The sequence below is a fragment of the Salvelinus fontinalis genome, chromosome 10, assembly GCF_029448725.1.
Source record: "Salvelinus fontinalis isolate EN_2023a chromosome 10, ASM2944872v1, whole genome shotgun sequence".
NCBI lineage: Eukaryota > Metazoa > Chordata > Actinopteri > Salmoniformes > Salmonidae > Salvelinus > Salvelinus fontinalis.
In genome coordinates this window covers 43,799,276-43,869,460 of record NC_074674.1, presented here as the reverse complement: position 1 = coordinate 43,869,460, position 70,185 = coordinate 43,799,276, and the positions used below count along the sequence as shown (strand labels likewise).

At 42.1% G+C, this 70,185-nt stretch overlaps 2 protein-coding genes across 2 annotated transcripts; one reads left to right on the top strand and one right to left on the bottom strand.

Annotated features, from left to right (window-relative positions):
• Positions 1 to 14,432: 14,432 nt before the first annotated feature.
• Positions 14,433 to 26,108, top strand: LOC129864181 (macrophage mannose receptor 1-like). The gene is made up of 3 exons (XM_055936866.1): positions 14,433 to 14,794; positions 14,978 to 15,334; positions 21,175 to 26,108. Exons 1-3 carry the CDS (start codon positions 14,542 to 14,544, stop codon positions 21,180 to 21,182), a joined length of 618 nt encoding a protein of 205 aa, XP_055792841.1. The 5' UTR covers positions 14,433 to 14,541; the 3' UTR covers positions 21,183 to 26,108.
• A 7,287-nt stretch (positions 26,109 to 33,395) lies between these two features.
• Positions 33,396 to 35,659, bottom strand: LOC129863298 (macrophage mannose receptor 1-like). Its single transcript, XM_055935186.1, has 4 exons — positions 35,623 to 35,659; positions 34,675 to 34,845; positions 33,947 to 34,315; positions 33,396 to 33,763 (listed from the first exon to the last, which is right to left on the bottom strand). The coding sequence occupies exons 1-4, from the start codon at positions 35,657 to 35,659 to the stop codon at positions 33,396 to 33,398; spliced, it is 945 nt and encodes a 314-aa protein (XP_055791161.1).
• Positions 35,660 to 70,185: the final 34,526 nt, after the last annotated feature.

The following is a 70,185-nucleotide window of genomic DNA, read 5'->3' as shown; positions in this document are numbered from 1 at the left end:
AAAACAAGTGACCCTAAAACATTCCATCACACAGCTCTACAATGTCAAGAGATGAAACCAGAGAAGAGTCCCCTCAGCCAGCTGGTTCTGAGGCTCAGTTCACTAACCCAAACCAACCCCATAGAGCCTCAGGACAGCACTCAGACAGCTGGTTCTGAGGCTCAACCATCTTCATCACTCTTCATCACACAGCTCTACAATGTCAAGAGATGAAACCAGAGAAGAGTCCCCTCAGCCAGCTAGTTCTGAGGCTCAGTTCACCAACCCAAACCAACCCCATAGAGCCTCGGGACAGCCCTCAGAAAATCTGGCCCAACCAAATCATCAAAAAACAAAAAGAAAAATATATAACCTATTGGAAAGACACCACAAAAAATCAAAGTAAACTTCAATGCTATTTGGCTCTAAACAGACAGTACATGGTGGCACACTATTTGACCACTGTGACTGATAGAAATCTGAGGAAAACATTGACTAGGTACCGACTCAGTGAGCACAGTCTGGCTATAGAGACCGGTCGTCACAGACAAACCTGGCTGCCCAGAGAGGACAGGCTGTGCTCACTATGCTCCAGGGGAGAGGTAGAGACAGAGGTGCATTTCCTACTACACTGTGACAAATACTCAGACCTAAGAGCATATTTCTTTCCCAAAATTATAACTCAATACAAAAAATTTGAAACTATAAAAGATGAAGAAAAAATCTAATATTTATTGTGTGAAAAGCCAAAATGTGCAGTTTTGGCAGCCAAATATGTGTCCTCCTGCCATAACCTGAGGGACAGCCAGTGAAAAATGCAAAGTAATGTTGATAATATTTCCCATTTAGCTTAGTTTTGTTTTGTCTTTCATACCAGGTCATATGTCTTCTCAAGTCATATTGACACTGGTCTACTACCGTTGATTTAATTTATTGTTGTTCTGATTAATATTGTTGTTGTTGTTGTTGTTAATGGTAATCCCATGTCCACTACTACTGTTATTATTGCTGTTGGTCCCACCATTTATTTATATATAAATATATATATATATATTTTGTATATATATATACATATATATTTGATTTTTATTTTTCGATATGTATACTTTGACAATAATAATGAACTTGCCATGTCAATAAAGTCAATTGAATTGAATTGAATTGAGAGAGAGAGGGAGAGAGAGAGAGAAAGAGAGAGAGAGAGAGAGAGAGAGAGAGAGAGAGAGGGGGAGAGGGAGAGATAGAGAGATTGTGTGTTGTGTATTGTGTTGGTATTTGCATGTGTGCTGAAGGGGTTTCTTCACATTTTGTTTTCTTTGACCAGTCTTTTTGTCTCTATGGAAATAGGACTGAACAAAGGATAGAGATGCCATTCATCCCTCCATCATTACATCACTACAATATGAAGTTGGGTAGCAGGAGGTACAGGTGTTGAAATGCACCTGAATAACATCCACCTGTCCCAGAGGTGACAGAACCACTCAGAGAGAGAGAGAGAGAGAGACAGGGAGAGAGAGAGACAGAGGGAGAGCTGACAACAATATAATACAACAACAAAGACAACATCTACAACAACAGCAAACATCAGGTATGAGGATTTATCTAATATCTGCACGTATGCCTGTTGAAAGAATAAAGTACAACACATTTAGTGATTTAGTATTTTTATTTAGTAAAGACTTATTGTTCATGTTTGTAAATATATATTTTTGAACACCAGAAAATACTAGCCTGGATGTGCGTACTGTGCATGAAATAAGTTGTGTGATTTAAAATGTGAAATGCTCCTTCAAACAGTGATTATAGACAGCCTATTTACATATTAATATAAGAGCACTTTATGTTTGTGTTTTCAGTGATTACTTTTCAACACTTAATGCATCTGTAGCATGTCACCATGTTGTTGGTAGTAGTTCTAGTTAACATCTGTAGCATGTCACCATGTTGTTGGTAGTAGTTCTAGTTAACATCTGTAGCATGTCACCATGTTGTTGGTAGTAGTTCTAGTTACTGTAGCATGTCACCATGTTGTTGGTAGTAGTTCTAGTTAATATCTGTAGCATGTCACCATGTTGTTGGTAGTAGTTCTAGTTAACATCTGTAGCATGTCACCATGGTGTTGGTAGTAGTTCTAGTTACTGTAGCATGTCACCATGTTGTTGGTAGTAGTTCTAGTTAACATCTGTAGCATGTCACCATGTTGTTGGTAGTAGTTCTAGTTACTGTAGCATGTCACCATGTTGTTGGTAGTAGTTCTAGTTAACATCTGTAGCATGTCACCATGTTGTTGGTAGTAGTTCTAGTTACTGTAGCATGTCACCATGTTGTTGGTAGTAGTTCTAGTTACTGTAGCATGTCACCATGTTGTTGGTAGTTCTAGTTAACATCTGTAGCATGTCACCATGTTGTTGGTAGTAGTTCTAGTTAACATCTGTAGCATGTCACCATGTTGTTGGTAGTAGTTCTAGTTACTGTAGCATGTCACCATGGTGTTGGTAGTAGTTCTAGTTAACATCTGTAGCATGTCACCATGTTGTTGGTAGTAGTTCTAGTTACTGTAGCATGTCACCATGTTGTTGGTAGTAGTTCTAGTTAACATCTGTAGCATGTCACCATGTTGTTGGTAGTAGTTCTAGTTAACATCTGTAGCATGTCACCATGTTGTTGGTAGTAGTTCTAGTTACTGTAGCATGTCACCATGGTGTTGGTAGTAGTTCTAGTTAACATCTGTAGCATGTCACCATGTTGTTGGTAGTAGTTCTAGTTACTGTAGTATGTCACCATGTTGTTGGTAGTAGTTCTAGTTAACATCTGTAGCATGTCACCATGTTGTTGGTAGTAGTTCTAGTTAACATCTGTAGCATGTCACCATGTTGTTGGTAGTAGTTCTAGTTAACATCTGTAGCATGTCACCATGTTGTTGGTAGTAGTTCTAGTTACTGTAGCATGTCACCATGTTGTTGGTAGTAGTTCTAGTTACTGTAGCATGTCACCATGTTGTTGGTAGTAGTTCTAGTTAACATCTGTAGCATGTCACCATGTTGTTGGTAGTAGTTCTAGTTACTGTAGCATGTCACCATGTTGTTGGTAGTAGTTCTAGTTACTGTAGTATGTCACCATGTTGTTGGTAGTAGTTCTAGTTACTGTAGCATGTCACCATGTTGTTGGTAGTAGTTCTAGTTAACATCTGTAGCATGTCACCATGTTGTTGGTAGTAGTTCTAGTTACTGTAGCATGTCACCATGTTGTTGGTAGTAGTTCTAGTTACTGTAGCATGTCACCATGTTGTTGGTAGTAGTTCTAGTTACTGTAGCATGTCACCATGTTGTTGGTAGTAGTTCTAGTTAACATCTGTAGCATGTCACCATGATGTTGGTAGTAGTTCTAGTTACTGTAGCATGTCACCATGTTGTTGGTAGAAGTTCTAGTTACTGTAGCATGTCACCATGTTGTTGGTAGTAGTTCTAGTTAACATCTGTAGCATGTCACCATGTTGTTGGTAGTAGTTCTAGTTAACATCTGTAGCATGTCACCATGGTGTTGGTAGTAGTTCTAGTTAACATCAGTAGCATGTCACCATGTTGTTGGTAGTAGTTCTAGTTAATATCTGTAGCATGTCACCATGTTGTTGGTAGTAGTTCTAGTTAACATCTGTAGCATGTCACCATGTTGTTGGTAGAAGTTCTAGTTACTGTAGCATGTCACCATGTTGTTGGTAGTAGTTCTAGTTAACATCTGTAGCATGTCACCATGTTGTTGGTAGTAGTTCTAGTTACTGTAGCATGTCACCATGGTGTTGGTAGTAGTTCTAGTTAACATCTGGAGCATGTCACCATGTTGTTGGTAGTAGATCTAGTTAACATCTGTAGCATGTCACCATGTTGTTGGTAGTAGTTCTAGTTAACATCTGTAGTATGTCACCATGTTGTTGGTAGTAGTTCTAGTTACTGTAGCATGTCACCATGTTGTTGGTAGTAGTTCTAGTTAACATCAGTAGCATGTCACCATGTTGTTGGTAGTAGTTCTAGTTAACATCTGTAGCATGTCACCATGTTGTTGGTAGTAGTTCTAGTTAACATCTGTAGCATGTCACCATGTTGGTAGTAGATCTAGTTAACATCTGTAGCATGTCACCATGTTGTTGGTAGTAGTTCTAGTTAACATCTGTAGCATGTCACCATGTTGTTGGTAGTAGTTCTAGTTAACATCTGTAGCATGTCACCATGTTGTTGGTAGTAGTTCTAGTTAACCTCTCTAGGGTATGTGGGACGGTAGCGTCTCACCTCGTCAACAGCCAGTGAAACTGCAGGGCGCCAAATTCAAAACAACAGAAATCCCATAATTAAAATACTTCAAACATACAAGTATTTCACACCATTTTAAAGATACACTTGTTGTAAATCCAGCCACAGTGTCCGATTTTCAAATAGGCTTTACGACGAAAGCAAACCAAATGATTATGTTAGGTGAGAGCCTATTCACAGAAGAGAGGAGTCACAAAAAGCAGAAATATAGATAAAATGAATCACTAACCTTTGATGATCTTCATCAGATGACACTCATAGGAATTCATGTTACACAATACATGTATGTTTTGTTCGATAAAGTTCATATTTATATCCAAAAATCTCAGTTTACATTGGCGCGTTATGTTCAGTAGTTCCAAAACATCCGGTGATTTTGCAGAGCGCCACATCAACACATTAATTTACAGAAATAGTCATCATAAATCTTGATGAAAATACAAGTGTCACACATTGAATTTTAGATCCACTTCTCCTTAACTTCTCTGCGCTACGGATCCCTTTTATGGGATCACTTTTCTAAACAACGGCTAGAATTGCAGGGCGCCAAATGCAAAAAATATTACAAAAAATATTTATAATCACGCAATCACAAGTGAAATATACCAAAACACAGCTTAGCTTGTTGTTAATCCACCTATCGTGTCAGATTTAGAAAATAAATTTTACAGCCAAAGAAATCCAAGCTTTTGTGAGTGTAGCTTTTAATGCTACATTAGCTAGCCCCAAATTAGCATGGTCACGAAAGTCATAAAAGCAATAAAATTAATCGCTTACCTTAGATAATCTTCGGATGTTTCCACTCACGAGACTCCCAGTTACACAATAAATCTTATTTTTGTTCGATAAATATTACTTTTATAACAAAAAAACGCCATTTGGGTTGCGCGTTATGTTGAGAAAACTACAGCCTCGTTCCGGTCCTGAAAGGAAGAAGAAAATTACCAAACGTATCAGATTAAAAAATATTACAAAAAATATTTATAATCATGTAATCACAAGTGAAATATACCAAAACACAGTTTAGCTTGTTGTTAATCCACCTATCGTGTCAGATTTTGAAAATATGCTTTACAGCGAAAGAAATCCAAGCTTTTGTGAGTGTAGCTTTCAATGCTACAACAGTTAGCCTTATATTAGCTTGGTTAGCTTGGTCACGAAAGTCAGAAAAGCAATAAAATGAATCGCTTACCTTTGATAATCTTCGGATATTTGCACTCACGAGACTCCCAGTTACACAATAAATGTTATTTTTGTTCGATAAATATTACTTTTATAACAAAAAAACGCCATTTGGGTTGCGCGTTATGTTCGGAAAACCACAGCCTCGTTCCGTTCGACGAAAATTCCAAAAAGTATCCGTAATGTTCGTAGAAACATGTCAAATGTTTTTTATAATCAATCCTCAGGTTGTTAATCGATAATATTTCAAACGGACCGTAACCTTCAATAAAAGAGAGAAAGAAAATGTAGAGCTACCCCTCTCGCGCGCAGGAACAAATCAAAGGACACCTGAATAGTTTGAAAAATCTCTCTCACTTTTCAAAATAAAAGCCTGAAACTATGTCTAACGCCTGGTCACAGCCTGAGGAAGCCTTTGGAAAAGGAATCTGGTTGATACCCCTTTAAATGGAAGAAAGACGGGCCAGGAAACACAGATAAAAAAAAATAAAAAAAAACTTCCGGGTTAGATTTCCTCAGGTTTTCGCCTGCAAAATCAGTTTTGTTATACTCACAGACAATATTTTGACAGTTTTGGAAACTTTGGAGTGTTTTCTATCCTAATCTGTAAATTATATGCATATTCTACGATCTGGACCTGAGAAATAGTCCGTTTACCTTGGGAACGTTATAAAAAATAATAAAAATAAATCTGACACCTAGCGTCAAGAAGTTAACATCTGTAGCATGTCACCATGTTGTTGGTAGTAGTTCTAGTTACTGTAGCATGTCACCATGTTGTTGGTAGTAGTTCTAGTTACTGTAACATGTCACCATGGTGTTGGTAGTAGTTCTAGTTAACATCTGTAGCATGTCACCATGTTGTTGGTAGTAGTTCTAGTTACTGTAGCATGTCACCATGTTGTTGGTAGTAGTTCTAGTTAACATCTGTAGCATGTCACCATGTTGTTGGTAGTAGTTCTAGTTACTGTAGCATGTCACCATGTTGTTGGTAGAGGTTCCAGTTAACATTTGTTTTCCCTCCAATCTCCAGGGATGGACCAACCTCTGTTCCTCCTCCTTGTTTTCTCAGGTAAGTGTTCATTCCTGTATGTTTGTGTTCATGTGCGTTTGTGGGTGTTTTTTATTTGCACTCTCATAATGTTGGTTTGTTCTCCACAGGGCTGTCCATCCTCTCCTCATAATGTTGATTTGTTCTCCACAGGGCTGTCCATCCTCCTCTCATAATGTTGGTTTGTTCTCCACAGGGCTGTCCATCCTCTCCTCATAATGTTGATTTGTTCTCCACAGGGCTGTCCATCCTCTCCTCATAATGTTGGTTTGTTCTCCACAGGGCTGTCCATCCTCCCCTCATAATGTTGGTTTATTCTCCACAGGGCTGTCCATCCTCCCCTCATAAAGTTGGTTTGTTCTCCACAGGGCTGTCCATCCTCCCCTCATAATGTTGGTTTGTTCTCCACAGGGCTGTCCATCCTCCTCTCATAATGTTGGTTTGTTCTCCACAGGCTGTCCATCCTCCCCTCATAATGTTGGTTTGTTCTCCACAGGGCTGTCCATCCTCCCCTCATAATGTTGGTTTGTTCTCCACAGGGCTGTCCATCCTCCCCTCATAATGTTGGTTTGTTCTCCACAGGGCTGTCCGTCCTCCCCTCATAATGTTGGTTTGTTCTCCACAGGGCTGTCCATCCTCCCCTCATAATGTTGGTTTGTTCTCCACAGGGCTGTCCATCCTTCCCTCATAATGTTGGTTTGTTCTCCATAGGGCTGTCCATCTTCCTCTCATAATGTTGGTTTGTTCTCCAAAGGGCTGTCCATCCTCCTCTCATAATGTTGGTCTGTTCTCCACAGGGCTGTCCATCCTCCTCTCATAATGTTGGTTTGTTCTCCACAGGGCTGTCCATCCTCTCCTCATAATGTTGGTTTGTTCTCCACAGGGCTGTCCATCCTCCCCTCATAATGTTGGTTTGTTCTCCACAGGGCTGTCCATCCTCCTCTCATAATGTTGGTTTGTTCTCCACAGGGCTGTCCATCCTCCCCTCATAATGTTGGTTTGTTCTCCACAGGGCTGTCCATCCTCCCCTCATAATGTTGGTTTGTTCTCCACAGGGCTGTCCATCCTCCCCTCATAATGTTGGTTTGTTCTCCACAGGGCTGTCCGTCCTCCCCTCATAATGTTGGTTTGTTCTCCACAGGGCTGTCCATCCTCCTCTCATAATGTTGGTTTGTTCTCCACAGGGCTGTCCATCCTCCCCTCATAATGTTGGTCTGTTCTCCACAGGGCTGTACATCCTCCCTGTCAGGTTTTGGACAAGACTGTTCGGGTTTTGGTCACTAGATGTCCCCATTGCACCTTTTTTGTACCTTTTGTTTCTCTTGCTCTAATTATTGTTTGCACCTGTAGGTCATTCCCTTGTTAGTATTTAAACCCTGTGTGTTCCTCAGTTCCTTGCTCAGTGTTTGTAAGTTAGCACCCAGCCCCAGCCCAAGCCTTGTTTTATACAGATATTTCTCTTGTTGGATTTTCCAGAGGTTCTCTGGTTTAGTTCTTGTGTATTATTTGAGTAGTCTTTTGAGGTTTGTTTTTCCCTGCTGTTTGTTACCACTTTGTGGAGTTTCTTTTGTATTTTGGAGGATTTCCATTTTGTGCCTCTTGGCTTTATTTTTGGACATTGTGGATTTAGTTTCTTTGCCTGAAGATTTTGTTCTTTAATTAAACCACCATCTCTAGTACTGCTGTGTCTGCCTCATCTTCTGGGTTCTGACGATTATTAGTGACTGTTTCTCGCATCGGGTCCTGACAGAAACACTGAGCCATTATAATGAACCCAGAGGCAGCCAGTACCCAGGATCTTTTTTCCATGCTGTCCCACCACGAGGGGACTGTCCAACGCCACGAAGCTGCTCTGGTTCAGCAAGAGGCCTTAATGGCTAGACATTCTCAACTTCTGTCAGAGATGCTGACTTCCATAAAGCAGATTTCGGATCGACTTTCCCCGGCAACCGCTTCTGCTCCAGTTCATCCGATTCAAGTGCCCCTGGCAGTTAACCCCCTGGCTGAACCTCGTCTGCCGCCTCCCCAACGGTTCTCAGGGGATCCGAGTGTTTGTAAGGGGTTTTTCACCCAATGTTTTCTCTCCTTTGAGCTGCAACCATCGTCGTTTCCCACCGACCGGTCCAAGATAGCATATATCATCACCCTGCTGTCGGAAAAAGCCCTAGCCTGGGCTACTGCTGTGTGGGATGCCCAAAGTCCCTGCTGTGCCAGCTACTCTACCTTTGCTGAAGAATTCAAGCGAGTGTTTCAAGGTCCTACCAACGGCCCTGACTCAGCCAAACAGCTCCTGACTCTCCGCCAAGGTCGGCGCAGCGTGACGGACTATGCCATCCAGTTCCGCACTGTGGCAGCAGCAAGTGGCTGGAACGACGAGGCGCTCACAGTGTGTTTTTTGAAGGGTCTTTCTGACACCATCCAAGATGAACTGGCCACTCGGGAACCACCGGACAACCTCGAGTCCCTGATCAAGTTGGCTTCACGCATAGACCAGCGTCTGAGAGAGAGAGAACTCAACCGTAGACCGCTCACCCTAGCTCCTATCGGTTCCAGCTCCGAGTCTCCACCTTTATCCTCGCTGGCTCCACCAGAACCCATGCAGGTTGGACGCATCTCCCAGGCTGAGAGAGACCGCCGGATGAGGGAGCGATGCTGTCTATATTGCGGCAAACCGGGCCATTTCCGCTCCACGTGTCCCGGGCTCCAGGGAAACGCACTCTCCCGTGCAGGCCTGGGAGGACTGTAACGGGAAACATAACCTCCTCCCATCCATCCAACTCCCGCCTGCTCATTCCAGTTACCCTTTCCTGGGACGACCACGAGTTTTCTCTTCAAGCCTTGGTAGACTCTGGAGCCGCAGGTAACTTCATGGATGGGGTCTGGGCGAAGGAGAATGGCGTTCCTTCTAAACCTCTAAGTGACCCCATAAGGATTACTACGTTGGATAGAAGCCCTTTGGGATCTGGATTTGTCACTCGTGCAACTACCCCCTTGCGACTTTCAGTTTCCCAACACCAGGAAGTGATGAACTTTCATCTGATCTCCTGTTCCGAGTTCCCTCTCGTCCTTGGTTATCCCTGGCTTCACAGCCATAACCCTCACATCGACTGGTCTGTGGGCACTATCAAGCAGTGGGGTCCTACGTGCCAAGCCACTTGTATCTTCCCGAGTTCCCCGAGTTCCCCTTCCGAGTCTCTAGAATCCATCGACCTGTCCCGAGTTCCCGAGTGTTACCATGACCTCAAACTGGTATTTAGCAAACAGAGGGCCACCAAACTACCACCCCATAGACCTTACGATTGCACCATCGACCTGTTTCCGGGGACCTGCCCTCCCAGGGGTCGGATCTTTTCCCTTTCTCCTCCCGAACGAGCTGCTATGGATACCTACATCAAGGACGCTCTGGCAGCAGGCCTCATGCGTCCATCTACCTCACCGGCGGGAGCAGGGTTTTTCTTTGTGGCCAAGAAAGACGGTGGATTACGACCTTGCATTGACTACCGGGGACTCAATGCCATAACCGTCCGTAACCGCTACCTGCAACCCCTTATGGCCACAGCCTTTGAGCTGCTCCAGGAAGCAGTTGTCTTCACTAAGCTTGACCTGCGGAACGCATACCATCTTGTGCGGATCAAACCCGGGGACGAGTGGAAGACCGCTTTCAACACGCCTACTGGTCACTACGAATACTCGGTGATGCCCTTCGGCCTGACCAACGCCCCGGCTGTGTTCCAAGCGCTCATAAACGATGTGCTTAGGGATATGCTTAACATCTTCGTGTTTGTTTACTTGGATGACATCCTCATCTTTTCGAGCTCCCTTCAAGAACACACTAAGCATGTCAGACAAGTGCTCAAACGCCTCCTAGACAGCCATTTGTACGTTAAGCCGGAAAAGTGTGAATTCCATTCCTCTCGAGTACAATTCCTGGGATTTATAGTGGAACCCGGTCGAGTCCAGATGGACCCCAAGAAGGTAGGGGCGGTAGCGGATTGGCCTACCCCCAAGTCCGTTAAGGAAGTTCAGCGTTTCCTAGGCTTCACCAACTTTTATCGCAAGTTCATCAAGAACTTCAGCTCGGTGGCAGCCCCTCTCTCAGCTGTAACCAAGGGTGGCAACACAAGGTTTCTGTGGGGAAGAGAGGCTGAGACGGCCTTCCAAGGACTCAAGCAGCGCATCCTCTCTGCTCCCATCCTGACACTACCAACGGCGGATGAACCTTTTGTGGTGGAGGTAGACGCATCAGAGGTTGGGGTTGGAGCTGTCCTGTCTCAGAGGGGTGAAGACAAGAAGCTTCATCCTTGCGCCTTCTTCTCTCACCGGCTTACCCCGGCCGAGAGGAATTACGATGTGGGGGATCGTGAACTCCTAGCGGTTAAGATGGCATTGAAGGAATGGAGACACTGGCTCGAGGGGGCTTCTCAACCGTTTCAAGTGCTTACGGACCACAAAAATCTGGAATATATCCAGCAGGCGAAGCGGTTGAACTCCAGACAAGCTCGATGGTCTCTTTTCTTCAGCCGATTTCAGTTTATCCTCACCTATAGACCCGGGTCGAAGAATCTCAAACCGGACGCCTTGTCACGAATCTACTCTCCTGCCATTCGAGAAGATACTGACATGACTGTCCTTCCGGCCACTAAGATCGTGGCTCCGATCTCGTGGCAAGTGGAGGATACCGTGAAACAAGCTCAAGCCATCGAACCGGGTCCTGGAGGAGGTCCGGCCAATCGGTTGTTTGTTCCCAAGGCAGCAAGGTCCCAAGTCCTTCTGTGGGGGCACTCCTCTCGCCTCACCTGTCACCCGGGCGTAGGTCGCACCTTGGAGTTCATCCAGCGTAAGTTCTGGTGGCCCACCATAAAGGACGACGTTGCCACATTCGTCAAGGCCTGTTCCGTGTGCTGCCAGGGCAAATCTTCTCACCTCCGCCCTCAAGGACTCCTTCACCCTTTATCTATTCCCCACCGACCCTGGTCCCATATCTCGTTGGACTTTATTACTGGCCTTCCTCCGTCCCATGGTAATACTACGATCCTAGTCATCATCGACAGGTTTTCTAAGGCGGCCAGGTTTGTTCCCTTGACCAAATTACCTTCTGCCAAGGAAACAGCTGAGTTGATGATTAACCATGTGTTCCGAGTCTTTGGGATTCCGCAAGATATGGTTTCCGACAGAGGTCCCCAGTTCGCCTAAAGGTTTTGGAAGGCCTTCTGCCAACTCATAGGGGCCACGGCCAGTTTATCTTCAGGGTACCATCCGGAGTCCAATGGCCAAACTGAGAGGATGAATCAGGAGCTGGAAACCACCCTCAGATGCATGGTTTCCAACAACCCGTCCACATGGTCATCCTTCATTGTTTGGGCCGAGTACGCGCACAACACCTTGTGCTCCTCCTCCACTGGTATATCCCCGCATGAGTGTCAGTTTGGCTATGCGCCTCTATTGTTCCCGGACCAGGAGGCAGAAGTCAGAGTGCCTTCAGCCTCGAGGTTCATCAGACGCTGTCGGCTTACGTGGAAGAAGGCACGTCTTAATCTTCTGCGTTCCTCTCAGCAGTACCAACGACAAGCCAACAGACGTCGCCGTCCCGGTCCTACCCTGTACCCCGGCCAGAGAGTATGGCTCTCAACTAAGAACTTACCACTACGGGTGGAGTCTCGCAAGCTGTCCCAGAGGTTCATCGGTCCCTTTAAGATTGCCAGGAGAGTCAATCCCGTTACTTTTCGCCTGCACTTACCCAGATCCCTTAAGATCAATCCAACATTTCACATTTCTTTATTAAAACCTGTTGTTTTTTCTCCCCTTATCCCGGCAGGCAGACCTCCCCCTCCGCCCCGTGTCATCGGTGGCCAGTTGGCTTATACCGTCCACCGGATACTGGATTCCCGCCGGGTGCAGCGGTCCTGGCAGTATCTGGTGGACTGGGAAGGCTACGGTCCCGAGGAGCGCTCCTGGGTTCCTGCCAAGGACATACTGGATCCTGACCTCATTCGTCAGTTCAGGACCCTCCACCCTGAGAAGGCTGGTAGGAACGTCAGGAGCCGTTCCTAGGAGGGGGATTCTGTCAGGTTTTGGCCAAGACTGTTCGGGTTTTGGTCACTAGATGTCCCCATTGCACCTTTTTTGTACCTTTTGTTTTTCTTGCTCTAATTATTGTTTGCACCTGTAGGTCATTCCCTTGTTAGTATTTAAACCCTGTGTGTTCCTCAGTTCCTTGCTCAGTGTTTGTAAGTTAGCACCCAGCCCCAGCCCAAGCCTTGTTTTATACAGATATTTCTCTTGTTGGATTTTCCAGAGGTTCTCTGGTTTAGTTCTTGTGTATTATTTGAGTAGTCTTTTGAGGTTTGTTTTTCCCTGCTGTTTTTTACCACTTTGTGGAGTTTCTTTTGTACTTTGGAGGATTTCCATTTTGTGCCTCTTGGCTTTATTTTTGGACATTGTGGATTTAGTTTCTTTGCCTGAAGATTTTGTTCTTTAATTAAACCACCATCTCTAGTACTGCTGTGTCTGCCTCATCTTCTGGGTTCTGACGATTATTAGTGACTGTTTCTCGCATCGGGTCCTGACACTCCCCTCATAATGTTGGTTTGTTCTCCACAGGGCTGTCCATCCTCCCCTCATAATGTTGGTTTGTTCTCCACAGGGCTGTCCATCCTCCTCTCATAATGTTGGTTTGTTCTCCACAGGGCTGTCCATCCTCCCCTCATAATGTTGGTTTGTTCTCCACAGGGCTGTCCATCCTCCCCTCATAATGTTGGTCTGTTCTCCACAGGGCTGTCCATCCTCTCCTCATAATGTTGGTTTGTTCTCCACAGGGCTGTCCATCCTCCCCTCATAATGTTGGTCTGTTCTCCACAGGGCTGTACATCCTCCCCTCATAATGTTGGTCTGTTCTCCACAGGGCTGTCCATCCTCCCCTCATAATGTTGGTCTGTTCTCCACAGGGCTGTACATCCTCCCCTCATAATGTTGGTTTGTTCTCCACAGGGCTGTCCATCCTCCCCTCATAATGTTGGTCTGTTCTCCACAGGGCTGTACATCCTCCCCTCATAATGTTGGTTTGTTCTCCACAGGGCTGTCCATCCTCCCCTCATAATGTTGGTCTGTTCTCCACAGGGCTGTACATCCTCCCCTCATAGTGTTGGTTTGTTCTCCACAGGGCTGTCCATCCTCCCCTCATAATGTTGGTTTGTTCTCCACAGGGCTGTCCATCCTCTCCTCATAATGTTGGTTTGTTCTCCACAGGGCTGTCCATCCTCCCCTCATAATGTTGGTTTGTTCTCCACAGGGCTGTCCATCCTCCCCTCATAATGTTGGTTTGTTCTCCACAGGGCTGTCCATCCTCTCCTCATAATGTTGGTTTGTTCTCCACAGGGATGTCCATCCTCCCCTCATCCTTCCCTCATCAGTTCCACTTTGTGAACTTGACTAAGTCCTGGACTGAAGCTCAGAGTATCTGCACAAAGAACTACACTGACCTGGCCACCATAGATGATGACATGGCAGATATGAAGAAGCTCAACAACACAATAGCAGATAGATGGATAGAATCAGCCTGGATAGGGCTGTATAACAACGTCTGGAGGTGGTCTCTGGGAGACAGAGAGTTAGAGGGGAACGGGTTTTGGGATCTCAATCATCCAAATAATGATCCCTCCCAAAAAAGGTTATGTGTGTATATGTTGCTAAATGCGACTTGGCAAAATTACGACTGTGAAAAAACATTTCATTTTGTCTGCTATGATGGTGAGTTCCCCTGTCCATTTCCTCATCAATCAACGATGTTGTCATATACCAAATCATTTTATTCAGATAAGAGATTCATATTTTATTTATTTAAAAAAATATATATTTACAGACATTAATCTGTATTTGTATTTTATAAAATCTTTTTTTTTCTCTCAAATAGACAAAAATGCGACCAATAAGTACATTCTCATCATTGTACCTAAGTCTTGGAGTGATGCTCACAGCTATTGTCAGCGACACCACACAGACCTGGCCAGTGTGAGGAACACAACAGAGATGGACGCCATCAAGAGTATCTTACCTGACGTCACTGATATCTACAGAGTGTGGATTGGCCTGAATAAATCTCTTGGCGTCTGGAGGTGGTCCGACCAGAGTGGCTCCTCTTTCAAGAGCTGGGAAACATTCAAGGAAAACATGGCAGATGGGAGTTATCAGGACGGAGAGTTCTGTGGTGAAGTTACTTTCCCTTCTGGAAAGTGGAAATATCAGGATTGTACCACCAACTCTAATTTTATCTGCTATGACGGTGAGCCTCTGACCAACACTTTAAATCCTCAATATAGACTTACGTTTAACATTTGGTTTTACCGTAACGTTGTGATGAGAAGGACTGAACATTAATGTACAATGGCGTAGGTCTTAGAATCAAAGTGAACTTAATATATTAACAATTATCATGAGTCTCTGTGTCCCCCTCTTCTTCCTCCAGATGAGCTGGTCCTGGTCTCAGAGAACAAGACGTGGTCAGAAGCCCTGTGGCACTGCAGAGACCTGGACATGGAGCTGGTGTCTGCCCACAACCAGAGCATCCAGCACTGGGTCCAACAGAGAGCCAAGAAGGCCTCCACTCCCTTCGTCTGGCTGGGCCTGAGGTACACCTGCACCCTGGACTTCTGGTTCTGGGTCAATGGAGAAGAGTCCTGCTACCACAACTGGGCCGGCGGGGAGGGCTACGACACCATTGAGGAGCAGTGTGGGAACACGGGGGCCATACAGAGAGACGGGGGACAGTGGGTCGGCAAGTCTGAGACTGAGAGATTCAACTTCATCTGCAGCAACAGTACTGGTGAGATGTGATCTCTTTCTTTTGATGTGTTGAACCTCTCTCTCTACCTACCCCTCTCTACACCTCTACCCCTCTCTACCCCTCTCTACCCCTCTCTACCCCTCTCTACACCTCTACCCCTCTCTACACCTCTACCCCTCTCTACACCTCTACCCCTCTCTACACCTCTACCCCTCTCTCTCTCCCTTTACCTACCCCTCTCTCCCTTCACCTCTCTGATGGTGAGATTTTGAGTCAGGGGACAGTGGGTCGACTAAGCGATTCAACTTAGTCTGCAGCAACAGTGATGGTGAGATTTGATCTCTTTGGATGCTGTCTTTTTGAGTTATTATTAAAATAAATTACATTTTACTTTGTCATTTTTCTAGCTCATACTCTGTCTCCTATCATATCTATTTCCTGATTATCTCTCTATGTGTCTTTGATATGGACATACATTTGACAGGGGGTCAGGAAGTGCAGCTCTGTTTCCACCTAATTTTGTGGGCAGTAGCTTGTCTTCTCTTCAGACCAAAGTCTGCCTATGGTGGCCGCTCTCAATAGCCAGGCTATGCTCACTGAGTCTGTACATAATCAAAGCTTTCCTTAATTCTTAGGTCAGTCACAGTAAGCAGGTATTCTGCCACTGTGTACTCTCTGTTTAGGGACAAATATCATTCTAGTTTGCTCTGCTATTTGGTAAATTCTTTCCAATGTGTCAAGTAATTATCTTTTAGTTTTCTCATGATTTGATTGGGTCTAATTGTGTCCTGGGGCTCCTTGGGGTCTTTTTGTGCTTGCTTAGGGAACCAGCTTGCTTAGGGAACTCTTGTCTAGGTTAATTTCATTGTAAGTGATGGCTTTGTTTTATGTTGTACACTGAGGGTGTTATTGCATAATTCTACATACAGTCTCAATTTGGTGGTTGTCTCATTTTGTGAGTTCTTGGTTGGTGAGGGGACCCCAGACCAGCATAAGGACAATGGATTTTATAACTGATTCTAGTATTTTTAGCCAGATTGGGATGTCAAATTGTATGTTCCTTTTGATGACGTAGAAGGCCATTCTTGCCTCTCATATCATCCACATCTTTGTAGAAGTTACCTGTGTTGATGATGTTCAGGCTGAGGTAGGTATCGTTTTCTGCGCTCTAGAGCAACGGTGTCTAGATGGAATTTGTATTTGTGGGCCTTTTTTGGAATATTATTATTTTTGTCTTTCTGAGATTTACTGTCGGGTCCCAGGTCTGTCAGGTCACAGGTCTGTCAGGGCCCAGGTCTGTCAGGTCACAGGTCTGTCAGGGCCAAGGTCTATCAGGTCACAGGTCTATCAGGGCCCAGGTCTATCAGGGCCCAGGTCTATCAGGTCACAGGTCTGTCAGGGCCCAGGTCTATCAGGAGGTCATAGGTATGTCAGGGCCCAGGTCACAGGTCTGTCAGGTCACAGGTCTGTCAGGTCACAGGTCTGTCAGGGCCCAGGTCTGTCAGGTCACAGGTCTGTCAGGGCCCAGGTCTGTCAGGGCCCAGGTCTGTCAGGTCACAGGTCTGTCAGGGCCCAGGTCTATCAGGAGGTCACAGGTCTGTCAGGGCCCAGTTCTGTCAGAAGGTCACAGGTCTGTCAGGGCCCAGGTCTGTCAGGGCCCAGGTCTGTCAGGGCCCAGGTCTGTCAGGTCACAGGTCTGTCAGGTCACAGGTCTGTCAGGTCACAGGTCTGTCAGGGCCCAGGTCTATCAGGTCACAGGTCTGTCAGGGCCCAGGTCTATCAGGTCACAGGTCTGTCAGGGCCCAGGTCTGTCAGGTCACAGGTCTGTCAGGTCACAGGTCTGTCAGGTCACAGGTCTGTCAGGTCACAGGTCTGTCAGGTCACAGGTCTGTCAGGGCCCAGGTCTGTCAGGGCCCAGGTCTGTCAGGGCCCAGGTCTGTCAGGGCCCAGGTCTGTCAGGGCCCAGGTCTATCAGGAGGTCACAGGTCTGTCAGGGCCCAGTTCTGTCAGAAGGTCACAGGTCTGTCAGGTCACAGGTCTGTCAGGGCCCAGGTCTGTCAGGTTACAGGTCTGTCAGGTTACAGGTCTGTCAGGTCACAGGTCTGTCAGGTCACAGGTCTGTCAGGTCCCAGGTCTGTCAGGTCCCAGGTCTGTCAGGTCCCAGGTCTGTCAGGGCCCAGGTCTGTCAGGTCACAGGTCTGTCAAGTCACAGGTCTGTCAGGTCACAGGTCTGTCAGGTCCCAGGTCTGTCAGGTCCCAGGTCTGTCAGGTCCCAGGTCTGTCAGGTCCCAGGTCTGTCAGGGCCCAGGTCTGTCAGGTCACAGGTCTGTCAGGTCACAGGTCTGTCAGGTCACAGGTCTGTCAGGTCACAGGTCTGTCAGGTCACAGGTCTGTCAGGGCCCAGGTCTGTCAGGTCACAGGTCTGTCAGGGCCCAGGTCTGTCAGGGCCCAGGTCTGTCAGGTCACAGGTCTGTCAGGGCCCAGGTCTATCAGGAGGTCACAGGTCTGTCAGGGCCCAGTTCTGTCAGAAGGTCACAGGTCTGTCAGGGCCCAGGTCTGTCAGGGCCCAGGTCTGTCAGGTCACAGGTCTGTCAGGTCACAGGTCTGTCAGGTCACAGGTCTGTCAGGTCACAGGTCTGTCAGGGCCCAGGTCTGTCAGGGCCCTGGTCTATCAGGGCCCAGGTCTATCAGGAGGTCACAGGTCTGTCAGGGCCCAGGTCTGTCAGGTCACAGGTCTGTCAGGTCACAGGTCTGTCAGGTCACAGGTCTGTCAGGTCACAGGTCTGTCAGGGCCCAGGTCTATCAGGTCACAGGTCTGTCAGGGCCCAGGTCTGTCAGGGCCCAGGTTTATCAGGGCCCAGGTCTATCAGGTCGCAGGTCTGTCAGGGCCCAGGTCTATCAGGAGGTCACAGGTCTGTCAGGGCCCAGTTCTGTCAGAAGGTCACAGGTCTGTCAGGTCACAGGTCTGTCAGGGCCCAGGTCTGTCAGGTTACAGGTCTGTCAGGTTACAGGTCTGTCAGGTCACAGGTCTGTCAGGTCACAGGTCTGTCAGGTCCCAGGTCTGTCAGGTCCCAGGTCTGTCAGGTCACAGGTCTGTCAGGGCCCAGGTCTGTCAGGTCACAGGTCTGTCAAGTCACAGGTCTGTCAGGTCACAGGTCTGTCAGGTCACAGGTCTGTCAGGTCACAGGTCTGTCAGGTCACAGGTCTGTCAGGTCCCAGGTCTGTCAGGTCCCAGGTCTGTCAGGGCCCAGGTCTGTCAGGGCCCAGGTCTGTCAGGGCCCAGGTCTGTCAGGGCCCAGGTCTGTCAGGGGCCAGGTCTGTCAGGGCCCAGGTCTGTCAGGTCACAGGTCTGTCAGGTCACAGGTCTGGCAGAATCTGTGCAGAAGATCTAGAGTACCAGTCAGAATTTTGGACACACCTACTCATTCAAGGATTTTTCTTTATTTTACTACTTTCTACATTGTAGAATAATAGTGAAGACATCACTACTATGAAATAACACATATGGATTCATGTAGTAACCAAAAAAAGTGTTAAACAAATCAAAATAGACCCTTTGCCGTAATGATAGCTTTGCGCACTCTTATGCTGAGCACTTGTTGGCTGTTTTTCCTTCACCCTGCAGTCAAATTTATCGCAAACCATCTCAATTGGGTTGAGGTTGGGTGATTGTGGAGGCCAGGTCATCTGATGCAGCACTCCATCACTCTCCTTCTTGGTCAAATAGCCCGTACACAGCCTGGAGGTGTGTTGGGCCATTGTCCTGTTGAAAAACAAATGATAGTCCCACTAAGCGCAACCAGGTGCAATGGCATATCACTGCAGAATGCAACTTTACCATGCTGGTTAAGTGTGCCTTGAATTCTAAATAAATCACAGACAGTGTCACCAGCATAGCACCCCCACAGCATCACACCTCCTCCTCCATGCTTCGCGGTGGGAAGCGAAGATCATCCAGTCTCACAAAGACACGGCAGTTGGAACCAAAAATCTCAAATTTGGACTCATCAGACCAAAGGACAGATTTCCGCCGGTCTAATGTCCATTGCTCGTGTTTCTTGGCCACAGCAAGTATTTTCTTCTTATTGGTGTCCTTTAGTAGTGGTTTCTTTGCAGCAATTCAACCATGAAGGGTTGATTCACACAGCCTCCTCTGAACAGTTGATGTTGAGATGTGTCTGTTACTTGAACTCTGTGAAACATTTATTTGGGCTGTAATTTCTGAGGCTGGTAACTCTAATGAACTTATCCTCTGCAGCAGAGGTAACTCTAGGTCTTCCTTTCCTGTGGCGGTCCTCATGAGAACCAGTTTCATTATTGTGCTTGATGGTTTTTTGCATCTGCCTTGAAGAAACGTTCAAAGTTCTTGACATTTTCAGAATTGACTGACCTTCATGTCTTAAAGTAATGATGGACTGTCATTTCTCTTTGCTTTTTTGAGCTGTTCTGGCCATAATATGGCCTTGGTCTTTTGCCAAATTGGGCTATATTCTGTATACCACCCCTACCTTGTCACAACACAACTGATTGGCTCTTTAAGAATGAAAGATATTCCACAAAATAACTTTTAACAAGTAACACACCTGTTACTTGAAATGCATTCCAGGTGACTACCTCATGAAGTTGGTTGAGAAAATGCCAATAGTTTGCAAAGCTGTCATCAAGGCAAAGGGTGGCTACTTTAAAGAATCTAAAATCTAAAATATTTTTTGATTTGTTGAACACTTTTTGGTGATTTCATATTTGTTATTTCATAGTTTTGATTAAAGGTTTAATTTAATCAATTTTAGAAAAAGGCTGTAACGTACCAAAATGTTTAAAAGTCTAGGGGTCTGAATACTTTCCGAAGGCACTGTAGGTAGCACACAGGAAGACAATGTTCTCTGTTGAGATCATTTCCTTTTGAAATGCTTCCCAAATATAAAATGTTCCTCTTTTGATTCATTTAAATAGGGCTAGTGTCTAGTTTCCTGAATTTCCGTCTGACTGACGTGCCCAAAGTAAACTGCCTGTTACTTAGGCCCAGAAGCCAGGAAATGCATGTAATTAGCATTGGTAGCATTGGATAGGAAACACTTTGATGTTTCTAAAACTGTTAAAATAATGTCTGAGACCATGACAGAATTGAAATGGCAGGCAAAAATCTGAAGAAAAACCAAACAGAATTTTTTTTTTTTGAGGACCCAAGCTCTTATTTATCGAACAAAATGACCATTGATGTTGTAGCTGGGACTGTTGGGATTGCAAACAGAGGAAGATTTTCAAAAGTAAGTGATTTACTTAATCGCTGTTTGTGATTTTGTGACGCCTGTGCTGGTTAAAATATATTTTGATGTGGGGCGCTGTCCTCAGATAATCGCATGGTATGCTTTTGCTGTAAAGACTATTGTAGTAGTTAGATTAACAAGAAGTTACGCTTTTAAATTATATAAAATACTTGTACGTTCACAAACGTTTAATATTACGATTATTTATTTGAATTGCCCTTAAATTTCAATGGATGTTGTCGACTGGTGTCGCTAGCGGGACGGCTAGCCTTAGAGTGAGATAGGTCTGCTCTATATCAAATTAGCATACACCCTGAGTCTCTTCCCTGTTTCACACCTGGTAGTTTGGAGGATGGGACTACCAGCTCTCTAACCTAGATTGCAACCATCTCCTTTCTACCATCTTTCTGTCTTTCTATCTCTCTCTCTCTCTCTCTCTCTCTCTCATCAAATATATTTCCTGAAACTCTCTCGCTCTCTCTCATTCTTTTTCTCTATATCAATCTCTCTCTTTCGCTCTCTTTTGAAATGTATTTCCTGATGTTCTCTCTCATGTGAAATGTTTTTCATGATATTCTCTTACAGTATTATTTCCTTTGATCTCTAATCCAGATTACTAGAACCAGACCCTGTTCTCTGGACCAGCTGAACACTACAGTCCAACACATTGTTCCAGACCCTGTTCTGTAGACCAGCTGAACACTACAGCCCAACACATTGTTCCAGACCCTGCTCTGTAGACCAGCTGAACACTACAGTCCAACACATTGTTCCAGACCCTGTTCTGTAGACCAGCTGAACACTACAGTCCAGAATGTTCCAGACCCTGCTCTGTAGACCAGCTGAACACTACAGCCCAACACATTGTTCCAGACCCTGCTCTGTAGACCAGCTGAACACTACAGTCCAACACATTGTTCCAGACCCTGTTCTGTGGACCATCTGAACACTACAGCCCAGAAAGTTCCAGTTATACTCAGATTTACATCATACAAGGTGACGGATACATATTATTTTAAAATATATTTGTATTTATTTACAGTGAGCTCCAAAAGTATTGGGACAAATGTTTAGTTGTTTTGGCTCTCAACTCCAGCACTTTGGATTTGAAATGATTCAGTTTGAAGTGCAAACTGTCAGCTTTAATTTGAGGGTTTTTTCATACTGAGTGAACCGTTACAGCTCTTACAGCACTTCTTGTACATAGTCCCTCCCATTTTAGGGGACCAAACATATCGAGACACATTTAGTAATATGTTTAGCAAGTAGTCAGTTAAGTTTTTGGTCCCATATTCATAGCACAAAATTATTACATCCTGCTTTGGACTTTACAAACCTGTTGGGTGCATTTGCTGTTTGTTTTGATTGTTTCAGATTATTTTGTTCCCAAAAGAAATGAATAGTAAATAATGTACAGTGTCATTTTGGAGTAACGTTTATTGTAAATAAGATTATGATATGTTTTGAAACACTTCTACATTAACATAGATGCTACCATTAATACGGATAATCTTGAATCAATCTTGAATATTGTTTGAGTGAGAAAGTTAGACGCACAAATATCATACCCCCAAGACATGCTAACCTCTCACCATTACAATAACAATGGAGTTTAGCATTTTTAAGGGGTATGAAATGTATGCCTCCAATTTCTTGACAATAATTCTTGTACGAAGAATTATCGAACCCAGGCGCAGAGAAACACCGCAAGCAGAGGTAGGGGTAAATCAAGAACTTTACTTTGAGTTTTCAAATAAACAAGGTAACAGCACAAGGGCATTCTAACAAGACATGAGACCTAAGCAAGGATCCAGAAACCTGAATAGCAGGGCAACCAAGTGAACAGAGAGGGTAATTAAACCCAGGTGAAACCAATCAGAAATAATAGAAAACAAGGTACGGGTGCCCTCCAGCAGTAACCAAAGGAAACAACACTCAAAAGAACAGAAACTGGGGGCCTCCCGGGTGGCGCAGTGGTCTAGGGCACTGCATTGCAGTGCTAGCTGCACCACCAGAGTCTCTGGGTTCGCGCCCAGGCTCTATCGCAGCCGGCCGCGACCGGGAGGTCCGTGGGGCAACGCACAATTGGCATAGCGTTGTCCGGGTTAGGGAGGGTTTGGCCGGTAGGGATATCCTTGTCTCATTGCGCTCCAGCGACTCCTGTGGCGGGCCGGGCGCAGTGAGCGCTAACCAAGGGGGCCGGGTACGCGGTGTTTCCTCCGACACATTTGTGTGGCTGGCTTCCGGGTTGGAGGCACGCTGTGTTAAGAAGCAGTGCGGCTTGGTTGGGTTGTGCTTCGGAGGACGCATGACTTTCGACCTTCTTCTCTCCTGAGCCCGTACGGGGGTTGTAGCGATGAGACAAGATAGTAATTACTAGCGATTGGATAACACGAAAATGGGATAAAAATAGAAAAAAAAAGAACAGAAACTATTTGATGTCCTCATTGAGTGCTATGAAAATGGGATCAAACACTTAACATTTTACTACTTCAAATACAACCTCTGAGGGCTAGGTGTTCGGAAGTTCGGATGAATGACGTGCCCAATATAAACGGCCTGTTACTCAGGCCCAGAAGCTAGGATAGGCATATATAATTGGTAGCATTGAATAGAAAACACTCTGTCGTTTCTAAAACTGTTAAAATAATGTCTGTGAGTATAACAGAACTGATATGGCAGGCGAAAACCAGAGGATAATCCATCCGTAAAAAAAAAAATATTGAGGTCACAGTCCATTTCAATGCTTGTCTACGGGATATACAAATGAATAGCTCCCAGATTGCAGTTCGTATGTCTTTAGAAAGGATTTCAGGCTTGTTGTTTGAAAAATGAGCGAGTATTTGTAGTTTTTCCAAGGTGTCTCTTATTAGAAATGTAGTCTTGTTCCGTGAGTGAATGAGGTGCGCGCTCTTCGTTATTTATCTTCCCTATTGAACATTGTATTCTCCATCTTAAAATAGAACATTTATTTTGATATTAGAGTACCATTGTGGAAATTACCATATTTAATATTACAATTTTGTAATTTGAATTTGGCGTGCTCCAGCGTCACCGGAGGATGTTGATTTTGATCCTGTTAACGGGATCCGTGCACTAAGAGGTCCACATGGAAGTTAATTTTCCCAAATACATTTGACCCCTAAAATGGGGAGACTATGTACAAAAAGTGTGGTTCACCCAATATGGATGAAAATACTGACTGTCTGCACTTTAACCTCATAGTCATTGTATTATTTAAGATCCAAAGTGCTGGAGTACAGAGCCAGAAGAACACACATAGTGTCACTGTCCCGATACTGTTGGAGCTACTGGAAATACAACATAGAGATACATAGAGCTCTCTAAATAAAACATAGAGCTCACTGGAAATAAAACATAGAGCTACATAGAGCTCTCTGGATAGAAAACATAGAGCTACATAGAGCTCTCTGGATAGAAAACATAGAGCTACATAGAAATCTCTGGATATAAAACATAGAGTTACATAGAGCTCACTGGATTATTGTGACATGTTTTCAATATTTGTATATTTTAACATGTTATTTGATTTTATAACATTTTGCTGTTGTTTTATTACTGGTTGGTAATAAACCCGCCTAAATGTACTAAATATCTAGACTAACCTCTACCCTGCACATTGACTCGGTACAGGAACACCTTGTATATAGCCTCGTTATTGTTATTTTTATTGTGTTACTTTTTACTCTTATTTTACTATTTTTGCTTTAGTTTATTTAGTAAATATTTTCTTAACTTTATCTTGAACTCTTATTTGATATTAAATAAGGAGATGAACACAGGATTTTATAATGACATGTTTTATGTTATACTCTTGTAATATTATCATACCACACTGTTGTTTTCATATTTACTTACTATACTTGTTGATGTTATTGAATGTTAAACGTTAACTTTAAGTTGTTCTCAATATTCAGTTGTTTTATTTATTTTTGATTAATATAGTAAGTAAATATGGAAACAATGACAGTATGGTATGATAACAACACATTACAAGAGTATAATATAAGTTTATAAGTATAATAAATGTATATAAGTATATACGTGTACTTTAAGTATAATATGTTGATGTTAATGAATGTTAAAGGTGAACTTTTAGTAGGTCTGAACACTCCGTTGTTTTATTTATTTTCTATTGCAACTTGCTGTTACTGTTTCCAGAGTCTATTTCACTCATTCATTATTTTATCTAGACCGTTAATTGCTTTCCATTACAAAAATATTTTAAGGTCTTTTGAGTTGTTCTAAGTTGTTTTAAATATATTGTACCAACAAGTCATTTTTCTATGATACTAGTGTGTAACATTTAAATGATTGTATCTGTTCTGGTGTTGGTGGTGGAGTCTTCATTTAAAGGGGCAATCTGTGACACGGGCATCCGTTTTAGAATTTTTAATCAACGTATGTTCATTCTTGAAGTATATGACTTATAAATCTCTCATGAGCTTAATTCAGATGTCATTTCCCATCAGAACCCAACATATAAACTTGTTTTATTCTATTGTTTGTAAACTATGTAATTGTAAACAAACACTGTTTAGCCTCAAAAACATAGTTTAAACTATAATGTTGATATCATGGATGGTCATCCTGTATAATCTCAGAAACATAGTTTAAACTATAATGTTGATATCATGGATGGTCATCCTGTATAGTCTCAGAAACATAGTTTAAACTATAATGTTGATATCATGGATGGTCATCCTGTATAGTCTCAGAAACATAGTTTAAACTATAATGTTGATATCATGGATGGTCATCCTGTATAGTCTCAGAAACATAGTTTAAACTATAATGTTGATATCATGGATAGTCATCCTGTATAGTCTCAGAAACATAGTTTAAACTATAATGTTGATATCATGGTTGGTCATCCTGTTTAGTCTCAGAAACATAGTTTAAACTATAATGTTGATATCATGGATGGTCATCCTGTTTAGTCTCAGAAACATAGTTTAAACTATAATGTTGATATCATGGATAGTCATCCTGTATAGTCTCAGAAACATAGTTTAAACTATAATGTTGATATCATGGTTGGTCATCCTGTTTAGTCTCAGAAACATAGTTTAAACTATAATGTTGATATCATGGATGGTCATCCTGTTTAGTCTCAGAAACATAGTTTAAACTATAATGTTGATATCATGGATAGTCATCCTGTATAGTCTCAGAAACATAGTTTAAACTATAATGTTGATATCATGGATAGTCACCCTGTTTAGTCTCAGAAACATAGTTTAAACTATAATGTTGATATCATGGATGGTCATCCTGTTTAGTCTCAGAAACATAGTTTAAACTATAATGTTGATATCATGGATGGTCTGTCCTTTTATATGTTGTTCTGTCTGTTAATTTGAGAGTGGTTACATTGCTCTATCTCCATCCTAAAGATTTTCCCAAAACAGTGGTGGGGTTTACACTTTGTTATTGATTGAACTGCAGATTGCCCCTTTCACTATTTGACAATGGTACATTCATCCTTTACAGAGTCAAAAAATCAATAAAGTTATGAAAAGGCCTCTGGTTTGTTTAGTTTTTTGTTTAATTCTTATTTCAAGAAACAGAGGAAAGAATAGAATGGATTTTGATAAGGATGTTAGACCTGACCTCAGATCATCAGTAAGTCAATAGGGACACTGTCTACTGTTGTATACATGATGTTAGACCTGACCTCAGATCATCAGTAAGTCATTAGGGACACTGTCTACTGTTGTATACAGGGTGTTAGACCTGACCTCAGATCATCAGTAAGTCAAGAGGGACACTGTCTACTGTTGTATACAGGATGTTAGACCTGACCTCAGATCATCCGTTAGTCAGTAGGACCACTGTCTACTGTTGTATACAGGATGTTAGACCTGACCTCAGATCATCAGTAAGTCAAGAGGGACACTGTCTACTGTTGTATATAGGATGTTAGACCTGACCTCAGATCATCCGTTAGTCAGTAGGAACACTGTCTCTGTTGTTGTTGGACCTGGCTTCAGATCCTAGAAAAACAGATCCACGGTTTACAATCAGTCCACTCTGAAACTAAATAAACTTTATTCAAATATAAATCAATCAATCCAATTAAATTCAGTCAACAAATTAACATTAAAAAACAACATAAGCACAGTGTATATTTTCACATCATGTAAACAGTAAACATGTGATCCAATACTAATTAGGATGAACATTAGCAATTTGAATTCATCACAAGTAATACAATATAGATGTTTTGCAACTAAGGCATTCTAATCATATTATAGGCTTTGGATTTTCGAGTTTCGAGTTTGGACTTTAGCACATTAGCACGTTGGGCGCACCGATTGGTGTCACCTCGTTAGTACGTGTTACATCTGTGCTTTCTTGTCCATCTCGTTAGTGGGAAGGTGTTTCAGCTGTGCTGGCCCAGTGCTATTTAAGACTGGATGGCCCAGGTTCTATTTAAGAGTGGATGGCCCAGGTTCTATTTAAGATTGGATGGCCCAGGTTCTATTTTAGAGTGGATGGCCCAGGTTCTATTTAAGAGTGGATGGCCCAGGTTCTATTTAAGAGTGGATGGCCCAGGTTCTATTTTAGAGTGGATGGCCCAGGTTCTATTTAAGAGTGGATGGCCCAGGTTCTATTTAAGAGTGGCTGGCCCAGGTTCTATTTTAGAGTGGCTGGCCCAGGTTCTATTTAAGAGTGGCTGGCCCAGGTTCTATTTAAGAGTGACTGGCCCAGGTTCTATTTAAGAGTGGCTGGCCCAGGTTCTATTTAAGAGTGGCTGGCCCAGGTTCTATTTTAGAGTGGCTGGCCCAGGTTCTATTTAAGAGTGGCTGGCCCAGGTTCTATTTAAGAGTGGCTGGCCCAGGTTCTATTTAAGAGTGACTGGCCCAGGTTCTATTTAAGAGTGGCTGGCCCAGGTTCTATTTAAGAGTGACTGGCCCAGGTTCTATTTAAGAGTGGCTGGCCCAGGTTCTATTTAAGAGTGGCTGGCCCAGGTTCTATTTAAGAGTGGCTGGCCCAGGTTCTATTTAAGAGTGGCTGGCCCAGGTTCTATTTAAGAGTGGCTGGCCCAGGTTCTATTTAAGAGTGGCTGGCCCAGGTTCTATTTAAGAGTGGCTGGCCGAGGTTCTATTTAAGAGTGGCTGGCCCAGGTTCTATTTAAGAGTGGCTGGCCCAGGTTCTATTTAAGAGTGGCTGGCCCAGGTTCTATTTAAGAGTGGCTGGCCCAGGTTCTATTTTAGAGTGGCTGGCCCAGGTTCTATTTAAGAGTGGCTGGCCCAGGTTCTATTTTAGAGTGGCTGGCCCAGGTTCTATTTAAGAGTGGCTGGCCCAGGTTCTATTTAAGAGTGGCTGGCCCAGGTTCTATTTTAGAGTGGCTGGCCCAGGTTCTATTTAAGAGTGGCTGGCCCAGGTTCTATTTAAGAGTGGCTGGCCCAGGTTCTATTTAAGAGTGACTGGCCCAGGTTCTATTTAAGAGTGGCTGGCCCAGGTTCTATTTAAGAGTGACTGGCCCAGGTTCTATTTAAGAGTGGCTGGCCCAGGTTCTATTTAAGAGTGGCTGGCCCAGGTTCTATTTAAGAGTGGCTGGCCCAGGTTCTATTTAAGAGTGGCTGGCCCAGGTTCTATTTAGTTTGTTCTCTATGTTATTTCTAGAAAAACTATCTTTATCTGATCTTCCCTGTTTTCTTGTTGCTCCACTTTTAGGTTTGCTTCCTGTCTTTAAGTTTGGTGGGTTTTTATTTTGTTTGCCTCTTCTTGGGCAAATTTAGTGGGCGCTCATGGAGGGTCTGTTATAGGTTCCAGTTGTTATTGATAGTCAACTTTCAGTGGACACCGCCATGAGTGTCTTTCAGAACCCGTCCTAAACACCCACCTGTTCCATTTGATGGTTTGTCAGTGACTTTGTTAGTTCTCCCTTCTGTTTGAGTGACATCATTTGTTTTTCTAGCTGAGGAACGTAACAATCGATTAGTTGGATATAGACTTTCCACCACTACGAAGAATCACATTTGGCATATCCTCCAAATAAGTATCACACAATTACATTATTGATAAATCAAATAACTAATACATTAACTGTTTAAAAACACAAGTTAATCATTAAAATGAAATAACATAAGTGTTTGTTGAACTCCAAATTAACTGTAACAAACAAACTAGAAGTTCAACTTAAATATTAACATCTATGACAAATATTCTTTATAAAATGTAATTGTAACTATGTAAACAGTAACAGTGTAAATGTAGCTTAGTTGGCAGCATAGCCGCAGGAAGTAGAGGTGCTGAGGTTGTTGTCACCCCCTTACAAATCAAAATAAAACATCATTAACAAAACATTTTTCAGCATCTCTACTTTGGCAAAAAAGGTAGTTGTATATATAATTACACTGTTTTTCAGGATTCAACAGTTGGAATTGTAAGACTTGTTGCCCTGTTCCTTTATCTGTGATGTCATTCTAATGGAATCCAGAAAGAACAAAACCCTGTCCCTTTACATGTGATGTCATTCTAATGGGATCCAGAAAGAACAAAACCCTGTCCCTTTACATGTGATGTCATTCTAATGGGATCCAGAAAGAACAAAACCATGTCCCTTTATCTGTGATGTCATTCTAATGGAATCCAGAAAGAACAAAACCCTGTCCCTTTATCTGTGATGTCATTCTAATGGAATCCAGAAAGAACAAAACCCTGTCGCTTTACATGTGATGTCATTCTAATGGAATCCAGAAAGAACAAAACCCTGTCCCTTTACATGTGATGTCATTCTAATGGAATCCAGAAAGAACAAAACCCTGTCCCTTTATCTGTGATGTCATTCTAATGGAATCCAGAAAGAACAAAACCCTGTCCCTTTATCTGTGATGTCATTCTAATGGAATCCAGAAAGAACAAAACCATGTCCCTTTATCTGTGATGTCATTCTAATGGAATCCAGAAAGAACAACACCCTGTCCGTTTATCTGTGATGTCATTCTAATGGAATCCAGAAAGAACAAAACCATGTCCCTTTATCTGTGATGTCATTCTAATGGAATCCAGAAAGAACAAAACCCTGTCCCTTTACATGTGATGTCATTCTAATGGGATCCAGAAAGAACAAAACCCTGTCCCTTTATCTGTGATGTCATTCTAATGGAATCCAGAAAGAACAAAACCCTGTTCCTTTATCTGTGATGTCATTCTAATGGAATCCAGAAAGAACAAAACCCTGTTCCTTTATCTGTGATGTCATTCTAATGGGATCCAGAAAGAACAAAACCCTGTCCCTTTATATGTGATGTCATTCTAATGGAATCCAGAAATAACAAAACCCTCTCCCTTTATCTGTGATGTCATTCTAATGGGATCCAGAAAGAACAAAACCCTGACCCTTTATCTGTGATGTCATTCTAATGGAATCCAGAAAGAACAAAACCCTGACCCTTTATCTGTGATGTCATTCTAATGGGATCCAGAAAGAACAAAACACTGTCCCTTTATCTGTGATGTCATTCTAATGGAATCCAGAAAGAACAAAACCCTGTTCCTTTATCTGTGATGTCATTCTAATGGAATCCAGAAAGAACAAAACCCTGTCCCTTTATCTGTGATGACATTCTAATGGGATCCAGAAAGAACAAAACCCTGTCCCTTTATCTGTGATGTCATTCTAATGGAATCCAGAAAGAACAAAACCCTGTCCCTTTATCTGTGATGTCATTCTAATGGAATCCAGAAAGAACAAAACCCTATCCCTTTATATGTGATGTCAATCTAATGGAATCCAGAAAGAACAAAACCCTGTTCCTTTATCTGTGATGTCATTCTAATGGAATCCAGAAAGAACAAAACCCTGTCCCTTTCTCTGTAATGTCATTCTAATGGACTCCAGAAAGAACAAAACCCTGTCCCTTTCTCTGTGATGTCGTTCTAATGGAATGCAGAAAGAACAAAACCCTGTTCCTTTATCTGTGATGTCATTCTAATGGAATCCAGAAAGAACAAAACCCTGTCCCTTTATCTGTGATGTCATTCTAATGGAATCCAGAAAGAACAAAACCCTGTCCCTTTATATGTGATGTCATTCTAATGGAATCCAGAAAGAACAAAACCCCTGTTCCTTTATCTGTGATGTCATTCTAATGGAATCCAGAAAGAACAAAACCCTGTCCCTTTATCTGTGATGTCATTCTAATAGAATCCAGAAAGAACAAAACCCTGTTCCTTTATCTGTGATGTCATTCTAATGGAATCCAGAAAGAACAAAACCCTGTCCCTTTATCTGTGATGTCATTCTAATGGAATCCAGAAAGAACAAAACCCTGTTCCTTTATCTGTGATGTCATTCTAATGGAATCCAGAAAAAACAAAACCCTGTTCCTTTATCTGTGATGTCATTCTAATGGGATCCAGAAAGAACAAAACCCTGTTCCTTTATCTGTGATGTCATTCTAATGGGATCCAGAAAGAACAAAACCCTGTTCCTTTATCTGTGATGTCATTCTAATGGAATCCAGAAAGAACAAAACCCTGTTCCTTTATCTGTGATGTCATTCTAATGGGATCCAGAAAGAACAAAACCCTGTTCCTTTATCTGTGATGTCATTCTAATGGGATCCAGAAAGAACAAAACCCTGTTCCTTTATCTGTGATGTCATTCTAATGGAATCCAGAAAGAACAAAACCCTGTTCCTTTATCTGTGATGTCATTCTAATGGAATCCAGAAAGAACAAAACCCTGTTCCTTTATCTGTGATGTCATTCTAATGGAATCCAGAAAGAACAAAACCCTGTTCCTTTATCTGTGATGTCATTCTAATGGAATCCAGAAAGAACAAAACTCTCTCCTCACTCAACATTTACACCAAAAGGTCCACAATTATGGGCGAAGACACATCCACGCCAAATTAAATATTTTTATTGATCAAATAACATGGAAATCAACCACTTTCTGTGCAGTATTAACTGACCATCCTTACAAACCACTCACTGTAAATGTACATTAGTGTATTGTACAGAGGCTGGTCATCTAGGTTTGTACCTGTAGACTTTCCATCACCATAAATAACAACACAATCCAGTAATTGAGGACATTGAGGCATCAAGCGGTTTGTGGTGATGTGGCTCAGTTGGTAGGGCATGGTGTTTTCAACGCTAGGTGTGTGTGTTCGATTCCCACGTGGGACCAGTAAACAAAATGTATTAAATGATTACATTCACTACTGTAAGTTGATCTGATTAAGAGTGTCTACTATAAAGGAATGAATTTCAGTTTTCACTTAGAAATAAGTTGTGACCCGTCACCAAAACATTGCAGCACCCACCCTCAACCCAAACTACTTCCTGTGGCTATGGTTGGTAGAGCAGGGTGCTTGCAATGCCAGAACTGTGGGTTTGATTCCTGGGACCACCCCTATGTAAAGTCTATACATGAACATAAATCACTTCAGATAAAAGTGTCTCCTAAAAGGTGATTATTGTTAATATTATTATTTATCACTTGATAGAGCAGTAAACAACTCAAAAGACCGTAAAATGTTAGTGTTTTTATCTGATTATTAGTGTTTTTAAGAAACATACACAATGGAAACAGTAACAGCATGATATCGATATTATCAACAGGTACTATAATAAATATGGAAACAGTAACAGTGTGTTACAATATTCAAACAAAATATGACCATAAAAAATGTATATTATTGAAAATATCCTGCATCCATCACCTTATATAATGTAAATCTGAGTATATCTGGAACATTCTGGACTGTAGTGTTCATCTGGTCTACAGAGCAGGGTCTGGAACAACGTGTTGGACTGTAGTGTTCAGCTGGTCTACAGAACAGGGTCTGGAACATTCTGGACTGTAGTGTTCATCTGGTCTACAGAACAGGGTCTGGTTCTAGTAATCTAGATTAGAGCATAAAGGAAATATAATACTGTGAAAAGAATATCAGGAAATACATTTGCAAAATAGAGAGATAGAGGAGTGTAATGAGTGTAATGTTTACTGTTGTTAGAGTGAGTGAGAGAAAGAGACAGAGGGGTAGAGGTCTAGAGAGGGGTAGGTAGAGAGAGAGGGGTAGAGGTATAGAGAGGGGTAGAGGTGTAGAAAGGGGTAGAGGTGTAGAGAGGGGTAGAGGTGTAGACAGGGGTAGGTAGAGAGGGGTAGAGGTATAGAGAGGGGTAGAGGTGTAGAGAGGGGTAGAGGTGTAGGTAGAGAGGGGTAGAGGTAGAGAGGGGTAGAGATATAGAGAGGGGTAGAGGTGTAGAGAGGGGTAGGTAAAGAGGGGTAAAGGTGTAGAGAGGGGTAGGTAGAGAGGGGTAGAGGTGTAGAGGGGGGTAGAGGTGTAGAGGGGGGTAGAGGTGTAGAGGGGGGTAGGTAGAGAGGGGTAGAGGTGTAGAGAGGGGTAGAGGTGTAGAGAGGGGTAGAGGTGTAGAGAGGGGTAGAGGTGTAGAGAGGGGTAGAGGTGTAGAGAGGGGTAGAGGTGTAGAGAGGGGTAGGTAGAAAGAGAGGGGTAGGTAGAGAGAGAGGGGTAGAGGTGTAGATAGGGGTAGAGGTGTAGAGAGGGGTAGAGGTGTAGAGAGAGAGGGGTAGAGGTGTAGAGAGGGGTAGAGGTGTAGAGAGGGGTAGAGGTGTAGAGAGGGGTAGAGGTGTAGAGAGGGGTAGGTAGAAAGAGAGGGGTAGGTAGAGAGAGAGGGGTAGAGGTGTAGATAGGGGTAGAGGTGTAGAGAGGGGTAGAGGTGTAGAGAGAGAGGGGTAGAGGTGTAGAGAGGGGTAGAGGTGTAGAGAGGGGTAGAGGTGTAGAGAGGGGTAGAGGTGTAGAGAGGTTCAACACATCAAAAGAAAGAGTTCACATCTCACCAGTACTGTTGCTGCAGATGAAGTTGAATCTCTCAGTCTCAGACTTGCCGACCCACTGTCCCCCGTCTCTCTGTATGGCCCCCGTGTTCCCACACTGCTCCTTGATGGTGTCGTAGCCCTCCCCGCCGGCCCAGTTGTGGTAGCAGGACTCTTCTCCGTTGACCCAGAACCAAAAGTCCAGGGTGCAGGTGTACCTCAGGCCCAGCCAGACAAAGGGAGTGGAGGCCTTCTTGGCTCTCTGTTGGACCCAGTGCTGGATGCTCTGGTTGTGGGCAGACACCAGCTCCATGTCCAGGTCTCTGCAGTGCCACAGGGCTTCTGACCACGTCTTGTTCTCTGAGACCAGGACCAGTTCATCTGGAGGAAGAAGAGGGGGATACAGAGACTCATGATAATTGTTAATATATTAAGTTCACTTTGATTCTAAGACCTACGTCGTTGTACATTAATGTTCAGTCCTTCTCATCACAACGTTACGGTAAAACCAAATGTTAAACGTAAGTCTATATTGAGGATTTAAAGTGTTGGTCAGAGGCTCACCGTCATAGCAGATAAAATTAGAGTTGGTGGTACAATCCTGATATTTCCACTTTCCAGAAGAGAAAGTAACTTCAACACAGAACTTTCCGTCCTGATAACTCCCAACTCCCATGTTTGCCTTGAATGTTTCCCAGCTCTTGAAAGAGAATCCACTCTGGTCAGACCACCTCCAGACTCCAAGAGATTTATTCAGGCCAATCCACACTCTGTAGATAGCAGTGATGTTAGGTAAGATAGTCTTGATGGCGTACCTCTCTGTTGTGTTCCTCACACTGGCCAGGTCTGTGTGTTTCCCCCGACAGTAGCTCTGAGCTTCACTCCAAGTCTTATATTCCCTGATGAGAATGTACTTATTGGTCGCATTTTTGTCTATTTGAAAGAAATAAGAGATAACAAAATACAAATACAGATGAATGTTTATAAATAGTTTTTTTTTAAATAAATACATGTAAATCTCGTATCTGAATAAAATTATTTGGTATATGACAACATCGTTGATTGATGAGGAAATGGTCAGGGGAACTCACCATCATAGCAGACAAAATAAATTTTTTTGCTACAGTCTAAATTTTGCCAAGTCGCATTTAGCAACATATACACACAGGACTCATTGTTGTTGGGATCATTATTTGGTTGATGATCATCCCAAAACCCATTCCCCTCTAACTCGCTGTCTCCCAGAGACCACCTCCAGACGTTGTTATACAGCCCTATCCAGGCTGATTCACTCCATCTATCTGCTATTGTGTTGTTGAGCTTCTTCATATCTGCCATGTCCTCATCTATGGTGGCCAGGTCAGTGTAGTTCTGTCTGCAGATATTCTGAGCTTCAGTCCAGGTCTTTTTCATGTTCACAAAGTGGAACTGATGAGGGAGGCATGAGGGGAGGATGGACAGCCCTGTGGAGAACAAACCAACATTATGAGAGGAGGATGGACAGCCCTGTGGAGAACAAACCAACATTATGAGAGGAGGATGGACAGCCCTGTGGAGAACAAACCAACATTATGAGGGGAGGATGGACAGCCCTGTGGAGAACAAACCAACATTATGACAGGAGGATGGACAGCCCTGTGGAGAACAAAGCAACATTATGAGGGGAGGATGGACAGCCCTGTGGAGAACAAACCAACATTATGAAGGGAGGATGGACAGCCCTGTGGAGAACAAACCAACATTATGAGTGGAGGATGGACAGCCCTGTGGAGAACAAACCAACATTATGAGAGGAGGATGGACAGTCCTGTGGAGAACAAACCAACATTATGAGGGGAGGATGGACAGCCCTGTGGAGAACAAACCAACATTATGAGGGGAGGATGGACAGCCCTGTGGAGAACAAACCAACATTATGAGTGGAGGATGGACAGCCCTGTGGAGAACAAACCAACATTATGAGGGGAGGATGGACAGCCCTGTGGAGAACAAACCAACATTATGAGAGGAGGATGGACAGCCCTGTGGAGAACAAACCAACATTATGAGGGGAGGATGGACAGCCCTGTGGAGAACAAACCAACATTATGAGGGGAGGATGGACAGCCCTGTGGAGAACAAACCAACATTATGAGAGGAGGATGGACAGCCCTGTGGAGAACAAACCAACATTATGAGAGTGCAAATAAAAAACACCCACAGACGCACATGAACACACACGTACAGAAATTAACACTTACCTGAGAAAACAAGGAGGAGGGACAGAGTTTGGTCCATCCCTGGAGATTGGAGGGAAAACAGATGTTAAAACTTCTTGTCAATATGGGGGCGCTGTTTCCACTTTGTAAAAAATCGTGCCCAAATTAAACTGCCTCATACTCTATTCTAGATCGTACAATATGCATATTATTATTACTATTGGATAGAAAACACTCTCAAGTTTCTAAAAGCGTTTGAATTATATCTGTGAGTAAAACAGAACTCATTTTGCAGCAAACTTCCTAACAGGAAGTGAAAACTCTGAAATCGAGGCTCTGTTCCAGGGCCTTCCTATTCAATTGCTTGAAATCTATGGATATACATGCACTCCATACGCCTTCCACTAGATGTCAACAGGCAGTGGGAGGTGGAATGGGGTGTCTAGCTTGATCTGAGGTCGAACAAGAGCTCTTGGAATGACGTGACCACAATTTCCTTTGTCTACCAAGGCGCGGGAAGGACATCAGCATTGGCTTCTGAAAAGCGTTCGGTATAGACGGCTAATATCTCCGGCTTTGATTTTATTTGCTACATGTGATAATATCATCGTAAAGTATGTTTTTTCAATATAGTTTTATCAGATTATTCAACGTTTATCGGGAGTTTTGGAGTTTTCCGTTCTCTGCGTTAGGTGAAGATGGACATCTTCGCGCCACTTGGCTAGCTAAGTTCGACAGGAGAAGAGGACATTCTAAAACCAAACAACGATTTATTCTGGACAAAGGACTCCTTGTACAAGATTCTGATGGAAGCTCAGCAAAAGTAAGAACCATTTATGATGTTATTTCGTATTTCTGTGGAAAAAGTTTAGTCCTATTTTGCTTCCTTTTTGCGGGCGCTGTCTCGCTATAACGTAAGCTGTTAGTTATGGTAAAGTTATTTTTAAAAATCTAACACGGCGAATGCATTAAGAACTAGTGTATCTTTCATTTGCTGTCCAACATGTATTTTTTAGTAAAGTTTATGATGAGTTCTTTGATTAGATTAGGTGACTGTCCAAAATATCTCCGGAGATTCTGGTGAATCGATGCTACATATTCACAATGTATAACCACGGTTTGCAGCTCAAAATATGCACATTTTCGAACAAAACATACGTGTATTGTATAACCTGATGTTATAGGATCTGATGAAGTTGGTCAAGGTTAGTGATTAATTTTATATCTTTTGCTGTTTTTTTGCGATCGCTACCTTTTGCTGCTGACAAATGCATTTGTGTGTTTGGCTATTGTGGTAAGCTAATATAATGCTATATTGTGTTTTCGCTGTAAAACACTTAAAAAATCTGAAATATTGGCTGGATTCACAAGATGTTTATCTTTCATTTGCTGTACACCATGTATTTTTCATAAATGTTTTATGATGAGTATTTAGGTATTTCACGTTGCTCTCTGTAATTATTCTGGCTGCTTTGGTGATATTTCTTATGGTAGCTGCAATGTAAAACTATGATTTATACCTCAAATATGCACATTTTCAAACAAAACATACATTTATTGTATAACATGTTAAAAGACTGTAATCTGATGAAGTTGTTTCTTGGTTAGTGACTAATTATATCTCTATTTGGACGGTTTTGTGATAGCTACCTATGCGGTAGAAAAATGCTGAAAATATGCGGTTGAGTCTTTTGCTATTGTGGTTAGCTAATAGAAATACATATTGTGTTTTAGCTGTAAAACATTTTAAAAATCGGAAATGATGGCTGGATTCACAAGATGTGTATCTTCATTTGGTGTCTTGGACTTGTGATTTAATTAACATTTTATTATATGATATCCCTGTGGCTTTAGGCTAGGCTATGCTAGTCAGCTTTTTTGATGGGGGGGATCCCGGATCCGGGATGGCTAGAACTTCTACCAACAACATGGTGACATGCTACAGATGTTAACTATAACTACTACCAACAACATGGTGACATGCTACAGATGTTAACTAGAACTACTAGAACTACTACCAACAACATGGTGACATGCTACAGTAACTAGAACTACTACCAACAACATGGTGACATGCTACAGATGTTAACTAGAACTACTACCAACAACATGGTGACATGCTACAGATATTAACTAGAACTACTACCAACAACATGGTGACATACTACAGATGTTAACTAGAACTACTACCAACATGGTGACATGCTACAGATGTTAACTAGAACTACTACCAACAACATGGTGACATACTACAGATGTTAACTAGAACTACTACCAACAACATGGTGACATGCTACAGTAACTAGAACTACTACCAACAACATGGTGACATGCTACAGATGTTAACTAGAACTACTACCAACAACATGGTGACATGCTACAGATGTTAACTAGAACTACTACCAACAACATGGTGACATGCTACAGTAACTAGAACTACTACCAACACCATGGTGACATACTACAGTAACTAGAACTACTACCAACAACATGGTGACATGCTACAGTAACTAGAACTACTACCAACAACATGGTGACATACTACAGTAACTAGAACTACTACCAACAACATGGTGACATGCTACAGTAACTAGAACTACTACCAACAACATGGTGACATGCTACAGTAACTAGAACTACTACCAACAACATGGTGACATGCTACAGATGTTAACTAGAACTACTACCAACAACATGGTGACATGCTACAGATGTTAACTAGAACTACTACCAACAACATGGTGACATGCTACAGTAACTAGAACTACTACCAACAACATGGTGACATACTACAGTAACTAGAACTACTACCAACAACATGGTGACATGCTACAGTAACTAGAACTACTACCAACAACATGGTGACATGCTACAGTAACTAGAACTACTACCAACAACATGGTGACATGCTACAGATGTTAACTAGAACTACTACCAACAACATGGTGACATGCTACAGTAACTAGAACTACTACCAACAACATGGTGACATGCTACTGATGTTAACTAGAACTACTACCAACAACATGGTGACATGCTACAGATGTTAACTAGAACTACTACCAACAACATGGTGACATGCTACAGATGTTAACTAGAACTACTACCAACAACATGGTGACATGCTACAGTAACTAGAACTACTACCAACAACATGGTGACATACTACAGATGTTAACTAGAACTACTACCAACAACATGGTGACATGCTACAGATGTTAACTAGAACTACTACCAACACCATGGTGACATGCTACAGATGTTAACTAGAACTACTACCAACAACATGGTGACATGCTACTGATGTTAACTAGAACTACCAACAACATGGTGACATGCTACAGATATTAACTAGAACTACTACCAACAACATGGTGACATGCTACAGATATTAACTAGAACTACTACCAACAACATGGTGACATGCTACAGTAACTAGAACTACTACCAACAACATGGTGACATGCTACAGATGTTAACTAGAACTACTACCAACACCATGGTGACATGCTACAGTAACTAGAACTACTACCAACAACATGGTGACATACTATTGATGTTAACTAGAACTACTACCAACAACATGGTGACATGCTACAGATATTAACTAGAACTACTACCAACAACATGGTGACATGCTACAGATGTTAACTAGAACTACTACCAACAACATGGTGACATGCTACAGATGTTAACTAGAACTACTACCAACATGGTGACATGCTACAGATGTTAACTAGAACTACTACCAACAACATGGTGACATGCTACAGATGTTAACTAGAACTACTACCAACAACATGGTGACATGTTACAGTAACTAGAACTACTACCAACAACATGGTGACATGCTACAGATATTAACTAGAACTACTACCAACAACATGGTGACATGCTACAGATGTTAACTAGAACTACTACCAACAACATGGTGACATGCTACAGATGTTAACTAGAACTACTACCAACATGGTGACATGCTACAGATGTTAACTAGAACTACTACCAACAACATGGTGACATGCTACAGTAACTAGAACTACTACCAACAACATGGTGACATGCTACAGATGTTAACTAGAACTACTACCAACAACATGGTGACATGCTACAGTAACTAGAACTACTACCAACAACATGGTGACATGTTACAGTAACTAGAACTACTACCAACACCATGGTGACATGCTACAGATGTTAACTAGAACTACTACCAACAACATGGTGACATGCTACAGATGTTAACTAGAACTACTACCAACAACATGGTGACATGCTACTGATGTTAACTAGAACTACTACCAACAACATGGTGACATGCTACTGATGTTAACTAGAACTACTACCAACAACATGGTGACATGCTACTGATATTAACTAGAACTACTACCAACAACATGGTGACATGCTACAGTAACTAGAACTACTACCAACATGGTGACATGCTACAGATGCTAACTAGAACTACTAGAACTACTACCAACAACATGGTGACATGCTACAGATGTTAACTAGAACTACTACCAACAACATGGTGACATGCTACAGATGTTAACTAGAACTACTACCAACAACATGGTGACATGCTACAGATGTTAACTAGAACTACTACCAACACCATGGTGACATGCTACAGTAACTAGAACTACTACCAACAACATGGTGACATACTACAGATGTTAACTAGAACTACTACCAACACCATGGTGACAAGCTACAGATGTTAACTAGAACTACTACCAACAACATGGTGACATACTACAGATGTTAACTATAACTACTACCAACACCATGGTGACAAGCTACAGTAACTAGAACTACTACCAACAACATGGTGACATGCTACAGTAACTAGAACTACTACCAACAACATGGTGACATGCTACAGTAACTAGAACTACTACCAACAACATGGTGACATACTACAGATGTTAACTAGAACTACTACCAACAACATGGTGACATACTACAGATGTTAACTAGAACTACTACCAACAACATGGTGACATGCTACAGATGTTAACTAGAACTACTACCAACAACATGGTGACATGCTACTGATGTTAACTAGAACTACCAACAACATGGTGACATGCTACAGATATTAACTAGAACTACTACCAACAACATGGTGACATGCTACAGTAACTAGAACTACTACCAACAACATGGTGACATGCTACAGTAACTAGAACTACTACCAACAACATGGTGACATGCTACAGATGTTAACTATAACTACTACCAACAACATGGTGACATGCTACAGTAACTAGAACTACTACCAACAACATGGTGACATACTATTGATGTTAACTAGAACTACTACCAACAACATGGTGACATGCTACAGATATTAACTAGAACTACTACCAACAACATGGTGACATGCTACAGATGTTAACTAGAACTACTACCAACAACATGGTGACATGCTACAGATGTTAACTAGAACTACTACCAACAACATGGTGACATGCTACAGATGTTAACTAGAACTACTACCAACAACATGGTGACATGCTACTGATGTTAACTAGAACTACTATCAACAACATGGTGACATGCTACTGATGTTAACTAGAACTACTACCAACAACATGGTGACATGCTACAGTAACTAGAACTACTACCAACAACATGGTGACATGCTACTGATGTTAACTAGAACTACTACCAACAACATGGTGACATGCTACAGATGTTAACTAGAACTACTACCAACAACATGGTGACATGCTACTGATGTTAACTAGAACTACTACCAACAACATGGTGACATGCTACTGATATTAACTAGAACTACTACCAACAACATGGTGACATGCTACAGTAACTAGAACTACTACCAACAACATGGTGACATGCTACAGTAACTAGAACTACTACCAACATGGTGACATGCTACAGATGCTAACTAGAACTACTAGAACTACTACCAACAACATGGTGACATGCTACAGATGTTAACTAGAACTACTAGAACTACTACCAACAACATGGTGACATGCTACAGATGTTAACTAGAACTACTACCAACAACATGGTGACATGCTACAGATGTTAACTAGAACTACTACCAACAACATGGTGACATACTACAGATGTTAACTAGAACTACTACCAACAACATGGTGACATGCTAAAGTAACTAGAACTACTACCAACAACATGGTGACATACTACAGATGTTAACTAGAACTACTACCAACAACATGGTGACATGCTACAGATGTTAACTAGAACTACTACCAACAACATGGTGACATGCTACAGATATTAACTAGAACTACTACCAACAACATGGTGACATGCTACAGTAACTAGAACTACTACCAACAACATGGTGACATGCTACAGATGTTAACTAGAACTACTACCAACAACATGGTGACATGCTACAGTAACTAGAACTACTACCAACAACATGGTGACATGCTACAGATGTTAACTAGAACTACTACCAACAACATGGTGACATGCTACTGATGTTAACTAGAACTACTACCAACACCATGGTGACATGCTACAGATGTTAACTAGAACTACTACCAACAACATGGTGACATGCTACAGTAACTAGAACTACTACCAACAACATAGTGACATGCTACAGATGTTAACTAGAACTACTACCAACAACATGGTGACATGCTACAGATGTTAACTAGAACTACTACCAACAACATGGTGACATGCTACAGATGTTAACTAGAACTACTACCAACACCATGGTGACATGCTACAGTAACTAGAACTACTACCAACAACATGGTGACATGCTACAGATGTTAACTAGAACTACTACCAACACCATGGTGACATGCTACAGTAACTAGAACTACTACCAACAACATGGTGACATGCTACAGATGTTAACTAGAACTACTACCAACAACATGGTGACATGCTACAGATGTTAACTAGACCTACTACCAACACCATGGTGACATGCTACAGTAACTAGAACTACTACCAACAACATGGTGACATACTACAGATGTTAACTAGAACTACTACCAACAACATGGTGACATGCTACAGTAACTAGAACTACTACCAACAACATGGTGACATGCTACAGATGTTAACTAGACCTACTACCAACAACATGGTGACATACTACAGATGTTAACTAGAACTACTACCAACAACATGGTGACATGCTACAGTAACTAGAACTACTACCAACAACATGGTGACATGCTAAAGTAACTAGAACTACTACCAACAACATAGTGACATGCTACAGATGTTAACTAGAACTACTACCAACAACATGGTGACATGCTACAGATGTTAACTAGAACTACTACCAACAACATGGTGACATGCTACAGATGTTAACTAGAACTACTACCAACAACATGGTGACATACTACAGATGTTAACTAGAACTACTACCAACAACATGGTGACATGCTACAGTAACTAGAACTACTACCAACAACATGGTGACATGCTACAGATGTTAACTAGAACTACTACCAACACCATGGTGACATGCTACAGATGTTAACTAGAACTACTACCAACAACATGGTGACATGCTACAGTAACTAGAACTACTACCAACACCATGGTGACATGCTACAGATGTTAACTAGAACTACTACCAACAACATGGTGACATGCTACAGATGTTACCTAGAACTACTACCAACAAAATGGTGACATGCTACAGATGTTAACTAGAACTACTACCAACAACATGGTGACATACTACAGATGTTAACTAGAACTACTACCAACAACATGGTGACATACTACAGTAACTAGAACTACTACCAACACCATGGTGACATGCTACAGTAACTAGAACTACTACCAACAACATGGTGACATGCTACAGATGTTAACTAGAACTACTACCAACACCATGGTGACATGCTACAGTAACTAGAACTACTACCAACAACATGGTGACATGCTACAGATGTTAACTAGAACTACTACCAACAACATGGTGACATGCTACAGATGTTAACTAGAACTACTACCAACACCATGGTGACATGCTACAGTAACTAGAACTACTACCAACAACATGGTGACATGCTACAGATGTTAACTAGAACTACTACCAACAACATGGTGACATGCTACAGTAACTAGAACTACTACCAACAACATGGTGACATGCTACAGTAACTAGAACTACTACCAACAACATGGTGACATGCTACAGTAACTAGAACTACTACCAACAACATGGTGACATGCTACAGTAACTAGAACTACTACCAACACCATGGTGACATGCTACAGTAACTAGAACTACTACCAACAACATGGTGACATGCTACAGTAACTAGAACTACTACCAACACCATGGTGACATGCTACAGTAACTAGAACTACTACCAACAACATGGTGACATGCTACAGACGTTAACTAGAACTACTACCAACAACATGGTGACATGCTACAGATGTTAACTAGAACTACTACCAACAACATGGTGACATACTACAGTAACTAGAACTACTACCAACAACATGGTGACATGCTACAGTAACTAGAACTACTACCAACAACATGGTGACATGCTACAGATGTTAACTAGAACTACTACCAACAACATGGTGACATGCTACTGATGTTAACTAGAACTACTACCAACAACATGGTGACATGCTACAGATGTTAACTATAACTACTACCAACAACATGGTGACATACTACAGTAACTAGAACTACTACCAACAACATGGTGACATGCTACAGATGTTAACTAGAACTACTAGAACTACTACCAACAACATGGTGACATGCTACAGTAACTAGAACTACTACCAACAACATGGTGACATGCTACAGTAACTAGAACTACTACCAACAACATGGTGACATGCTACAGTAACTAGAACTACTACCAACAACATGGTGACATGCTACAGATGTTAACTAGAACTACTACCAACAACATGGTGACATGCTACAGATGTTAACTAGAACTACTACCAACAACATGGTGACATGCTACAGATGTTAACTAGAACTACTACCAACAACATGGTGACATGCTACAGATGTTAACTAGAACTACTACCAACAACATGGTGACATGCTACAGTAACTAGAACTACTACCAACAACATGGTGACATGCTACAGTAACTAGAACTACTACCAACAACATGGTGACATGCTACAGATGTTAACTAGAACTACTACCAACAACATGGTGACATGCTACAGATGTTAACTAGAACTACTACCAACAACATGGTGACATGCTACAGATGTTAACTAGAACTACTACCAACAACATGGTGACATGCTACAGATGTTAACTAGAACTACTACCAACACCATGGTGACATGCTACAGTAACTAGAACTACTACCAACAACATGGTGACATGCTACAGATATTAACTAGAACTACTACCAACAACATGGTGACATGCTACAGTAACTAGAACTACTACCAACAACATGGTGACATGCTACAGTAACTAGAACTACTACCAACAACATAGTGACATGCTACAGATGTTAACTAGAACTACTACCAACAACATGGTGACATACTACAGATGTTAACTATAACTACTACCAACACCATGGTGACATGCTACAGATGTTAACTAGAACTACTACCAACAACATGGTGACATGCTACAGATGTTAACTAGAACTACTACCAACAACATGGTGACATACTACAGATGTTAACTATAACTACTACCAACACCATGGTGACATGCTACAGTAACTAGAACTACTACCAACAACATGGTGACATGCTACAGATGTTAACTAGAACTACTACCAACACCATGGTGACATGCTACAGATTTTAACTAGAACTACTACCAACACCATGGTGACATGCTACAGATGTTAACTAGAACTACTACCAACAACATGGTGACATGCTACAGATGTTAACTAGAACTACTACCAACAACATGGTGACATGCTACAGATGTTAACTAGAACTACTACCAACACCATGGTGACATGCTACAGTAACTAGAACTACTACCAACAACATGGTGACATGCTACAGTAACTAGAACTACTACCAACAACATGGTGACATGCTACAGTAACTAGAACTACTACCAACAACATGGTGACATGCTACAGATGTTAACTAGAACTACTACCAACAACATGGTGACATGCTACAGATGTTAACTAGAACTACTACCAACAACATGGTGACATGCTACAGATGTTAACTAGAACTACTACCAACAACATGGTGACATGCTACAGTAACTAGAACTACTACCAACACCATGGTGACATGCTACTGATGTTAACTAGAACTACTACCAACAACATGGTGACATGCTACAGTAACTAGAACTACTACCAACAACATGGTGACATGCTACAGTAACTAGAACTACTACCAACAACATGGTGACATGCTACTGATGTTAACTAGAACTACTACCAACAACATGGTGACATGCTACAGTAACTAGAACTACTACCAACACCATGGTGACATGCTACAGTAACTAGAACTACTACCAACAACATGGTGACATGCTACAGTAACTAGAACTACTACCAACAACATGGTGACATGCTACAGTAACTAGAACTACTACCAACACCATGGTGACATGCTACAGATGTTAACTAGAACTACTACCAACAACATGGTGACATGCTACAGATGTTAACTAGAACTACTACCAACAACATGGTGACATGCTACAGTAACTAGAACTACTACCAACAACATGGTGACATGCTACAGTAACTAGAACTACTACCAACAACATGGTGACATGCTACAGATGTTAACTAGAACTACTACCAACACCATGGTGACATGCTACAGTAACTAGAACTACTACCAACAACATGGTGACATGCTACAGATGTTAACTAGAACTACTACCAACAACATGGTGACATGCTACAGTAACTAGAACTACTACCAACAACATGGTGACATGCTACAGATGTTAACTAGAACTACTACCAACACCATGGTGACATGCTACAGATGTTAACTAGAACTACTACCAACAACATGGTGACATGCTACTGATGTTAACTAGAACTACTACCAACAACATGGTGACATGCTACAGTAACTAGAACTACTACCAACACCATGGTGACATGCTACAGTAACTAGAACTACTACCAACAACATGGTGACATGCTACAGATGTTAACTAGAACTACTACCAACACCATGGTGACATGCTACAGATGTTAACTAGAACTACTACCAACAACATGGTGACATGCTACAGATGTTAACTAGAACTACTACCAACAACATGGTGACATACTACAGATGTTAACTAGAACTACTACCAACATGGTGACATGCTACAGATGTTAACTAGAACTACTACCAACAACATGGTGACATGCTACAGTAACTAGAACTACTACCAACAACATGGTGACATGCTACAGTAACTAGAACTACTACCAACAACATGGTGACATACTACAGATGTTAACTAGAACTACTACCAACACCATGGTGACATGCTACAGTAACTAGAACTACTACCAACAACATGGTGACATGCTACAGATGTTAACTAGAACTACTACCAACAACATGGTGACATGCTACAGATGTTAACTAGAACTACTACCAACACCATGGTGACATGCTACAGTAACTAGAACTACTACCAACAACATGGTGACATGCTACAGATGTTAACTAGAACTACTACCAACAACATGGTGACATGCTACAGTAACTAGAACTACTACCAACAACATGGTGACATGCTACAGATGTTAACTAGAACTACTACCAACACCATGGTGACATGCTACAGATGTTAACTAGAACTACTACCAACAACATGGTGACATGCTACAGATGTTAACTAGAACTACTACCAACACCATGGTGACATGCTACTGATGTTAACTAGAACTACTACCAACAACATGGTGACATGCTACAGATGTTAACTAGAACTACTACCAACAACATGGTGACATGCTACAGATGTTAACTAGAACTACTACCAACAACATGGTGACATGCTACAGATGTTAACTAGAACTACTACCAACAACATGGTGACATGCTACAGTAACTAGAACTACTACCAACACCATGGTGACATGCTACAGTAACTAGAACTACTACCAACAACATGGTGACATACTACAGATGTTAACTAGAACTACTACCAACACCATGGTGACATGCTACAGATGTTAACTAGAACTACTACCAACAACATGGTGACATGCTACAGATGTTAACTAGAACTACTACCAACATGGTGACATGCTACAGATGTTAACTAGAACTACTACCAACAACATGGTGACATGCTACAGTAACTAGAACTACTACCAACAACATGGTGACATGCTACAGATGTTAACTAGAACTACTACCAACAACATGGTGACATGCTACAGATGTTAACTAGTTAACTAGAACTACTACCAACAACATGGTGACATGCTACAGATGTTAACTAGAACTACTACCAACAACATGGTGACATGCTACAGTAACTAGAACTACTACCAACAACATGGTGACATGCTACAGATGTTAACTAGAACTACTACCAACAACATGGTGACATGCTACAGATGTTAACTAGAACTACTACCAACACCATGGTGACATACTACAGATGTTAACTAGAACTACTACCAACAACATGGTGACATACTACAGTAACTAGAACTACTACCAACAACATGGTGACATGCTACAGTAACTAGAACTACTACCAACAACATGGTGACATACTATTGATGTTAACTAGAACTACTACCAACAACATGGTGACATGCTACAGATATTAACTAGAACTACTACCAACAACATGGTGACATGCTACAGATGTTAACTAGAACTACTACCAACAACATGGTGACATGCTACAGATGTTAACTAGAACTACTACCAACAACATGGTGACATGCTACAGATGTTAACTAGAACTACTACCAACAACATGGTGACATGCTACTGATGTTAACTAGAACTACTACCAACAACATGGTGACATGCTACTGATGTTAACTAGAACTACTACCAACAACATGGTGACATGCTACAGTAACTAGAACTACTACCAACAACATGGTGACATGCTACAGTAACTAGAACTACTACCAACAACATGGTGACATGCTACAGTAACTAGAACTACTACCAACAACATGGTGACATGCTACTGATGTTAACTAGAACTACTACCAACAACATGGTGACATGCTACAGATGTTAACTAGAACTACTACCAACAACATGGTGACATGCTACTGATGTTAACTAGAACTACTACCAACAACATGGTGACATGCTACTGATATTAACTAGAACTACTACCAACAACATGGTGACATGCTACAGTAACTAGAACTACTACCAACAACATGGTGACATGCTACAGTAACTAGAACTACTACCAACATGGTGACATGCTACAGATGCTAACTAGAACTACTAGAACTACTACCAACAACATGGTGACATGCTACAGATGTTAACTAGAACTACTACCAACAACATGGTGACATGCTACAGATGTTAACTAGAACTACTACCAACAACATGGTGACATGCTACAGATGTTAACTAGAACTACTACCAACAACATGGTGACATGCTACAGATGTTAACTAGAACTACTACCAACAACATGGTGACATACTACAGATGTTAACTAGAACTACTACCAACAACATGGTGACATGCTAAAGTAACTAGAACTACTACCAACAACATGGTGACATACTACAGATGTTAACTAGAACTACTACCAACAACATGGTGACATGCTACAGATGTTAACTAGAACTACTACCAACAACATGGTGACATGCTACAGATATTAACTAGAACTACTACCAACAACATGGTGACATGCTACAGTAACTAGAACTACTACCAACAACATGGTGACATGCTACAGATGTTAACTAGAACTACTACCAACAACATGGTGACATGCTACAGTAACTAGAACTACTACCAACACCATGGTGACATGCTACAGTAACTAGAACTACTACCAACAACATGGTGACATGCTACAGATGTTAACTAGAACTACTACCAACAACATGGTGACATGCTACTGATGTTAACTAGAACTACTACCAACACCATGGTGACATGCTACAGATGTTAACTAGAACTACTACCAACAACATGGTGACATGCTACTGATGTTAACTAGAACTACTACCAACAACATGGTGACATGCTACAGATGTTAACTAGAACTACTACCAACACCATGGTGACATGCTACAGTAACTAGAACTACTACCAACAACATGGTGACATGCTACAGATGTTAACTAGAACTACTACCAACAACATGGTGACATGCTACAGTAACTAGAACTACTACCAACAACATAGTGACATGCTACAGATGTTAACTAGAACTACTACCAACAACATGGTGACATGCTACAGATGTTAACTAGAACTACTACCAACAACATGGTGACATGCTACAGATGTTAACTAGAACTACTACCAACAACATGGTGACATGCTACAGATGTTAACTAGACCTACTACCAACACCATGGTGACATGCTACAGTAACTAGAACTACTACCAACAACATGGTGACATACTACAGATGTTAACTAGAACTACTACCAACAACATGGTGACATGCTACAGTAACTAGAACTACTACCAACAACATGGTGACATGCTACAGATGTTAACTAGACCTACTACCAACAACATGGTGACATACTACAGATGTTAACTAGAACTACTACCAACAACATGGTGACATACTACAGTAACTAGAACTACTACCAACAACATGGTGACATGCTAAAGTAACTAGAACTACTACCAACAACATAGTGACATGCTACAGATGTTAACTAGAACTACTACCAACAACATGGTGACATGCTACAGATGTTAACTAGAACTACTACCAACACCATGGTGACATGCTACAGATGTTAACTAGAACTACTACCAACAACATGGTGACATGCTACAGTAACTAGAACTACTACCAACAACATGGTGACATGCTACAGATGTTAACTAGAACTACTACCAACAACATGGTGACATGCTACAGTAACTAGAACTACTACCAACACCATGGTGACATGCTACAGATATTAACTAGAACTACTACCAACAACATGGTGACATGCTACAGATGTTAACTAGAACTACTACCAACACCATGGTGACATGCTACAGATGTTAACTAGAACTACTACCAACACCATGGTGACATGCTACAGATGTTAACTAGAACTACTACCAACAACATGGTGACATGCTACAGATGTTACCTAGAACTACTACCAACAAAATGGTGACATGCTACAGATGTTAACTAGAACTACTACCAACAACATGGTGACATGCTACAGATGTTAACTAGAACTACTACCAACACCATGGTGACATGCTACAGATGTTAACTAGAACTACTACCAACAACATGGTGACATGCTACAGACGTTAACTAGAACTACTACCAACAACATGGTGACATGCTACAGTAACTAGAACTACTACCAACAACATGGTGACATGCTACAGTAACTAGAACTACTACCAACAACATGGTGACATGCTACAGATGTTAACTAGAACTACTACCAACAACATGGTGACATGCTACAGATGTTAGAACTACTACCAACAACATGGTGACATGCTACAGTAACTAGAACTACTACCAACAACATGGTGACATACTACAGATGTTAACTAGAACTACTACCAACACCATGGTGACATGCTACAGATGTTAACTAGAACTACTACCAACAAAATGGTGACATGCTACAGATGTTAACTAGAACTACTACCAACAACATGGTGACATACTACAGATGTTAACTAGAACTACTACCAACAACATGGTGACATACTACAGTAACTAGAACTACTACCAACAACATGGTGACATGCTACAGTAACTAGAACTACTACCAACAACATAGTGACATGCTACAGATGTTAACTAGAACTACTACCAACACCATGGTGACATGCTACAGTAACTAGAACTACTACCAACAACATGGTGACATGCTACAGATGTTAACTAGAACTACTACCAACACCATGGTGACATGCTACAGATGTTAACTAGAACTACTACCAACAACATGGTGACATGCTACAGTAACTAGAACTACTACCAACAACATGGTGACATGCTACAGATGTTAACTAGAACTACTACCAACAACATGGTGACATGCTACAGATGTTAACTAGAACTACTACCAACACCATGGTGACATGCTACTGATGTTAACTAGAACTACTACCAACAACATGGTGACATACTACAGATGTTAACTAGAACTACTACCAACAACATGGTGACATGCTACAGATGTTAACTAGAACTACTACCAACAACATGGTGACATGCTACAGATGTTAACTAGAACTACTACCAACAACATGGTGACATGCTACAGATGTTAACTAGAACTACTACCAACAACATGGTGACATGCTACAGATGTTAACTAGAACTACTACCAACAACATGGTGACATGCTACAGATGTTAACTAGAACTACTACCAACAACATGGTGACATACTACAGATGTTAACTAGAACTACTACCAACACCATGGTGACATGCTACAGATGTTAACTAGAACTACTACCAACAACATGGTGACATGCTACAGATGTTAACTAGAACTACTACCAACATGGTGACATGCTACAGATGTTAACTAGAACTACTACCAACAACATGGTGACATGCTACAGTAACTAGAACTACTACCAACAACATGGTGACATGCTACAGATGTTAACTAGAACTACTACCAACAACATGGTGACATGCTACAGATGTTAACTAGAACTACTACCAACAACATGGTGACATGCTACAGATGTTAACTAGAACTACTACCAACAACATGGTGACATGCTACAGATGTTAACTAGAACTACTACCAACAACATGGTGACATGCTACAGATGTTAACTAGAACTACTACCAACAACATGGTGACATGCTACAGATGTTAACTAGAACTACTACCAACAACATGGTGACATACTACAGATGTTAACTAGAACTACTACCAACACCATGGTGACATGCTACAGATGTTAACTAGAACTACTACCAACAACATGGTGACATGCTACAGATGTTAACTAGAACTACTACCAACATGGTGACATGCTACAGATGTTAACTAGAACTACTACCAACAACATGGTGACATGCTACAGTAACTAGAACTACTACCAACAACATGGTGACATGCTACAGATGTTAACTAGAACTACTACCAACAACATGGTGACATGCTACAGATGTTAACTAGTTAACTAGAACTACTACCAACAACATGGTGACATGCTACAGATGTTAACTAGAACTACTACCAACAACATGGTGACATGCTACAGATGTTAACTAGTTAACTAGAACTACTACCAACAACATGGTGACATGCTACAGATGTTAACTAGAACTACTACCAACAACATGGTGACATGCTACTGATGTTAACTAGAACTACCAACAACATGGTGACATGCTACAGATATTAACTAGAACTACTACCAACAACATGGTGACATGCTACAGATATTAACTAGAACTACTACCAACAACATGGTGACATGCTACAGTAACTAGAACTACTACCAACAACATGGTGACATGCTACAGATGTTAACTAGAACTACTACCAACAACATGGTGACATGCTACAGTAACTAGAACTACTACCAACAACATGGTGACATGCTACAGTAACTAGAACTACTACCAACACCATGGTGACATGCTACAGATGTTAACTAGAACTACTACCAACACCATGGTGACATGCTACAGTAACTAGAACTACTACCAACAACATGGTGACATGCTACAGATGTTAACTAGTTAACTAGAACTACTACCAACACCATGGTGACATGCTACAGATGTTAACTAGAACTACTACCAACACCATGGTGACATGCTACAGATGTTAACTAGAACTACTACCAACAACATGGTGACATGCTACAGATATTAACTAGAACTACTACCAACAACATGGTGACATGCTACAGTAACTAGAACTACTACCAACACCATGGTGACATGCTACAGTAACTAGAACTACTACCAACAACATGGTGACATGCTACAGATGTTAACTAGAACTACTACCAACACCATGGTGACATGCTACAGATGTTAACTAGAACTACTACCAACACCATGGTGACATGCTACAGATGTTAACTAGAACTACTACCAACACCATGGTGACATGCTACAGATGTTAACTAGAACTACTACCAACAACATGGTGACATGCTACAGATGTTACCTAGAACTACTACCAACAAAATGGTGACATGCTACAGATGTTAACTAGAACTACTACCAACAACATGGTGACATGCTACAGATGTTAACTAGAACTACTACCAACACCATGGTGACATGCTACAGATGTTAACTAGAACTACTACCAACAACATGGTGACATGCTACAGACGTTAACTAGAACTACTACCAACAACATGGTGACATGCTACAGTAACTAGAACTACTACCAACAACATGGTGACATGCTACAGTAACTAGAACTACTACCAACAACATGGTGACATGCTACAGATGTTAACTAGAACTACTACCAACAACATGGTGACATGCTACAGATGTTAGAACTACTACCAACAACATGGTGACATGCTACAGTAACTAGAACTACTACCAACAACATGGTGACATACTACAGATGTTAACTAGAACTACTACCAACACCATGGTGACATGCTACAGATGTTAACTAGAACTACTACCAACAAAATGGTGACATGCTACAGATGTTAACTAGAACTACTACCAACAACATGGTGACATACTACAGATGTTAACTAGAACTACTACCAACAACATGGTGACATACTACAGTAACTAGAACTACTACCAACAACATGGTGACATGCTACAGTAACTAGAACTACTACCAACAACATAGTGACATGCTACAGATGTTAACTAGAACTACTACCAACACCATGGTGACATGCTACAGTAACTAGAACTACTACCAACAACATGGTGACATGCTACAGATGTTAACTAGAACTACTACCAACACCATGGTGACATGCTACAGATGTTAACTAGAACTACTACCAACAACATGGTGACATGCTACAGTAACTAGAACTACTACCAACAACATGGTGACATGCTACAGATGTTAACTAGAACTACTACCAACAACATGGTGACATGCTACAGATGTTAACTAGAACTACTACCAACACCATGGTGACATGCTACTGATGTTAACTAGAACTACTACCAACAACATGGTGACATACTACAGATGTTAACTAGAACTACTACCAACAACATGGTGACATGCTACAGATGTTAACTAGAACTACTACCAACAACATGGTGACATGCTACAGATGTTAACTAGAACTACTACCAACAACATGGTGACATGCTACAGATGTTAACTAGAACTACTACCAACAACATGGTGACATGCTACAGATGTTAACTAGAACTACTACCAACAACATGGTGACATGCTACAGATGTTAACTAGAACTACTACCAACAACATGGTGACATACTACAGATGTTAACTAGAACTACTACCAACACCATGGTGACATGCTACAGATGTTAACTAGAACTACTACCAACAACATGGTGACATGCTACAGATGTTAACTAGAACTACTACCAACATGGTGACATGCTACAGATGTTAACTAGAACTACTACCAACAACATGGTGACATGCTACAGTAACTAGAACTACTACCAACAACATGGTGACATGCTACAGATGTTAACTAGAACTACTACCAACAACATGGTGACATGCTACAGATGTTAACTAGAACTACTACCAACAACATGGTGACATGCTACAGATGTTAACTAGAACTACTACCAACAACATGGTGACATGCTACAGATGTTAACTAGAACTACTACCAACAACATGGTGACATGCTACAGATGTTAACTAGAACTACTACCAACAACATGGTGACATGCTACAGATGTTAACTAGAACTACTACCAACAACATGGTGACATACTACAGATGTTAACTAGAACTACTACCAACACCATGGTGACATGCTACAGATGTTAACTAGAACTACTACCAACAACATGGTGACATGCTACAGATGTTAACTAGAACTACTACCAACATGGTGACATGCTACAGATGTTAACTAGAACTACTACCAACAACATGGTGACATGCTACAGTAACTAGAACTACTACCAACAACATGGTGACATGCTACAGATGTTAACTAGAACTACTACCAACAACATGGTGACATGCTACAGATGTTAACTAGTTAACTAGAACTACTACCAACAACATGGTGACATGCTACAGATGTTAACTAGAACTACTACCAACAACATGGTGACATGCTACAGATGTTAACTAGTTAACTAGAACTACTACCAACAACATGGTGACATGCTACAGATGTTAACTAGAACTACTACCAACAACATGGTGACATGCTACTGATGTTAACTAGAACTACCAACAACATGGTGACATGCTACAGATATTAACTAGAACTACTACCAACAACATGGTGACATGCTACAGATATTAACTAGAACTACTACCAACAACATGGTGACATGCTACAGTAACTAGAACTACTACCAACAACATGGTGACATGCTACAGATGTTAACTAGAACTACTACCAACAACATGGTGACATGCTACAGTAACTAGAACTACTACCAACAACATGGTGACATGCTACAGTAACTAGAACTACTACCAACACCATGGTGACATGCTACAGATGTTAACTAGAACTACTACCAACACCATGGTGACATGCTACAGTAACTAGAACTACTACCAACAACATGGTGACATGCTACAGATGTTAACTAGTTAACTAGAACTACTACCAACACCATGGTGACATGCTACAGATGTTAACTAGAACTACTACCAACACCATGGTGACATGCTACAGATGTTAACTAGAACTACTACCAACAACATGGTGACATGCTACAGATATTAACTAGAACTACTACCAACAACATGGTGACATGCTACAGTAACTAGAACTACTACCAACACCATGGTGACATGCTACAGTAACTAGAACTACTACCAACAACATGGTGACATGCTACAGATGTTAACTAGAACTACTACCAACACCATGGTGACATGCTACAGATGTTAACTAGAACTACTACCAACAACATGGTGACATGCTACTGATGTTAACTAGAACTACTACCAACAACATGGTGACATGCTACAGATGTTAACTAGAACTACTACCAACAACATGGTGACATGCTACAGATGTTAACTAGAACTACTACCAACAACATGGTGACATGCTACAGATGTTAACTAGAACTACTACCAACAACATGGTGACGTGCTACAGATGTTAACTAGAACTACTACCAACAACATGGTGACATGCTACAGATGCATTAAGTGTTGAAAAGTAATGGCTGAAAACACAAACATAAGGTGCTCCAGTATTAATAAGTAAATAGGCTGTCTATAATCATTGTTTGAAGGAGCATTTCACATTGACAGAAATTGTATCATTGTTAAGGCTGTCGCTTTCCTCAACCTCAGATGAGGTGAGGAGAGAAGGATTTTCAGACCAAAATGCGGAGTCAGGGAAATAAGCCATCTTTTATTTTATAACAACGATGAATTGATGAAGATGGCAATACGAAAAAAACAAACACTTTAACAAACTTACAAAATAACAAAACGACGTAGAACGGAACCTGAACATAAACTTACATAGACAAACGTAAACTCACGAACAGGAACGTACATCGAAACATACGAACAGCCAAACAGCTCCGAAAGTGAATACATCGAACACAACGACGAAAGACATCACAGGAGACAATCACCCACACACAAACAGTGAGAATGCCCTACCTAAATATGACTCTTAATTAGAGGCAAACGCAAACCACCTGCCTCTAATCAAGAGCCATACCAGGCAAACAAAACCAACATAGAAACAGATAACATAGACTGCCCACCCAAAACACATGCCCTGACCAAAACACATAAAAAAACAACATAAAACAGGTCAGGACTGTTACAGTACCCCCCCCTCAAGGTGCGCACGCCGGGCGCACCAGCACAAAGTCCAGGGGAGGGTCCGGGTGGGCAGTTGACCACGGTGGTGGTTCCGGCTCAGGACGCTGTCCCCATACCAACATAGTCACTCCCCTCTTCTGTCTACCCCTTCTAATGACCACCCTAACACTACCCTCCCCTAAATAAACGGCCAGCACCGGAACAAGGGGCAGCACCGGGACAATGGGCAGCACCGGGACAAGGGGTAGCACCGGGACAAGGGGCAGCACCGGAACAAGGGGCAGCACCATAATAAGGACCAGCACCGGAATAAGGGACAGCACCGGGACAAGGGGCAGCACCGGGACAAGGGGCAGCACCGGGACAAGGGGCAGCACCGGGACAAGGGGCAGCACCGGGACAAGGGGCAGCACCGGGACAAGGGGCAACACCGGGACAAGGGGCAGCACCGGGACAAGGGGCAGCACCGGGACAAGGGGCAGCACCGGGACAAGGGGCAGCACCGGGACAAGGGGCAGCACCGGGACAAGGGGCAGATCCCGGCTGAAGGACTCTGGCAGGTCCTGTTTGGACGGCTCTGGCAGGTCCTGGCTGGACGGCTCTGGCAGGTCCATGCAGGCTGACGGCTCTCGACACTCATGGCAGACTGACGGCTCTCTACGCTCATGGCAGGCTGACGGCTCTCGACGCTCATGGCAGGCTGACGGCTCTCGACGCTCATGGCAGGCTGACGGCTCTCGACGCTCATGGCTCTCTGACGGCTCTGGCTGCTCATGGCTCTCTGACGGCTCTGGCTGCTCATGGCTCTCTGACGGCTCTGGCTGCTCATGGCTCGCTGGCGGCTCTGGCAGATCCTGTCTGGTTGGCGGCTCTGGCAGATCCTGTCTGGTTGGCGGCTCTGGCAGATCCTGTCTGGTTGGCGGCTCTGGCAGATCCTGTCTGGTTGGCGGCTCTGGCAGATCCTGTCTGGTTGGCGGCTCTGGCAGATCCTGTCTGGCGGGCGGCTCTAGCGGCTCCTGTCTGGCTGACGGCTCTAGCGGCTCATGGCAGACGGGCGGCTTTGCAGGTTCCTGGCAAACGGGCGGCTTTGCAGGTTCCTGGCAGACGGATGACTCAGATGGCGCTGGGGAGACGGATGGCTCAGATGGCGCTGGGGAGACGGATGGCTCAGATGGCGCTGGGGAGACGGATGGCTCAGATGGCGCTGGGGAGACGGATGGCTCAGATGGCGCTGGGGAGACGGATGGCTCTGGCCGGATACGGCGCACTGTAGACCTGGTGCGTGGTGCCGGAACTGGAGGCACCGGGCTAAGGATAAGCACCTTCCTACTAGTGCGGGGAGCAGGAACAGGGCACACTGTATTCTCAAAGCCTACTCTATCCCTGATGCGTGGTACCGGCACTGGTGACACCGGGCTGAGGACAAGCACATCAGGATTAGTAGGGGGAGAATATACAGTGTGTTTAGGGCTCTGGAGACGCACTGGTAGCTTAGTGCGTGGTGCCGGAACTGGAGGCACCGGGCTAGATACACGCACTACAGGGAGAGTGCGTGGAGGAGGAACAGGGCTCAGGATACGCACTGGTAGCCTAGTGCATAGTGTAGACACTGTAGGTACTAGGCTGGGGCGGGGAGGTAGTGCCGGAAATACCGGACCGTGGAGGCGTACTGGCACTCTTGAGCATTGAGCCTGCCCAACCTTACCTGGTTGAATGCTCCCGGTTGCCCGACCAGTGCGGGGAGGTGGAATAACCCGCACCGGCCTATGTAGGCGAACCGGGGAAACCATGCGTAAGGCAGGTGCCATGTATACCGGCCCGAGGAGACGCACTGGAGACCAGACGCGTTGAGCCGGCCTCATGACACCTGGCTCAATACCCAATCTAGCCCTACCAGTGCGGGGAGGTGGAATAACCCGCACTGGACTATGCACTCGTACAGGAGACACCGTGCGCTCTACTGCGTAACACGGCGCCTGCCCGTACTCCCGCTCTCCACGGTAAGCCTGGGAAGTGGGCGCAGGTCTCCTACCTGCCCTTGGCCCACTACCTCCTAGCCCCCCCCCCAAGAAATTTTTGGGAATTACTTACGGGCTTTTTTGGCTTCCGTGCCAGACGCGTTCCCTCATAGCTCCGGTTCCTCTCTCCGGTAGCCTCCGCTCTCCTCAGTGCCTCCAGCTGTTCCCATGGCTTTTCGGGCTTCCAGCCACGTCTCCTTGCTGCCTCTTCATATCTCCGCCTCTCTGCCTTCGCTGCCTCCAGCTCAGCTTTAGGGCGGCGATATTCTCCTGGTTGAGTCCATGGTCCTCTACCGTCCAAGATCTCCTCCCAAGTCCAGAAGTTCTTATTGCTCCGTCGAGCATTCCCATACCGCTTGGTCTCTGTTTGTTGGTGGGTGATTCTGTTAAGGCTGTCGCTTTCCTCAACCTCAGATGAGGTGAGGAGAGAAGGATTTTCAGACCAAAATGCGGAGTCAGGAAAATAAGCCATCTTTTATTTTATAACAACGATGAATTGATGAAGATGGCAATACGAAAAAAACAAACACTTTAACAAACTTACAAAATAACAAAACGACGTAGAACGGAACCTGAACATAAACTTACATAGACAAACGTAAACTCACGAACAGGAACGTACATCGAAACATACGAACAGCCAAACAGCTCCGAAAGTGAATACATCGAACACAACGACGAAAGACATCACAGGAGACAATCACCCACACACAAACAGTGAGAATGCCCTACCTAAATATGACTCTTAATTAGAGGCAAACGCAAACCACCTGCCTCTAATCAAGAGCCATACCAGGCAAACAAAACCAACATAGAAACAGATAACATAGACTGCCCACCCAAAACACATGCCCTGACCAAAACACATAAAAAAACAACATAAAACAGGTCAGGACTGTTACAATCATGCACAGTATGCACATCCTGGCTAGTATTTTCTGGTGTTCAAAATATTTTTTTACAAACATGAACAATAAGTCTTTTACTAAATAAAAATACACATTCACTAAATGTGTTGTACGTTATTATTTCAACAGGCATTCATGCAGAGATATTAGATAAATCATTATACCTGATGTTTGCTGTTGTTGTAGATGTTGTCTTTGCTTTTGTACTATTTTGTTGTCAGCTCTCCCTCTGTCTCTCTCTCTCTCTGAGTGGTTCTGTCACCTCTAGGGCAGGTGGATGTTATACATGTATTGATGGAAATTACTGGTCAAAGAAAACTAAATGTGAAGAAACACCTTCAGCACACATGCAAATTTCTCTCTCTCTCTCTCTCTCATGTAGGATCTAATTGGACAAATTGTTATTGTGACGTGGAAACGTCTAGGAGCATCAACGGCTCAGCCGCTAATTGGTAAAAATTGTCTTTCCTCAGTTGCAACACTCACTACTGAGTTCCAAGCTGCCTTTGGAAACAAGGTCAGCACAAGAACTGTTCGTCGAAAGGTTCATGAAATGGGATCTATGGCAGAGCAGACGCACACATACAGAAATATTGGGGGGGGGGGAGATCGGTGTGGAAGAACTTGATGGCCTGCACAGAGCCCTGACCTCAACCCCATGGAACACCTTTGGGATGAACTGGAACGCAGACTGCTAGCCAGGCCTAATCGCCCAACATCAGTACCCGACCTCATTAATTAACCTGTTGAGGCTAGGGGGTGCTGTTGTCACTATTTATCTAAATCGTGTAATTTTTGAAACGGCTTCCTACTAAATTCTTGATCGTACAATATGCATATTATTATTATTATCGGATAGAAAACAGTCTCTAGTTTCTATAGCCGTTGAAATTTTGTCTCTGAGTGGAACAGAACTAATTCTACAGCAATTTCCCTGACATGGAGTCAGATTTCACACATTTTGGCCCCTGATCTGGAGTCAGTTAAAAGGCCACTGTTATTGCTATGAGTATACAGACACTGCTTACGTCTTCCCCTGGATGCCTTTACGTGATGACGATTTGAATGGTATCGATTGCCCAATCAGAGCCACTATAAAACAAAAACACGTGTAGGTAGGAACTCTTTTCCAGCTGCGTCAGGCGCGCGGAGGACACCGACCTGCACTTTTTCCAAGCACTAGTGAAGCCAGTTATATTTCTCCGGTCATGTTTATACTCGTTATAGGAGTTAAAAACATCATAAGGTAGTTAATTTAAACCGTTTTATAGCAATTTATTTCCGTTTAGTGCGATTTTGGGACATTTATTTCTGAGACACTGTGAATCTCTGGGCACGGTTCCAGTTCATGCCGAACGCAATGGGCATTTATACATGGCAAGAGGACAGCTTTCGACCAAAAGACGATTAGACCCAAGAAAGGATTCTTTGCCCAAGATTCTGATGGAAGAACAGCTCAAAGTAGGAACAATTTATTATGATAAATCGTGTTTCTGTCGAGAAATGTTAATCGCTTAGGACGCCATCTTGTTTGACGTAGCTTCGCTTGGCGCAAACTGTATTGAAAAGTAAGGATAATTAAAAAAATGTAAATCAGAGATTGTATTAAGAATTAAATTGTCTATCAATCGCTGTCCACCCTATATTTTTTAGTCACGTTTATGAGTATTTATGTATACGACTAGATCACTGTCTAATATGGCGCACGACATTGTCTGACCAGCTGGGCAACTTTTGTCATTGTCTAACCATGATTTTGGTGGCTAAATATGCACATTTTCGAAAAACTGTATATGTATGTTGTAATGTGATGTTACAGGAGTGTCATCTGAAGAATTCTGAGAAGGTTAGTGAAAAAATTAATATATTTTGGCGATGTTTACGTTATCACTCTCTTTGGCTAGAATCAATGCTCTGGTAACGTTTGCATATGTGGTATGCTAATATAACGATTTATTGTGTTTTCGCTGTAAGACACTTAGAAAATCTGAAATATTGTCTGTATTCACAGGATCTGTGTCTTTCGATTAGTGTATGCTGTGTATTTTTACGAAATGTTTGATGATTAGTAATTGGGTAAACACGTTGCTCTATATATTTATTCTAGTCCATTTGTGACGGTGGGTGCAATTGTAAACTATGACATCTGCCTGAAATATGCACATTTTTCTAACAAAACCTATCCTATACCATAAATATGTTATCAGACTGTCATCTGATGAGTTTTTTTCTTGGTTAGTGGCTATCAATATCTTAGTTTAGCCGAATTGGTGATAGCTACTGGTGTTGGTGGACAAATAAAAGATGGTGTCTTATGCTAATGAGTTTAGCTAATAGATTTATATCTTTACATATTGTGTCTTCCCTGTAAAACATTTTAAAAATCGGGCATGTTGGCTGGATTCACACGATCTGTGTCTTTCATTAGCTGTATTGGACTTTAATGTGTGAAAGTTGAATATTTAAAAAATGTATTTTTTTTTAATTTCGCGGCTGCACCCCAGTCCTAGACAGGTTAATGCTCTTGTGACTGAATGGAAGCAAGTCCCTTCAGCAATTTTCCAACATCTATTGGAAAACCTTCTCAGAAGAGCGGAGGCTGTTAAAGCAGCAAAGAGGGACCAACTCCATGTTTTTGCTCATGATTTTGGAATGAGATATTTGAGAGCATAAATGCAAATTAATTACTTAAAAATCATACAATGTAATTTTCTGGAGTTTTGTTTTAGATTCCGTCTCTCACAGTTGAAGTGTACCTATGATAAAAATTACAGACCTTTACATGCTTTGTAAGTAGGAAAACCTGCAAAATCGGCAGTGTATCAAATACTTGTTCTCCCCCCTGTATATAGTGAATGTACTCTGATGTTGGTACAGTGCTCTAGCCAGCAACTGGCAGATACAGTACCAGTACCATGTGAGTTCCTATTTGAACGTCTAAAGATACCTTGTGAATCTTTGACCTTTTTGTACATCAAGGAACAGCATTGTACCACAACAGTTTTCTTATATGTGAGAGTGTGTTTTAATTAATGCACTCCGCACCAAAAGGTTGCAAGAGAGCATTTATGCACACTTAGGGCTTCATTCTATCAGGTCTACACCCCCGGTTGTCGAGGTGTAACTACGTTAAGCGTCTCGCAGCTTTATACCTGAACTGGAAATTGCCATTGGCTGCACAGATCTGCATTAATGTTAATAATTTTTTTAATATTTGCAATATAATGCTGTTATTGTTTCCAAATTCTGCGTTTCTTACTAACACTAATTATCTCATAATTACACTAACATTTTATCTTTTAAGTTGTATTAAATATTATATGAACATGTAACTACTCTATCACGTGTAATAAAAACTGTAACTTCTTATGCTTCACGGTGTCGTGGCTGAACGATGACAACATCAACATACAACTGGCTGGTTCTTCGATGTACTGGCAGGATAGAACAGCGGCGTCTGGTAAGGGGCGGCGGTCTATGTATTTTTGAAAACAGCAGCTGGTAACGATATCTAAGGAAGTCTCGAGCTATTGGTTGCCTGAGTTAGAGTTTCTCATGATAGACCACACTACCTACCGAGAGATTTTTCATCTGTATTCGTTGTAGCTGTTTACATACCACCACAGTCATAGGCTGGCACTAAGACATCATTGAATGAGCTGTGTTCCGCCATAATCAAACAAGAAAACGCTCACCCGGAGGCGGCACTCCTAGTAGCCGGGGAGTTTAATACAGGGAATCTTAAATTTCTATCAGCATGTTAAAAATTTCTATCAGCATGTTAAATGTGCAACCAGATGGAAAATACCTCTGGACCACCTATACTCCACACACAGAGACGCATACAAAGCCCTCCCTCACCCTCCATTTCGCAAATATGACCATATTTCCATCCTTCTGATTCCTGATTACAAGCAAAAATTAAAGCAGGAAGCACCAGTGACTAGATCAATAAAAAAGTGGTCAGATGAAGCAGATGCTAAGCTACATCACTGTTTTGCTAGCACAGACTGCAATATGTTCCTGGATTCCTCCAATAGCATTGAGGAGTACACCACGTCAGTCATTGGCTTCATCAATAAGTACATTGATGACGCCGTCCCTGCAGGGACCGTATGCACATACCCCAACCAGAAGCCATGGATTACAGACAACATCCGCACTGAGCTAAAGGCTAGAGCTGACGCTTTCAAGGAGCGGGACTCTAACCTGGAAGCTAATAAGAAATCCCGCTATCCCCTTCGACGAACCGTCAAACAGGCAAAGCATCAATACAGAACTAAGATCGAGTAGTATTACACAGGCTCTGACGCTCGTCAGATGTGGCAGGGCTTGCAAACAATTACAGACTACAAAGGGAAGCACAGCCGAGAGCTGCCCAGTGAAACGAGCGTACGAGACGAGCTAAACTACTTCTATGCTCACTTCGAGGCAAATAACACTGAAACATGCATTAGCGCACCAGCTGTACCGGAAGACTGTGTGATCACTCTCTCCGCAGCCGATCTGAGTAAGACTTTTAGATAGATCAACATTCACAAGGCCGCAGGGCCAGACGGATTATCAGGATGTGTACTGTGAGCATGCGCTGACTAACATGCGCTGACTAACTAGCAAGTGTCTTCACTGACATTTTCAACCTCTCCCTGTCCGAGTCTGTAATACCAACATGTTTTAAGCAGACCACCATAGTGCCTGTGCCCAAGAACCCTAAGGTAACCTGCCTAAATGACTACCGACCCATAGCACTCACGTCTGTAGCCATGAAGTGCTTTGAAAGGCTGGTCATGGCTCACATCAACACCATCATCCCAGAAACCCCATACCCACTCCAATGTGCATACCGCCCCAACAGATCCACAGATGATGCAGTCTCTAGTGTTCTCGACACTGCACTGTCACACCTGTAAAAAACGAACACTGATGTGAGAATGCTATTCATTGACTACAGCTCAGCATTCAAGACCATAGTGCCCTCAAAAAGCATCAATAAGCTAAGGACCCTGGGACTAAACACCTCCCGCTGCAACTGGATCCTGGACTTCCTGACGGGCCGCCCCCAGGTGGTAAGGGTAGGTAACAACACATCCGCCATGCTGATCCTAAACACAGAGGCCCCTAAGGGGTGTGTGCTCAGCCCCCTCCTGTACTTCCTGTTCACTCATGACTGCACGGCCAGGCACGACTCCCACACCCTCATTCAATTTGCCGATGACACAACAGTGTTAGGCCTGATCACCGACAACAACGAGACAGCCTATATGGAGGAGGTCAGAGACCTGGCCGTGTGGTGCCAGGACAACAACCTCTCCGTCAACATGATCAAGACAAAATAGATTATTGTAGAGTACGGGACAAAAAGGAAGGAGCCCCCATTCTCATTGACGGGGCTGCAGTGGAGCAGGTTGAGAGCTTGGTGTCACCAACAAACTCCAAGCACACCAAGACAGTCGTGAAGCACGAAAGAACCTATTCACCCTCAGGGGACTGAAAAGATTTGGCATGGGTCCTCAGATCCTCAAAAGGTTCTACAGTTTAACCATCGAGAGCATCCTGACTGGCTGCATCACTGCCTGGTATGGTAACTGCTCGGCCTCCGACCACAAGGCACTACAGAGGGTAGTGTGAACAGCCCTGTACCTCTACTTCCTGCGGCTATGCTAACAACTGAGATACATTTACACTGTTACTGTTTCCATAGTTACAATGACATTTTATAAAAAATATTTGTCATAGATGTTACTTAATATTTAAGTTGAACTTTTAGTTTGTTTGTAACAGTTAATTTAGAGTTCAACAAACACTTATGTTATTTCATTTTAATGATTAACTTGTGTTTTTAAACAGTTCATGTATTAGTTATTTGATTTATCAATAATGTAATTGTGTGATACTTATTTGGAGGATTTGTCAAATGTGATTCTTCGTAGTGGTGGAAAGTCTATATCCAACTAATCGATTGTTACGTTCCTCAGCTAGAAAAACAAATAATGTCACTCAAACAAAAGAGAGAACTAACAAAGTCACTGACAAACCATCAAATGGAACAGGTGGGTGTTTAGGACGGGTTCTGAAAGACACTCATGGCGGTGTCCACTGAAAGTTGACTATCAATAACAACTGGAACCTAAAAGACAACCCCTATGAACGCCCACTAAATTTGCCCAAGAAGAGGCAAACGTAATCCAAACCCACACCAAACTTAAAGACAGGAAGCAAACCTAAAAGTGGAGCAACAAGAAAACAGGGAAGATCAGAAAAAGGTTGTTTTTCTAGAAATTAGAGAGAACCAACTAAAGAGAACTGGGCCAGCCACTCTTAAATAGCACCTGGGCCAGCCACTCTAAAATAGAACCTGGGCCAGCCACTCTTAAATAGAACCTGGGCCAGCCACTCTTAAATAGAACCTGGGCCAGCCACTCTTAAATAGCACCTGGGCCAGCCACTCTAAAATAGAACCTGGGCCAGCCACTCTTAAATAGAACCTGGGCCAGCCACTCTTAAATAGAACCTGGGCCAGCCACTCTTAAATAGAACATGGGCCATCCACTCTTAAATAGAACCTGGGCCATGCAATCTTAAAAAGAACCTGGGCCAGCCACTCTTAAATAGAACCTGGGCCAGCACAGCTGAAACACCTTCCCAGTAACGAGATGGACAAGAAAGCACAGGTGTAACACGTACTAACGAGGTGACACCAATCAGTGCGCCCAACATGCTAAGGTGCTATATGTGCTAATTTCCAAACTCATGGAAAATACAAAGCCTGCAGCACGATTCAAATGATTTAATTGCGAATTAAGTGAAACCTCTATTTTTTATTATTGGTGATGAATACAATTTGCTAGTGTTCATCCTAATTAGTATTGGATCACATATCTCCTATTGTTTACTGTTAACATAATGTCTTTTATAAATGTGAAAATATACACTGTTCATTGATTGACGAATTGATTGATTGATTGGTTGGTTAATTGTTCATTTGATTGCTTGATTTGTTAATTGGATTTGTTTATTAGATTGATTGCCTGCTTAATTTGTTGATTGACTGATTAGTTGATTAGTTGATTAATTGCTTTGATAATTAATTTGTTGCCTGAATTTAATTGGATTGATTGATTTATATTTGAATAAAGTTTATTTACCATCAGAGTGGACTGATTGTAAACCGTGGATCTCTTTTTCTAGGATCTGAAGCCAGGTCCAACAACAACACTAGACAGTGGTCCTACTGACTAACGGATGATCTGAGGTCAGGTCTAACATCAACAGAGACAGGAGTCCTACTGACTAACGGATGATCTGAGGTCAGGTCTAACAACAACAGTAGACAGCGTTCCGTTTGACTAACTGATGATCTGAGGTCAGGTCTAACACCCTGTATACAACAGTAGACAGTGTTCCTACTGACTAACTGATGATCTGAGGTCAGGTCTATCATCCTGTATACAACAGGAGACAGTGTTCCTATTGACTTACTGATGATCTGAGGTCAGGTCTAACATCCTGTATACAACAGTAGACAGTGTCCCTCTTGACTTACTGATGATCTGTGGTCAGGTCTAACATCCTGTATATAACAGTAGAGAGTGTTCCTATTGACTTACTGATGATCTGAGGTCAGGTCTAACACCATGTATACAACAGTAGACAGTGTTCCTATTGACTTACTGATGATCTGAGGTCAGGTCTAACACCCTGTATACAACAGTAGACAGTGTTCCTATTGACTTACTGATGATCTGAGGTCAGGTCTAACATCCTTATCAAAATCCCTTCTATTCTTTCCTCTGTTTCTTGAAATAAGAATTAAACAAAAAACTAAACAAACTAGAGGCGTTTTCATAACTTTATTGATTTTATGACTGTGTAAAGGAAGAATGTACCATTGTCAAATAGTTAAAGGGGCAATCTGCAGTTCAATCAATAACAAAGAGTAAACCCCACCACTGTTTTGGGAGAATCTTTAGGATGGAGCTAGAGAAATGTAACCATTCTCAAATTAACAGACATAACAACATTTAAAAGGACAGACCATCTATGATATCAATGTTATAGTTTAACTATGTTTAGAAGCTAAACAGTGTTTGTTTACAAATACATTGTTTAAAAACAATGGAGAAAAACAAGTTTACATTTTTGGTTCTGATGGGAAATGACAGTTGAATTAAGCTCGTGAGGCATTTATAAGTCATATACTTCAAGAATGAATGGGTACATTTCATGAAATAAAATTCTAAAACGGATTTCCCCGTCACAGATTGCCCCTTTATAAGAAGACTTCACCACCAACACCAGAACAGATTCTATCATTTAAATGCTACACACTAGTATCATAGAAAAAAGACTTGTGGGTACTATATATTTAAAACAACTCATAATACCTTCAAATATTTATATAATGGAATGCAATTAACGTTCTAGATAAAATAATGAATGAGTGAAATAGACTCTGGAAACAGTAACAGCAGATTCTTAGGGATAGGGGGCGACATTTTCACTTTTGGATGAATTTGTGCCCAAATTAAACGGCCTCGTACTCTGTCCTAGATCATATGCTATGCATATTATTATTACTATTGGATAGAAAACACTCTGAAGTTTCTAAAACTGTTTGAATTATATCTGTGAGTAAAACAGAACTCATATGGCAGGCAAACTTCCAAACAGGAAGTGAAAATTCTGAAATGGGTCTCTGTGAAAGGCATCGCCTATTCAATTGCCTTATATTTATTGATCTGTATGCACTTCATACGCCTTCCACTAGATGTCAACAGGCAGTAGAACGTGGAATGAAGCATATAGCTTCATGTGGGACCGGATGAGAGTATTTGGAGTGCGTGGTCAGGCAGATTGCCAGTACTTGGCCGCGCACATTGGGAATGTAATTTCTTTGTCTGCAATGCGTTAGATAGACATGAAGAAATTCTCTGTCTGGGACGTTATTGGATATATATGAGAAAAACATCCTGAAGATTGATTCTCAACTGAGTTTGACCAGTTTATTCGACTTTAATAGCACTTTTTGAAGTTTTCGTTCATTGCGCAAATGTGTATGGACACGTGAGCTACACATGCTAGCCAAAGTTGCTAATTCGACAGAAGTAATGGATATTCTAAAAAAAAAAAACGATTTATTGTGGAACTAGGATTCCTGGCACTGCATTCTGATGAAAGTTCATCAAAGGTAATGGAATATTTATGATGTTATTTCGTATTTCTGTTGACTCTGTTGACTCCAACATGGCGGAGAATGGCTGAGCGCTGTCTCAGATTATTGCATGCTGTGCTTTTTACTAAAGTTATTTTTTAAATCTAACACAGCGGTTGCATTAAGAACCAGTGTATCTTTAATTATATGTACAACATGTATCTTTCATCAAAGTGTATGATGAGTATTTCTGTATTTCACGTTGCTATCTGTAATTAATTTCGCTATTTTGGAGCCATTTCTGAACATGGCGCCAATGTCAAACCACGATTTGTGGCTATAAATATGCACATGATCGAACAAAACATAAATGTATTGTATAACATGATGTCATATGACTGTCATCTGATGAAGTTGTTCAAAGGTT

Excerpts from the sequence above, each read along its gene's own strand:
- LOC129863298 (XM_055935186.1), bottom strand. The coding sequence starts at position 35,659 with ATGGACCAAACTCTGTCCCTCCTCCTTGTTTTCTCAG. Across the intron at positions 34,846-35,622 it reads CCTCCTCCTTGTTTTCTCAG|GGCTGTCCATCCTCCCCTCA; the intron begins GTAAGTGTTAAT and ends TGTTCTCCACAG. Across the intron at positions 34,316-34,674 it reads CACAATAGCAGATAGATGGA|ACAAAAATGCGACCAATAAG; the intron begins GTGAATCAGCCT and ends TCTTTCAAATAG.
- LOC129864181 (XM_055936866.1), top strand. The coding sequence starts at position 14,542 with ATGGACGCCATCAAGAGTATCTTACCTGACGTCACTGATATCTACAGA. Across the intron at positions 14,795-14,977 it reads TAATTTTATCTGCTATGACG|ATGAGCTGGTCCTGGTCTCA; the intron begins GTGAGCCTCTGA and ends TTCTTCCTCCAG.